The 55,292-nt window shown below is 48.5% G+C and overlaps 2 protein-coding genes across 5 annotated transcripts in view; both read left to right on the forward strand.

Moving 5' to 3' along the window:
• NFU1 (NFU1 iron-sulfur cluster scaffold) overlaps positions 1 to 4,896 on the forward strand; it is a 14,766-nt gene extending 9,870 nt beyond the window's left edge. Inside the window, exons 6-8 of the mRNA XM_086628068.1 lie at positions 1 to 29; positions 2,756 to 2,930; positions 3,518 to 4,896. The exon at positions 1 to 29 is cut by the window's left edge and continues 35 nt beyond it. Coding sequence (XP_086484194.1) covers positions 1 to 29; positions 2,756 to 2,930; positions 3,518 to 3,565 — 252 coding nt within the window. The 3' untranslated portion in view covers positions 3,566 to 4,896. The remainder of the gene's footprint in view (positions 30 to 2,755; positions 2,931 to 3,517) is intronic.
• Positions 4,897 to 9,009: 4,113 nt separating this feature from the next.
• GFPT1 (glutamine--fructose-6-phosphate transaminase 1) lies at positions 9,010 to 45,893 on the forward strand. 4 transcript variants are annotated; one of them, XM_086628018.1, is made up of 20 exons: positions 9,010 to 9,057; positions 19,859 to 19,966; positions 20,384 to 20,491; positions 21,860 to 21,985; positions 22,772 to 22,830; positions 24,694 to 24,828; positions 25,804 to 25,865; positions 26,648 to 26,727; positions 27,649 to 27,702; positions 32,426 to 32,531; positions 33,772 to 33,935; positions 34,543 to 34,638; positions 34,939 to 35,036; positions 36,130 to 36,250; positions 38,136 to 38,293; positions 40,238 to 40,352; positions 40,633 to 40,760; positions 41,463 to 41,630; positions 42,017 to 42,178; positions 42,790 to 44,146. In XM_086628018.1, the coding sequence occupies exons 1-20, from the start codon at positions 9,051 to 9,053 to the stop codon at positions 42,832 to 42,834; spliced, it is 2,100 nt and encodes a 699-aa protein (XP_086484144.1). In that variant the 5' UTR covers positions 9,010 to 9,050; the 3' UTR covers positions 42,835 to 44,146. The 4 variants fall into 4 exon arrangements, with proteins under 4 accessions (XP_086484144.1, XP_086484146.1, XP_086484145.1 ...); XM_086628020.1 differs by lacking the exons at positions 27,649 to 27,702; positions 42,790 to 44,146 and adding an exon at positions 45,261 to 45,893; XM_086628019.1 differs by lacking the exon at positions 27,649 to 27,702.
• The last annotated feature ends 9,399 nt before the right edge of the window (positions 45,894 to 55,292 follow it).

Consider the following 55,292-nt stretch of genomic DNA (forward strand, 5'->3'; position numbering starts at 1 on the left):
ATTAAAGAACTGCTGGATACAAGAATAAGGTAAACCAGGAACGTTGCTGCTGGATGGAGTGAGTTAGTCTTGAGGCTTGGATTTATTTAGGGAACAGTGTGTTTTTCTTTGGGTACGTGGGATTTCATGGCTCAGTATCTAGTGTGAGGGTTTAAAGTGCAAAACTGACTGGAGTTGAGAATACTGTTTCCTTGAATTGAAAATTCTCTATCTAGTTTTCCTGTTTAAGCAAACTATGTGCTGCACAGTCCTTATTGCTGAGTGATTTCAGAGCAGTGTACAGTCTCGCCCTCCACAGTGCAGTTAGACGGGTCCTGGTTGGTTTTAAATACTGAAAACAAGACAATCTTTGCTTTTACAGCAATTTTTTTTTTTCCCTCTGCTGTGTTCACCTCTGTCTTAATTATACTTGTCCTTCCCTTCCAAGTATTCCAAAGTAGTTTATACTCTTGTGTCATACTCTAAAGGAAAATATACTAGTGGGTTGCCCTTGCTGTCTAGGCTTCAGTGGATTTTGTCCTTGTGTTCTGTTGCGATTTTATTGGTATTTTAACACAGCTTGAATTTAGAAACTTGTGGTAACTAATGAAGTCTCCAGAGTGGCTGTGGATCATGTTGTTCACCTGAAGTCTATTTTTATGCTCATTAATTGCCTTCCAAAGTGAACTGAAAGGAATAAGCAGCTTGACATTTTAGATGCAGAGGAAAATGCCTGATGCGTTTCTGAAGCTGTGATATCTGATGGTGACATAGAATCATGGAATGGTTTGGGTTGGAAGGGACCTCAAAGATCATCCAGTTTCAACCCCCCTGCCATGGGCAGGGACACCCTCCACTACACCAGGTTGCTCAAAGCTTCATCCAACCTGGCCTTGAACACTTCCAGGGATGGGGCAGCCACAGCTTCTCTGGGCAACCTGTGCCAGTGCCTCACCACCCTCAGAGGGAAAAATTTCTTCCTTATATCCAATCTAAATCTCCTCTTGTTCAGTTTAAATCCATTGCCCCTTGTCCTATCACTACCTGCCCTTGTAAAAAGTCCCTGTCTAGCTTCCCTGTAGGCCCCCTTTAAGTACTGGAAGGCTGCAATAAGATCACCCTGGAGCCTTCTCTTCTCCAGGCTGAACAGCCCCAACTCTCTCAGCCTGTCTCCAGAGCAGAGGTGCTCCAGCCCTCGGAGCATCTCTGTGGCCTCCTCTGCCTCCACTCCAGCAGCTCCATGTCCTTCTTGTGTTGGGGACTCCAGAGCTGAACACAGTACTCCAGGTTGGGTCTTCCCCAGCTCACAATTTGCAGCAACCAGAAACTTGTACGTTGGTCAAAATCACGGCGTTCAGTTTAATTTTTTCCAGAAGCTATGACGAACTTGGGCTTTTTTATTTCATTTTCTTAGATGCTGAATTTTAAAAGTGATGTGTAAGAATACCGTTTTGGGTATCTCACAGCTGACACATGGTGCTGGTTAATTCTTCTGAAAGAAAAGAGGGAGAAAAGCAGAAGTAAGCTGGAACGTTTTTCCCAAGCTTATGGAGTAACTGTTGAAATGTGTAACCCACGTGTACTGTTGTACAAAGACATGATAGGAAATAACATTTGTGAGGCCCTGCTCTTGCTGTGTTCGTGGCCATTTAAGCTCCTGTGGTATGTTAGTCCTTGACTTCCCAGTGGCCTTTTGTAACGGGCACAGAATTTCTGCCCAAATTTCTGGTTTGCCCCACCTTATTCTCTTTCGTTTCCTTCCCTCTGTACCCCTCAGTAGACCAAGAAGCCATTGATGAGAATATTGGCAGCAGTGTATCTTACTTCATTTTATAGCAGGATAGTTTACAGAAGCTGTATAGAAACCAGTGGTACATACAGAGCATTTATTGTTCAGTCAATCAAAAATATGTGCAAAGAAGCTGTCAGAAGGTTCAGGATGGAGGGAATGTAGATCTGAAAGGCCCTATAGTGTGTTAAAAAAAATAATTTCAAATAAGAAAAATGGAATTTTTTGTCATGTTCTTTGGCTTTCTGGAATGGAGACCATTTGCTGTGGTGAGTTGTTAATAAATGTGTCAGATTCATAGATTATGCTCTTAGGAGTGTAGCTCTCAAAAGAGTTATTTTGGAAATCTGTATAAAGAGCTTCTGTGAGAGTAACTCGATGGTTTTAGCTTGGTCTGGAGAAATGCTGCTATGGGGACACGGTTACAATGCTGAGCGTTTGCTGCTTGCAAGAGGAGACCACACTGCAGAAATGCTGATAGTACTGGGGTAGGATCTTATCAGATGCTGTTTTCTTCACCTGGTAGCAGGATTAAGCTTTTATAGTCTGAGCTTTTTCCTCTCCAGTGTGAACTGTGTGGTTTGTTTATGGAAGCACTTAAGGACTTCTTATCATGTAAGGCATTCGTCGTGACACGTGGGGAGGGTCTCAAGGCAAACTGGTAGGTCTTTGCAGGCTGAATCAAGCTCTGCTCTAAGGTGCTTACCCTCACCCCTGGAATTTCAGTGATTCTTTTGTGTGCTGCTGCGTTCATTGCAAATATGTTTTGCTTAATATCCTATGGAAAAGCAGTAGCTGTTGCTGTGAGAGGGTCCAGCAAAGTATCAGTTGTTGGAAACGTGAACAAGGTGGTTGTAGGGAAGGAGAGCTTTAGTCACTGTATCTTGACAGTTCTTTGTGTATATTGAACTGAGATTTACTAAAGGTTTCTGGAAGCAAACGTATTTCAGCCATACTTACTTTAAACTGAGTATTGTGTTCCATCAGGCCGACAGTGCAAGAAGATGGTGGTGATGTTATTTATAAAGGCTTTGAGGATGGGATCGTGCAGCTGAAGTTGCAGGGTTCGTGCACCAGCTGTCCCAGTTCCATCATCACCCTGAAGAACGGGATACAGAACATGCTCCAGTTCTACATCCCTGAAGTAGAAGGCGTGGAACAGGTGGGTTGGTGAGAGAGAACAGCTGGTTTCTTTCGAATGGAAAAGGTGGTCTTTGTCCCTTTCCAGCGTGGACAGGTTGGCAATTTAAGCAAAAGTACAGGATATGTAGATGCAGTTTTTCCAAGTCAGAAGCTGTATCTTAACAAAAGATACAGAACTCTGCTGAGTCTGGTACGACCCCGTGCACCCACACATGCTGGGGATGGCCTGGCTGGGAAGCAGCTTTGCAGAGAAGGACCTGGGGTCCTGGTGGGTGCCAGGTTGAACTTGAGCCAGCGACGTGCCTTTGTGGCACAGGGGGCCAACGATGTCCCAGGCTGTATTAAGGGGAGTGTTGGCAGCAGGCTGGGGAGGTGATCCCTCATTGGGCTCTCTCCAGTATGCCCACCTCCCTCTTGTACTGAGGAGCCCAGAACTGGATGCTCTCTGTTTTTCCTTTTTTGTGTGACCGTTGTCATTCAGCAGTGCAGAATAACTGCTGTTCTCCTTGGGTCCAGCAAGGGTTTAATCTAATAAATTCTCTGTGCAGTTGTGTGGGACTGAGAGTTTAAACTGCTCACCTAAGCTAGTTCTGGATTTGATTTCAGGTGGTTGACGAAGATGATGACGTGGAGAAAGAAGCAAATTCTACCTGAGCTAGCATCATCTGTGGCCAAATAAATATTACCTCTTGGTGTACGTAAACTATCTTTGTGCTGAGGAATAACTAAATTTGCCTTTCTTTTCAGAAAAATAGTTGCAATTATATCTGTGAAAATGTATCGTCAATTTAAGCAATTTGTCCGCTAATTTATTAAATGCCCTGCATTGAAAAAAGAATACTTTTGCTCCACATTTGTACAATGTCTTAAGAAAGAAGTGTCGGGCTCTAAAAATGGCAGTGTGTCTCTCTGGTGTTCTTTCATACAAAAAATTCAAGACTGAAAAAAAAGAAAGCAGAAGCCAAGTGTCGTGACTGTTTTTTATGCAACAGAAATATTAAATGTTTACACCCCGACATCCATATGGGGCTTGCAGGACTATCTGCCCTTGCTCTACAACTGGGAAATTCAGGAATGTTCACTTTATCAAGTCTTGTTAAAAAGCTTTTGATTCCTATCAGTTTTTTTGTGTGAAAAATAACTCATAACTTCAGACGTTTGTTTTAGAGGATGTAATATTGCCGTCACTTGTGGAAAGTTACCTACTTGCTCCCTACCGCTGCGCAAACAATAGCAACAGAAACAAAAAATGTGAGTTGTTTGGTAGAAAAATCGTATCTTTTAAATAAACGTTAGAAGATTACGATCCTTATCAGCCGTAGTAAGTAGAGAGACTAATTAGCTTATTTAGAAGTAAAATGGTTGAGCCACCATTAGTGGTGTGTTTAAACTTGCAAAAGGTGATTTCTCAACATAATACTCTCGACATCAGGATGGGTGTGCAGTGCTTAAGGGCACAAATTACGTTGGCAGGGTAGAGAATTACCGTGTTTACCTGTGCCATATCCTGTTTGTTCCTTCTGCAGTGCCAAAGAGCGCAGCGCGTGTGTAACTTGGCTGCCCTGGCTGAGCGAGGGAAGACGTGGCAGAGCAGAAGGCGTTCCGGTTTTAAAGGCTGTGGGAAGAGAAATGTTTATTGTTCTGAAATGGAAAGACGTAAATCAGGCCATGCAAGTACTTCTGTTTAGTTGTGCGTGCAGGACTTAATTTCTTCCTGGTGCCTAGCTTTCGCAGATGGCTTTGCTAATGGAAATACTATTTCTTCTTTGTGCTGCCACAATCAGGCTGGATTTGTGGTCATTTTTTGGCTTATAGTTACAGTAGTATTCCCTGCGTGTGAGGAATTGACAGCCCGGCCTGCTGTATTCCCCTCTTTCACTTCTTGACAGTGTAATTCCACTGAGTCCTTGAACAGGATCAATTAAGTCAGTGGAGAATCTTTTATATAGCATGCAGATCAGCATGTGGTAGCCGTAAACTTCATATTACTTGTTAGAAATGTGAAAATAAATATTTTAGCAAAATATTTCCGCAGCTCTCATGGAGAGTGATAACCTAGTCATTTAAATGACCCACTCGGGATTTGGAAATTGGGTTGGAATTACAATGTTTTCTTTACCATTACGAAGTAGGCAGTGCCTGATCTTACAAGTATATCGATGACAAAATTCCCCTCGAGGCAGGCTCAGGCTGTCCATAAGAGAGAGGTGGTGCACATGTCATCGCCAGCAAACTGTAGAACAGCGAGTAATGTTTCTGGTTTCGCAAGAAATAGAGCTTTTTAGGCCTGATTTGTCAATTTAATGCCCTATATAAGCCAGAACTGAAAACAGCAAAGTAGCTGTTTTGTGTGTTAAGTAAAATGTATCTCTTAACGATGAGATCTTTGCTCTTCAATAAAGCAGCACTAATCGCTGCCAGGTACAGTAAGGATCCAGTTCTGCCTCTGTATTTCCAGTCTTGTTTTTAACGGGGTTTCAGTTTGTACAAATAGGACCGAATTAAGCCTGCACTTAGAGGCTGAAGATGAGGCATCTTGAGACTGAAGAGATTCCATGTCAGCGTGTATCCTGGGTGTCCTCAAGTTCCTCCAGCTCAGTGGTGGAGAGAGAAGAGCACGACGCTTGTGTCCCATCCTCTTTTATCTGTTCTGTCCCAGTACAAAGTAAGCTCATTAGGGCAGTGGTTGCCTTTCTACAGCATAAAGCACTGGGGGGCTCTCCAGCTCTGGATAAACAGGAGCAGAGGGAAGGGGGTTAAGTGCCACTTGGGGAACAAAACCAAACCCAACTACTGGCAGCATTAGCAATAACCATAAACTCTAATACTATGCTAGCCCAATGTGGTGAAATCGTTAGCCCAAATCATTAGGAGTTTCTGTGTGAAGCTTCCAAGCTCTGTCTGGAACAGCTTAGTTCATGGAAAGAATCCCTGTTAGTGAGCGGTGTCCCGTCTCCTCCACTCCCCCAAAAAACCTTTCGCATTCACGGACACTGAGGCAAACAGAGGAATATAGTAATGACCGTTCAGTGTGTAGCTTGGGAGTTGAGGTGGCCAGCGTCCTCTGTGGCATTATGGGATGTAATGGGATGTTCTTGCAGTTCTTTTTTTAAAGAGGGCTCTTCGCTTAGGGGGCTGGGAAGCTGTGCTGTACCTTAATGGTCAGGTCAGCAAAGGGTTGGGTTTTTTTTTTTTGACTGCAGTTTTCTATAAATTGCAGTTTAGTCATTACATTTAAAATAGTAATGACTGCTTGAAATTATTCTGGTATTTTCTTAAAGTAAATAAGTAATTTGGTATTTTTGCTGTGCCGTAGGTAAGTGCAAAATTACAGTCTGTTATTCTGCTGTTTTTATTTTCACCCGTCAGGTAGAGAAAACACAAAATCCATTTGTGTTTCCTAAGCACTCTTCTAGCACTTTTACAGGCCAAGTTGGATACAGCCATCTAAACTCTTGTCATCTTGAAACTTCGCAGGTGGAGATAGGCTTTTTGTCAGGATGTGACTCGTTCCATGCCTCTAGGAGAAATTAGCCTGTTTGTCTGTAAGGCAGCCTGCTGGTAACGCTGTAGTGTGCGATGGGAAGCAGTCGACGGTCACAGCCTTCGCCGACAGCGTTGTCGGAGCAGGTACTTTCAGCACAGTAGCAGGAGGAAACAGCTCGTGTTACCTGATGTGAATACTCCAAATGCATTGTGTCAGGGATCAAATACTCCAAATGCATTGTATCAGGGATCAGATACTCCAAGTGCATTGTGTCAGGGATCAAATACTGAAAATGAATTGTATCAGGGATCACAAACCATCTGCTTTTCAGGAGGTGATAGTGTGCGATTTGTCTAAAATTCCAGACTTTAGCCAGAACTTCTGTATGAAGTGAAGTACGTTGAAGGAAGTGGGTATTTTTTTACCAACCACGACCCCTTTCTGTTAATTTTGAAAGGCTCACGTGTGAGAGAGAGTTCAGGAAACTTTTCACGATCCTGTGTTCAGTAGTAACTGTCACATCTACATCCACATGAGCTGTATGTGGAAGTAAAACCAGGTACTGTACGTACAGCAAACCTCGGAATAAAGTAACGAGTTACATAGGGGATAAATACTGGCTTTTAGGGGGAAAAAATTAAATAGCCACTTCAGGATTAAATGTGGAGCTATATTTCTGTATGTGTAAAATTCTGAGGAATTCGCATGAGATGAGTACATACGGATGGATGAGTTAGCCTCAGCTTGAGGGATTCTTTTCCATCATCACATATGGTGTAGCTATAAGTTGTAAAGTTTGGTATTTGCTGTGTTGCTAACATGAACATTTTAGGAGTGTTTTTAAGCCTTGTCATGCTTCTTCAGGTCAAGGGCATCCCTTTTTATAAGTAGGGTCATGTCCTTTCAGTTTGTCTTCAGGTCATGCTATAGATTGTTTTAGGTTTGTAGCAAATATCTGAAGAAATTCTGCTAGTGGCAAGAAGCCATTGAATGGTTTGGGTTGGAAGGGACCTCAAAGATCATCTAGTTCCAACCCCCCTGCCATGGGCAGGGACACCCTCCAGTACACCAGGTTGCCCAAAGCCCCATCCAACCTGGCCTTGGACACTTCCAGGGATGGGGCAGCCACAACTTCTCTGGGCAACCTGCTCCAGTGCCTCAGCACCCTCAGAGGGAAGAATTTCTGCCTTAGATCTCATCAAAATATCCCCTCTTTCAGTTTAAAGCCATTGCCCTGTGTCCTGTCACTCCCCGCCCTTGTCCAAAGCCCCTCTCCAGATTTCTCGTAGCCCCTTTAAGTACTGGAAGGTGCTGGAAGGTCTCCCCAGAGCCTTCTCTTCTCCAGGCTGAAGAGCCCCAACTCTCCCAGCCTGTCTCCATGGTCATGAACCGGGAGCTGCTGCAGGGCAGCAAAGAAGCTCCCAGTCTAGCAATAAACCAGCAGGTGAACTGGGTGTGCCTGGTCCATCAGTAACAGTTTGATCAGCGGCTGAAGCTGAGGAGAGCAGGATTTCTCCTGTGCCAACGTATATTGTGTGTATTTCTGGTGATCACCTTTGGTTTGCAGTATTACGATGGGTTAGTAATTCCCTTCTCATCCGGGAAATCAGTTTCTGCTGCCACAAGGCATTCAGCTTCCCAATTAAAGATGTGGCAGTGGAAAACCATAAAAATCAGAGTTCGAAGTCAGCCCCTCCTCCACCTTCCCGGCTGGCCAAGGGGAAACGAAGCACCGAGCAGCTCGGTTCCAGGTTACGGTTCCCCAGAAGATGGGAGCCCTTCCTGCTTCTGTTTGTGTTCTAATGTTGCTGGTTGTTTTCTGTGCTTTTTAAGGAAATCTTTATTGGCCTTTTTAGCGTCAAGATAAGTGAACGGCATTTTTCTTGAGGAGGGGTCGGTCTCTTTGTAGCCTTAGGCTTTTAGTGAGTTATTGGAACAGCGTTGGGTGGTGGTAGTTGCATGTGGGCATTGTAACTAAGCTGTGCCAACAAGGACATGGCTCCTTTGTCAGTCGCGCCCATCCCAGTTTGCTTTGCAGACCCATCTTAATGGTTTCTTTATCTGGCTTCTGGAAAAGTGCTATTGCAGAGCGGTCACGGTGGAAAATGAGAAGATGGGCGCCGTGGAAGGCCTCGCTGGAGCGGGAGGATGTGCGCCGTGTCGCGGGGGTGCAGGGATCTGACGGTGCTTGTTCACCGCCTGAGCCTGGAAAAGCCCCGCGGTGGGAACTCCCAACTGGGGCCTCTCCAAAGGCTGCCGCTGTTGGGAATAACCCCGGGGTTGCGCGGTTCGCGGGCGGCGCCGTGAGCCCCGGAGCCGCCCGGGGGGACGAGAACACCCTCCCCGGCGCCGCGGGGCTCCATCCCGGGGTCTGTTCCCGCCGGCCCGGGGGAAGCACTGGGGAGCCCGTTCCCCCCGCCCGCCGCCGCCGCCGCCGCCGCCGCCGCCCTTCCCTCCCCTCCCCTCCGCCGGCGGGCGCCGTCCGGCTGCCACGTCCCGGGGGCGGGACGCGGCGGGCGGCGGGGCCAATGGCGGGGCGGGCGGCGCGCCTGCGCGTTGCGCCCCGCGGCGGCGGGGGGCGGGCGCGGCGGCCCCGGCGCGGAGAGCCGGTGCGGACACGGGCACGGCAACGGCAACGGGCACGGGCGCACCATGTGCGGTAAGGGCCGGCGGGCGCCGAGCGGGGCGGGGGCAAGGCGCAGCGCGTCCCGTCGTTGTGGGACGGGGGCGGCCAGGTGCGGGTCCTGCTCCCCCGCCGCCCGAGGAGCAGCGCTAGGCCGGCCGGTGCCGTGCCGAAAGCGTGCCGCGGCGGAACAGCCCGGTCCCCGGGGCATCCCCGGCAATGGTGGGGGGGAAAAGGGGCCGGGCGCTTCAGGATCGCCTCGGTGATAGCGAGAAGGGGCCCCGTCTCCGTTATCTGAAATGTCATCATCTTGCCTACGGTCCGCGGGTGTTTCTTCAGAGGAGGCGTCTTGCAATGTCTTAATAGCTGGAAAGGGCAAATTCTCCCGAAATTACGTGCGAATGTGGCCAGAGCACACAAAAGGCCAGCGCCCCCGGTCTGCCCGAGGCGCGGCAGTACTGAAAATACGCTGTTTCCGCGGTGCGGAAGCCTGCAGGGCACTTGTGATGTTGGTGGGTTTTGGTGGAGTGGGGCGTGTGGTGCTGAGGTTGGTGACACCCCTGTGTCCGGTGGGTTTAGAGGTTGTAGTTTCCAAAAGCGACGGACGTTATAGGAAAGGGATACACGTTTCACCGGTAGCGTTTCCCAGCGTGGCTCCGGTAGTGTCAGAATAACCACTCCCACTTTGAGGTGAAATGTGTTTTTTACTGTTATTTTGTAGCCATTACAACTTCTGCCGTGGATGCTCGTAGGTCGATTCAAGTGTATTCAGCGCAGGTTGTGAGGCAGACAGGTAAATCGGTTTAAACGAGGCTTAGAAGTGTCCACTGCAGGGTTGTGCACCAGCTCGTCTCGGGGCGCTCGTGCCCCCGTGGAGCTTCCTGGTGTTGAACACATGCCGTGGGTGAAGTGGAGCACAAGCCAGTGAGGCTCGATAGCCAGTCACTTAGGTACTTTCCCCTCCCTTTTGCCACGTTAGTACAATTACTCTACCTCATCTCTTGGACGCAGGAATATAATTTAAAATTCCACTTCCTCTTTCTTTCTGTCATATCATCTTCATGTTTTTCCATGGAAATTTATGCAACAGTCATCTGTTAGCTTTTTTTATTTGTCTTTCTATGTTTCCTTCATTCATTTTTTTCTTCCCCCCCGCGTATTTTTATGCGCAAAATGAAAATGTAATTGTGGGTTCTGTACTTAATGTGCAAGTTGCCATTTCTTTCGTTGTTTCTGTGAGATTGAACTGGTACCACCTTCAAAACATCAAGTCTGTGGAGCGCTACGCAGAGGCAGTCAGGAATTCATGGTTCAGCTTATGTTTAACACTATGTTAATTTGTGTTAAAAGTGCAAAGTGGAGCAAAGCTAAGAATAGAGGGGATAATTATTATTATTATAAATAGCTTGCTGCAAGAATGTGGATGCTTTGGTGCCTCGTGCTTGCCTTATTGGAGGTCCAGCCTTTGAAGCAGGCAATATTAACATGCTGCTCTTTGTCTTTTTAACTGCAATAAGCCCTGAAAACACTGCGGGTGGTTACTCAGTTGTGTTGAAGATTTAATGTGTTTCTCCCCTTTTAGATATAAAAAAGTTCTTCTTGGGTATTGAAACATTTTGTGAAATAGAAAGAAAAGCATCAAGGGTTGTTGGCTCTGTTGTTGAGTCTTGTTCTGGGAGCCAGAGATACAGTGAAAAATGAGAGGAGGAGAGCACGTTAATACAGAAAAACAAGCCTTGGAACTGAGGAGCTTCTGAATGCAGGAAGAGCGTGGCTGGAGACAGTTAAGGTTTTTGTAGGGAACAGGAGGAGAACTGTTTGGAGTCTGAGGGTGCTGCCACGTGAACCCTTGTGACTTGTGGTTAAGTGCAGTGGGCAGAAAGGAAGGTCTGCAGCCTCCTCTGCTGCTGCCATTCGCGGGCTGGCTGGTGAGCACAAGGCAAAGCTGGTGGTGGTCTCAGCCTGCGTGAGGAAACGTTAATTGCAGGAGCATTTTGAGCTTCTTTCCATACGGCAGCAGTAGGCTCCAGCAAAGGAGAACAAATGGAGGTGTTGCCCTCTCAGATATTCCTGCAAGTGACATTAACAGGAGTTAATTGTCTGTCCTAGCTGAAGTGACAGTGGTTTACATCTTGGTGTAGAGGGCTCTGATTCCTCACGCTGTGGCCTCTGCAAGGCCTGCGCAGCCGTGCTCCGTGGTGTAGCGACAGCTGCGCAGGCCTGGTTGCTTGTACAAACCCTCAGACAAGCCTTCTGTAAGAGAGTTGTAAGTCAGGGTGTGCGTTGCTTTATCTGGCCGCACTGTCTGGGGAGTACACGGGCCACGTTCGGGTTTTTATCCAGTTCATCTCAGATCGAGGGGTAGTTATTAAGATGAGCTATTAAAAAACCCCAAAAAGGTGACAATGCTGCTGTTGTTATCTGAGTCCTCCCTGTGACAGCTTTAACACTGGAATTATCAACACAATGTTTTCAATGTCCTGATAACCTGATGTTCAGTTTTACATGCGCGTGGCCTCACAAGGTCCTGTGATCTGATGTGCTCGTGCTGCCTCACAGGTGGAGGAAGGTAGCCTCGAAATTCAGTTCCTTGATCGTAGCATATGTGATGAATCTGCTGTGTGGATGTGCTGGGTTTCTGGTTTTAATGGTGTTAGTGAGAAGTAGGTTTTGTTCTCCATCTGTGCTACAAACTTGCAGTTTGAAGACCTAGTCGGGTATAAATTGGGTGTGCTTTTGGTCTGAGTGCACCAAACCAGTTCCATGACATTTATGAAATAGTTTGGAAAACAGGTTTTTCAAGGTAGCCAGGCTCGATAGGCTGTTCTGTAAATAAGTAAAGCTGTCGTATGCCACGACTGTGTTTAACAACAAAAAGGGATTTTGGAATTTAGCTCTTGTGTTACTGGTGATTACTGTAGATAAAAACAGGCTCAAGACAGACTCAAGTTTCAAGTTTTAGGGTTGCACGTACATCAGTGGGGGCTGCCCTCCCGCCTGCCGAAATACGGTTCGTACACCCAGGCGTGTGCCTTTCTGCGAGGCAGAGTAGCGGCTCTTGCCCAGAGCGACCCTTAGAATGGGTGCACTGGTTGTTTACTCTAGACAGGAGAAATCTTGCCCTTTTTAGCTGGGGAGAGAGGTGTGTGAGTGGGTGGTAAAAGAAACATCCAGGGGACAAATGTGGTTCTTGGAGTGGATGTTTTTCTGCTTTCCTTTTTTCCCAGCGCGGGTTCGGTGAGTTGAACGTAAGCTCTCCCCTGTACAGCTAGCAGACGTGGTAACGATGGTCTGCGTGTGTCTGACCTTGTGCGTGTTCAAACCGTGCAGAGTTAGTGGTGTGTCCATACTTGGGGCTTGGCACGGCGTTCCACCTCCCCAGTCCACTGGGCAGCAAATGACAGGAGCCCACTGCAGCAGGTTTTCTGGGATTTTGTGCTGTGTTAGAACTCGCTGTTTCTGCCTTGCGTCTGTGCTGCTGTATTTTGAAGAAAAATATTTTTATCGCTTTTCCTAATTTGTCATGTATATTATGCATGTGAGATTTAGTAGCCTGCATCTAGTTTGTTGAAGACTTAAGGCCTAATGATCATCACCAGGATAAAGGATTCTTTGGAATTGCCAAGTGAATGTACTGATAACATCGTCTGTTGAAATTGTTTTAACTGCATACGGTATGGTATAAAGGAATTTGTAAATTTGACAGTAAACCTAGCCTGAGGCTTTTCTACTTTTATGGGAAAAGGATTAGGAGCAGCTATTCCTGAGTAACTCCGTGTATTCAAAACACGAAGTTTTGAAGATAATTTATTCTTACCTGGAAGTGGTGATCCATTTCATTTGCCTGTGAACTTACCATGAAATAAAGGAAGGAACATGGGCACCAAAAAGGTCACAGGAAACTAAAGTTCTCAGAAAAAGTATTTTAATGACTGTGAACAGTAGAAATCATGACTGTCCATGAGGTAAAAATGCTATTCTGTTAAAATCTGTCAGCTGCTTATAGGGAATTCTTTATGTAGCTGTCAGTAAGGTTTTGTGCTTGAACAGTAAAAATCGGTTCTAAGAGAGAGCTGAGTTTCACAAGCAGCTGAATACCTGTTCTGCTGGTGGTTTACCAGGTAAGGCAAACCTGCAAGAAAGGAAACGTTTTATGTTCTAAAGGATATTGTTCAATATATTTCACTTAAGAGAAGTACATGCAGGACTTCTTACTATGGTGGGTCTTAGTGTGATCCAAGAATTGTATGATAAGCTGACGGGCTTTGAACAAGTTGCTGGTTGAAATGTTTTATTGTGTAAAGCGTGACTGCTGTTCTAATCCTGAAGTATATTAGTGTCAAGTCCTGAAGTGTATTAGTGGGTTCCAGACAGGGGTATGGTGTTTTCCGAGCCTGTCAGGTATGAATGCCTGTAGCGTGCTTGCTGTTGTCTTATTTTAGCTGGGAATTGACAATTACAGACAGTGCTGGACTAGGATGAAGCTCCCAGGAGGTTTTTTTTTTTGTTTCACATAGGATGTATTTCACTTTGAAGAATGCCACCTCAAGGCTTGTCAAGGGAGCATCGTTAGATGTCATCCATATATCCTGTTTTTTTGTAATTCTTCCTCTTTCCAGCTTGTTCTGGAGAGCAGGTGTGGCGTTAGTACTGAGAGACATTTGCATTGAGTGATGTCGGAATGTGTAAGTTGAGCTGAAACTGAAACTCCTCCTCTCAGGTCCGGTAGGGACCAGAAGTTCACGGCGGGTTGGTTTCAGGAACGTGGACTTCAAGGTCTCTGTTTTCAACACCTGGCATCTGGGCTGGCAAGGGGCGTGTGCTGGTGGTGCGCCAGGTGGGGCCCTGATAGAAATTTGCTAGATTTGTGTTGGAATTTCATCCAAACCAACATGTTTGCGTTGAGTGTTGTGATTTAAACGAATTGTCACTGTGACAGAAAAATCGGCGCGTTGTGACGGAGTGCTCCTCACGGAAGCCTTCAAGCAGCTGTGAAGGTCTGTGCAGTTCGTGTCTTTTCATCTTTGAGTTGCGTGGATTGATTTGAATATAAGCACAGGGAGGGAGCGAGCGAGGCTTTAACGAGGCATTGGGATTTGGAGAAGAACGTGTCTCTGGTGTGCATAAGAAAGGTCTTTTATGGTCTAAACTGAAGGTAGAGTTGCTGTGTGCCATCCCACGTCTGCCGCGTTCCACCCCAAAGCACGCCACGTCTGGGAGCTGGATGAAGTGGTCCTTTGTTCAGCTTGTGAGTAAAAAGAGGTTCTTTCCTTGAACGGCCAGGGCTGTGTGTCATAGAATCTTAGAATCATAGAATCATAGACTGGTTTGGGTTGGGAGGGACCTCAAAGATCATCTAGTTCCAACCCCCCTGGTATGGGCAGGGACACCCTCCACTACACCAGATTGCTCAAAGCCTCATCCAGCCTGGCCTTGAACACTGCCAGGGATGGGGCAGCCACAGCTTCTCTGGGCAACCTGCTCCAGTGCCTCAGCACCCTCAGAGTGAAAAATTTCTTCCTTAGATCTAAACTAAATTTCCCCTCTTTCAGTTTAAAGCCATTGTCCCTTGTACTATTACTGCATGCCCTTGTAAAAAGCCCCTCTCCAGCTTTCCTGTAGCCCCTTTAGGCACTGGAAGGTGCTGGAAGGTCTCCCCGGAGCCTTCTCTTCTCCAGGCTGAACAGCCCCAACTCTCTCAGCCTGTCTCCAGAGCAGAGGTGCTCCAGCCCTCGCATCATCTCCGTGGCCTCCTCTGGACCCGCTCCTGTCACGCTGGGATGTATCACCTGAGTGCTCCTCACGGCACATCTGCACAGATGGGAGCGAAGGTTCGAGGTGTAACTGGAGCAAAATGGTGTCTGCAGAGCCCCTGTTGATGGCTTGTAGGAGAAATAAACGTTTTTTCAAAAATATGCTTAAATCAGCCAAGCATAACAAGCGTTTAATGCTGTGGGTCTTTTTTTCCTCGTCAGTTTTATGTCGAGGGCAGTGGAATTGTGCTTAAAGATGGAAGTGATTACAGCTGTGATTACTGATATATTCCTGAATAATCCAATAGCGAGGGTAAAGCTGGTAAAAGTGCTGTTTTCTAAATGTGGGCTGAAACTTTCTCTGGCTATGAAGAACCCCATCATTATGGGACATTTGGAAAGGAGAAAATTAAATGCATTTGAAAATATTTCCAGTAAGTGAAACTGCTATTTACACATAATTCATCATGATCAGATGTCATACAGGGGTGATAAGCCTTCCAATATTTGATTTTTAGCTTGCAGGTTAGTAAATCATGCATTTCACAAGGCTCGTGCTCCTTTCCACCCGCGTTATTGTCCCTTTTTTTTACTGTAATTAGGCGTCATTTTTACATATTATTCTACATGTTTTATCTTTTTTCTGCTTTCTCTAAGGTGAGTTTTAAACCTGCTTGTCTTATTTGCCTTCTCATTTGTAAAAGGTGTCGATGACAGCTCTTAGAATTGTGTTTTCATAGTGGTGTCTCCAGTATCACTCCAGCTATTTTCCTGCCAAGATCTAAAAGCTGAACTGAATCAAAACCGAGTCTCCCAGTGTTTACACGCTCATCTTTTTTGAAGAGAGTGTCTGCATATTTCGCAGCGTTAATACTATATTTGCATTTCTTTTAGTTGACTTGCTTTCCCCAGTCTCTGTGTTTTCTGATAAAAAGCACTGAATTCCTTAGGGTTTTTTCGGGGGGGTTTTGTGGCATTCTTAGTCTTAGATTCAGATGTTTTCTGCAGTCCTCGTGAATAATCTTAATATAATTGTACAGTAATTAATAGATATTTTTCAATGCCGGAGACAAATGCCAAGTTGGCTCTGTTCTAGATGGAAGTTTTCTGTTTGTTTACAGTACAAATAAAAATAAACACTGCTGGTTTTCAGTCTCATTCCAGACGGGCCATCCCTTCCTGGAGGAAGTTGGTTTCTACTTCGTGCCCATTCAGCACATGGCATTTTGTTGTACGCTGCTAGCGGTTGTGATCTGTGACAAGGAATCCAGTTTTGGTTTGTTGGTTTGGGTTTTTTTTTCAGTTCAGGTGTGACTGAACTTGTTAAAATATGCAGAGAAAATAATATTTCCAGCCACTGTCTGGTTTAGATTCAGATTTAACAAAGATGTCCAAAGTCAGCCCTGGTTAGAGGGAAACAGTTCTGGTTTTAAGCCGTTTTTTTTGTTCAGAATCAGTTGTAATCCTTGTGCCAGGAGCAGGATGGAGACTAAAACAATCAATTCACATTTGTGAAAGAATTTTATGACAGGAAGCTGAGTTTCTGCCTAATAATTGTGCCCATCTATTGAGTTAGACCTTTTTTTTCACATGGTGGACTCAAAATAATGGCCTTGCTGGGATCTGTGTGGAAAGTGCTGTGCAAAGTGATCTCCTCTGGGACTTTGAGCGAGGCACCGTGGTGTCTCCTCGGTGTCCGCCTGCTCTGCTGGGGCACCTGTGTCCATTACAGCTGTGCTGGTGGGGTGTTCAGGAAGGGACACACGCTCTGTGCTCGCTGCGATGGCTGCGCTGGGCACCCAGGTCTGCCTCAGGGGAAAACACCCTCGTTTAAAATGCAGCGTCACGGCCTGGATCGAGCTGGGTTTGTAGCTGCGTGCCTGGTGGCGTCACGGGGCGATGGCTGTGTCCCTCGGGCACAGAGCAGGGCTGCCTTCCCATGCCCCTGGCATGCTGCTGTTTGCAGAGGCCTGAAGGTGCTGGTGGGCAGCCAAGGTGGCAGAGCAGACCCCCTGCACTAAGCTCACTGTCCTGTTCTGCACCACTTCCCTTCCACCTTTCCTACAGCCCTCTTTTCTCCTCCCTTCCTGGCATACTCCCGTCCACGCACCTTTCGCACGCCGTCCCTTCCCCAGACCTCGCAGCGGTTCTGTTTCACCCCCTGCGCGCCAGCTTGATGACCTCTTCCATTCTTGCCCCCTAGTCGCTCAGCAGGGCGCCCTGGAGTGAAGAAGGCCTCCGCTGTGCTCCCGTCAATGCGGCTCTTGTGCCTCACACCGCTGCTGCTCACTGGGAAGGACTTCCAGGTGCTGTCTTGCTGTGGCCAGCCTGACGTTCAGACTCCAGAGCGCCTTAGCGCTCGTCATCATCGGTCTCCATTTGCTCAAAGAGCATATCCCACTGGAGTGGCCTCTGGTGGTGTGCCGTGATAGTGGTACCTTAGTGGGTAGCTGTGTGCCCAAGCAGGACTGGTTATTCCAGAGTGGGACAGCTGAAATGCCAGCGGGGGGGATGCAGAGGTTGTGGGTGCTTCTGGAGAGCTGTTTGATGGGCCCGGCTAATGCCGGCACCGTGGAAAAAGGCATAAGGCTTCAGGATCTGGGTGGGAACTGGGACCCTTTGTGTGCACTTCCAAGGTGCGTAACACACAAAGAGAGGTTTCAACTCTGGAATTATTTAGCTAATTTGGAAAAACGTAAGCAGGGTTCGTGATTCTGTAGTTACTCGTGCTGAAGTAGCTTTACTTTGGTGCCACAGTAGGTGGCTTTGGCGTAAGGGGAAATGTCAGGAACTGCTGGAACCCAGCATGTCTTTTTAGAGACATCTCCTGTGCTTATTTTCCCTGCTTTGTGGGGCACACTGGTTATTTTTGTGTGTAACACCGCCGCTGCATTGGGCACCTGTTTGGGAGGTTTCCGGTAAATACGGAGAGAGGGACTTTTCCAGCTGCCCGCTAACAAAGCTTTGTGCTCCTGTTGTGAGACCTGGAAGTCAGTTAAAGGATTTTAGGCACCCAGGATGTAGCTGAAATGTGCCGTCCTTCAGCCTGGATGGCAGCTCTTTGGAGTCGGTTCGCTTGTAAAAACCGGGAGGCTGCTGTCTGCCTGAGGAATGCCGTTTTTAGAAACGGAACAAACCAAGTATCTCAAATCGGAAAACTTTTTTTTTTTTTTTTTTTTCCAGAAGGGTGGGGAGGAGGGTTTGGAGATTGCGAGCGTGGGGGAAGTGTCCTTCAGAGGGAGCTTTTAAAATACAGCAGAGGTTGTTAACTGCTGTTAGTGCTTTATTATCTGCTGAGGTTTCAGCTGTGAATTGCGAGGTTTGTGGAGGAGAACCTCACCTTGTCCGTGTAGTTACTGGAACCAGTGTTCAAGTTGGACACATGCCATAGGAGATGACAGCAGCAGGGCTGTGTGCCTGGTTGGTTTGGGATGTCAGGAGCAGTGGGAGTGAAACTGCAAGTTTTTATAAACTTGGTCCTGATACAAGTGGTTGTTATAAAAGGCTTTGAGTTTTGGGGAAATGAAGGTAGGAGCAAAAGAAACCAAGTGCTAAGCTTGTTTTTCTCTTTTTTTTTTTTTTTTTTCCCCCTTTCATCTGACTAGGTGGTTTAAGAAAGAGGAACAATAAAGTACATCTAATTTTTTTCTAGCAATGTGGAAGAGAATGAGAGAGACACGGTGTGCTCTTTTTGTAGCAGAACTGCAGGGAGATGTAATTTCCAGTGCTGGTACTTTGGGAATGAGAGGATGAAGCTTGTGACAAACTCGTCCTGAGACCTGTAGCCAAAGACCATGGAAAGGGGAGAAGGAATGGGAAAGTGTCAGAATGATACACGGCTGCATTCCACCTTGTTGTCACTGCTCAGGCTGAAAAGTCCCTTGTAAATGTTTCAGCACTTTGCTATGTGGTATTCAGCACATCCATCAACTGAGTAGCCTGTATTTCTACTTAGAAAATAAATTAAAACATCAAAAAGCTTTGAATTATTTAATTCCCAAACAAAACCAGCTTAAGCATTCTTAGGTTTTTCAAATGTTCTTTAAAATAATCTGCATGTAATCATGAAGATATATGTTCCAAAAATCATCTTGGGAGTAAAATTTTTCACATGAATAGAAGTGTGGGCACTGTGAGGCAGGCTGTATGGCAGTGCTATCAGGAAAAAAAGGAAAGATTTGGGATGCCTGTAAAAGGGCTTTGTTTTTGTGTGTGTGCGACTGAACTCTGTTCTCTTCAAGAGGTTTTGATAAAGTTTCTCAAATTACAAACCTTGAATTATCAGTTGCTTACATATAAGGGTGTTTGCATGAAACCTGTTGTGCTTTTATTCCATGCAGATATTTTTCTCCTTTAAAACGTTAGAGCGAAATGGTGGATTTCAAGTACAGATGTTTGTAGCATCCAGTAAATATCTTCTCTTGCTGCTGCTTCATGATGACACCGAAGGATATCTTTCTGAAATAGAGCCATGGTTAACATTAGAGATTGAGGAATTTCTGCTTAAAAATAGAAGTGATGATTTATCTTCCTTTACAACCTACAGGAAAAATAGCTCCATTGGTTTGAGGGTGTTAGTTTGCGTGAGTTAACTCATTTTTTTCTTAATGAGTCTGTGGGAGGATCTTGGAGAAAGCTATTCAAGGAAGAATTCCTTTTGAAGATGGTTCTTTGGCACGCAAAGCTCACCGTTAGTTAACCTTGAATTTTTCATCTGGAGTGATTAGTTTCTTGTCCCTTGCGTTGTCTCCTGGCGGCTCGTTCTGTCACGTCAGTCCAGCTCACATGGAAATTCGTTCTCCCATCACGCCCAGGCTTGTCCTGCTTGGTTACTTTCAATGTCGTGAGGAGGATGCTGGCGTTCTGTGGTTAGTTTTGATCTCTTAAATGTTACTGACATCTTCTCTGTTGGACCTCAGGTGGGGTAAGGAAAACATGCAAATGCGGTGGTACCTTCCTGGAGGGGGTTCTCAGTGCAAAGGCCTGTTTGAGTTTTAACTTGGTGCGCGTACTAAGGAGATGCCAATGCAGAGTTTCCTCAGCTGTGATTTTTTCATAATATTATGCTCTCTTCTCCCATCCAGGCATCTTTGCTTACCTGAACTACCATGTTCCCCGGACAAGACGGGAAATCCTGGACACCCTTATCAAAGGGCTCCAGCGGCTGGAGTACAGAGGCTATGATTCTGCAGGTAGTTCTCTCTGAGCAACAGCAGTTCTCTTCTGAATTTTGACTCGTATATGATAATTTTCATGGTGTATTTGTGACTACCATCTTCTGCTTCTGAAGAAAGCTGAGATGGAAATTTTATGTGCCTGTGATCACGTGGTCAGAGGTTTATATTAACTTTCAGTATATAGGCTTCTATAAATGTTCTTGGTGCCTGTTATCTAAGGCTTTAAAAATACCTACAAGATGACAAACGGGAGAAAACTCACTTCTGACCTAAGGTGTTTCTTGCCTTTATTTGGAGGGTCAGCTGCAGGGAGAAAGGGCATTGTAAAAAAAAAAAAAAAAAAAAAAAAAAGACATTATTTGTTTACATAAAATACTGTAATATCCTTCCTGCACTTCATACTCTTTCTTCATATTCCATGGTGGAGCTTAGGTGTGGGAGTCGATGGCGGAAACGACAAGGATTGGGAAGCTAATGCTTGCAAAATCCAGATTATCAAACAGACGGGGAAAGTGAAGGCTCTGGGCGAAGAAGTTTACAGTATGTATTTCCCTTTCGTTCTTTGCCTGTTTTCTTTCCTTGGAATGTCCTCTCACCTCATTCGTGTTTTGAATATCACTTGTTTTACCCAGAAACACTGTATTTCCAAGTAACTGTGTATAAAGAGATGTAAACACTCACACGTGTGCTGGGAAGAACCCAGTGATCTCGTGGATGTTGTCATGAAGTCACGGAGAAGTCCTGATTTTTCAAGACAAATGAATCACATCCTATTAAAATAAAATAGACCTGAAATATACTTTAGAAAACACCCACACCCACACACCCCCAAATAAAAACCGCTGTGAACTGAGGAAAGGGGAATTACTGGGAGATAATTATTAGAGACCTAGAGCTTGGGCAAAAATGAGATATGCTCTAATAATTTCACTGATTGAATTTTAAATTTTCATATGTAACACTTGTCCCAACTAAAGGTGTCCATCCGAGTCGTGATGGCAAAGCAGTTGGCTTTCAGGAAAGCACTAACGTGTGTGTAACTGTCAAATCGATGCGAATGCAGAGTGAGGTCTTCTGCCTCTGTTCTGCCTCTTCATGTTCCCTGGATTGAAGTGTTCAGTTCATGAAATCTGTGCAGGACGCGGGGAAACACAAAGCTGTTGGGTGTGGAATGCAGGTGAGCAGTGTGAGAATGGGAAGATGCTTTTCAGAGGAGTCAGGATCTCTTATTTGCATTCAAGAGCTGCTGTGTTGTTGTAATTTAACTTTTTTTAACCCATACTAGCATTAACCTCGCGGTGCAGAGTGCTGCTTACCCAAAAGGTGGGTAGATCTAGAGAAAACCAGGAACTGAAGAGGCCAGGTGAGGTGGTATGTGCGTTACAGAAGTAGAAGACACGCAAAATATTTCTAAAGAAATGTTTGCCTGCGCAAGAACATTGCAGGGGACACAGTTTTAAAGAGGTTGCGGAGACACTTGTGGAACAAAAGGAATATTTTTTCAAAATAACTATTAGTGATAATGGTGTGCTTTCTAGGGACTAGGGTTAGTGATGAATATTCCGACTGTAGGGGTATGGAACCATGGAATGGGCTGGTTCAGTCACAGCTGACAGTGCACGGGACATGACAGGATGGCAAGGTGCACCCCAGAGAGAGAAATTAAGATTGGGTCCTTTCTTAAAAGTTTTTTATTTTGGTGGTGTGAGCAGGAAGGGAGATTGCTTGTGTGCATCCGTGTTCTGTATCCCCTGAAAACACGCTTGATGTTTTATTGGCTTTACTGATTCTATTTCCCTGTCAGTATTGTGCTGTCCTGTAGACCCCGGAGAGCTGGTGAGACTCCGTGTTGACTTTGGGGTAGGGACAGCCCCTCAGTCCTAAAAACTTCTCCTGCTTCTGCTGCAGAGCAACAGGACATGGACCTCGACATCGAGTTTGACGTACATCTTGGAATTGCCCATACCCGTTGGGCTACCCACGGCGAGCCCAACCCTATCAACAGCCACCCGCAGCGCTCGGATAAAAACAACGGTGAGTGCGTTTGCTTGAGGAGCTGCACGTTCCCGAGCAGGTCTCGGAGCGTCTGGAAGAGGTTGCCGCTGTCTCCCATGCCTGGGGTGTCGCAGGGAGGGGTGGCTGGACCCAGGGCAGCGGGTTTATTGCAGGCCGTGGTGCTGAGCCCAGTTGCTGTGATGCCGGAGGAGTTTGGCTTTTGCCTCTGGCTATGGGGTATGTTGGGATGAGTTGCTCGTAGCAGTGAAGGATCTCGGGAGGGATTGGGATTAGTGCCCCACAGGGCCAGTGGGTGCATGGCTGAGTGCGAGGAGGAGGTAAACAGAACGAAATGGAATGGTAAGAGCTTCGTGGCTCTTCTTTAGAATCTTTTTGTTTTCCCCGTTCATTTATGATTTTTTCATGATCGTCACTGTATGGAAGGGGGTCGGTCTGCTCTGAGCTGCTGCAGCAGGTTAGTGTTCGGTGTAGCCACCGCGGAGCAGCACCGGCGAGCTGGCAGGAGCAGCGCGGTGTTTGCTGCGTCCGGCAGGCTGGAGACTGCCCAGTGCTACGTGCCTCCAGAAACTGCGGGATCTCGGTAGCCCCAGTCCCACCCGGGTCAGAATTACCTTCTGCCATGACCAGCCACGCCAGGTGGGCAGAGCACAGACATCGCACCAGGAGGTGAAACTTTCCTCTTTATTCTGCCGAGTACGGCTTTCACACAATGAAGTTTTGTGGTCTCTGTTGTCTGTGCTGCACCCCACTGCCCGGCCAGGGGGCTGGTGCCGGGGCTGAGTGGGGCCTTTCCTCTGTCTCCAGAGTTCATCGTCATCCACAACGGCATCATCACCAACTACAAAGACCTGCAGAAATTCCTGGTGAGTGACCCCTCTGTGTGTGTGTGTATGTTACTCACCCTCCCACTCCTGCTCACTTTTGCTCTCATACACCTCCCCGCTCAATCCCCACTTGTATTCTCACACTCACTTTCCCACTCACACTCACCCACTTGTCCCACTCCTCTCATTTAGCTCCTGCACTCTCACGCTCCCCACCCCTTGCACCAGTCATCCCTCGCTCACTCCCTGACTCACACTCCCCGCCCACACTCATTCTGCCACGTGTAGTCACTCGCACACTCCGCACTCACGCTCAGGGAGCACTCACACACACACTCACTCCGCATTTGCTCTCAAACCCACTCCCCACTCATGCTTTAAGCGACTTCCCCACTCACACTCATGTTCTTGCACTTACACTCACTTTCCACTTGTACATTGTTGCACTCTCGTACAATCCTCACTCCTCCACTTGCACTCCCCCTCATCCTCACACTCGGTGTGCACACGTGCTCCCCGCTCACGTCCCACTTGCATTCACATCACACACTCACACACACGCTCTCCCCCTCCCTTTTGCACTCACGTGCCCCCGCTCACACTCTTCTGCGCTCACGTGCACACTTGCTCTCACGTTCACTCCCCTGCATGCACTATGGCGCGCGCTCACGCTTCTCCGTCTGCACTCGCTCTTGCACCCACGTGCACTCTCACTCCCCCGCTAGTGCTCGCTTGCACACTCGCTTCCGTTTGCACTTACTCTTGTAACCATGTGCACTCTCATCCTCACTGCCAGACACTCACACTCACTCCCGTGCTCTCCCTCTTGCACTTGCTCTCCCTCTCCCTCCCTTGCACTAATGGAGTGGGAAGGCAGGAGGGAGGGAGAAGGAAAAGGAAGGAGGTACAGATGGAGGAGAAAGGAAAGGTGGAAGGAAAAGGGAAGAAGAGGGAATGAAAAGGAAAGGAAGTGAAAAGGAGGGCAAGGAAACGAAGGAAAGGGAAAGGAAGGGAAGAAGGAAGGAGATGGGAGGCAAGAAAAGGAAGGGAAGGAATGAAAAGGAAGGAAATGGGAGGAAGGAAAAAGAATTAAGGAAGAAAAGGAGTCCAAGGGAAAGAGAAGGAAGGAAGGGAAAGAGAGGCAATGCTGGAAAAGGAGGAGAAAATGAAGGAGGAAAGGAAGGGAAGGACAGGTGAGGAAAAAGGAAGGCCATGAAAAGGGAAGGCAGGAAAGAGGGAAGGAAAAAGGAAAGAAAGCAGCAGAAAAAGAAAGAAAAAAAGGGATAGTCAGGAGAGAGGAAAAAGGGAAGAAGGAAGGAATTAAGAAAGGCAGAAAAGGAAGGAAGAAGAAAAAAGGGAAGGAGGAGGAAATGCAGGGGGAAAGAAAAGGAAAGGTAGGAAAGAAGGAGGAAGAAGGCGGGGAGGAAAAGGAAAGGCAGGAAATATGGAAGGATGGCAAAGGGAAGGTAGGAAAGCAATAAGGAAGAGGAAAGGCAGAGGAAGGAAGGATGGAAAAAGGAAGGGCAGGAAGGATGAAAGCAGAAGGAAGGATGAAAAAGAGAAAGAAAGGCAGTATGGAAGGATAAAAGCAAGGAAAGGCAGGAAAGAAAAAGTAAGGAAAAAAGGAAAAGCAAGAAGAAGGAGAGAGGGAAGGTGGGGAGGAAGGCAGGAGAAAAAAGGAAAAGCATAAGAAAAAGTTGAAGAAGGAAAGGGAAGAGTAAAAAGGTAAAAAAGGAACGAAAAAGGCAGGAAAAAAGGAAGGAAAAGGAGAGGCAGGAGGGAGAGGGAAGCAAAAGAGAAGGAAAGAAAGAAGGAAAGAGGAAGGAAAAGGAGGATAGAAAGAAAGGGAAGAAAAGGAAGGTAGGGAGAGGGCTGGTTGCCCAGCGCGTGCTGTCGCTGCAGGAGAGCAAAGGCTACGACTTCGAGTCGGAGACGGACACGGAGAGCATCGCCAAACTGGTCAAGTACATGTACGACAACCGGGACAGCGACGACATCAGCTTCACCACCCTGGTGGAGAGGGTCATCCAGCAGCTGGTAATGCTGGGAGCAGGGCGCGGGGTGGGGACAGACTGGGGGACGCACACCAGTGCAGACAGACAGACTCAAAATAACAATGGTACCCTGGCACTGGTGCCCGTGCCAGGCTGTGTCCCGGGACGTTCTGCGGCACACGCCGAGGAGCGTTTTTGTCTTTCCTACCTCTGACAGTTTATCCTGGACACACGTTTGTGGTTCTTCAACGCTCGTCAATACTTAGTGAAAAATGTCGGAATTTTGGGACACAGCAGGATCTTGGGCAGCGGGCCCCTGGTGTGTTGGGTGGTGAACGTGTGGGCGGTGGGAGCTGGTATGGGACAGCATGAAAAGAAGTCCCTGCTTCCGATCTTTCCCGAATCCTCCCGCTGGAAGAGGTGCTGACCCCTTGTGGGAACTGCCCTGCACAGCCGGGCTTCCACGTGTCGGCTCCTGCCGAGTCGTGCACAGGAACAGCATCCAGCCGCGGTTCATCCCTTGTCCCTGAGTGTGTTGTGCACAAGACAGTTTTCCAGGGATTGGCTTGGCAGGAGCCGTGGTAGCAACAGACCAACAACACGTTTTGCTGGTGGCTGCGGTGGCTCAGCTTTACGTTCAGTGGCACCACACCTGAGCAAACGCCCCAAAGTCCTGGCACTTCTTTGATGGGGTCTTGGCGTTTCCAGTCCCCTCGCTGCGCCCCGAACGGACGCAGGAGCGCTCGCACGGGTAGCCAGCGATGTCTGAGTGCCGCGTCTGGGAGTTCACGGGACTCAGACATGGCTGAGGATGAACCACCTGGGCTCAGGGGAGGGACATTCTCCCAGAGTAAGGTGCCTGGAGCTTCTGGTGGCTCTGCAGACGGCTGTGAAGCCACCTGCTCAGTATCTCTCACTTATTCGCAGAAACAGGGGTGCAGCTTCTGCGCTGGGATTCCCGAAATGGTGGCCTGGGCCTCAAACGCAAGATAAAGAGTTTGTGTTTCTCTTGTTCCAGGAAGGTGCTTTCGCCCTCGTGTTCAAAAGTGTTCACTATCCCGGCCAGGCGGTCGGCACCAGGTGAGTGTTGCCGTGGGAAGGATCATTCTTGTTGCACCCTGTGTGTCTCTTTTTGTCCCCCCAAGTTAGAGGACAACGGAGTAGAAGTTGTTCTCGTCACGCTGTGTATGCTGGGGTGAGGGCGGCTGTTGTTTTTCATTTCTCTTCTCTTATTTTGCATTTATCATAACAGAAAATTCCCCAAAACGTTTCAGAAATTTCTCAGTGACCACCTGTGTCACAGCTGGTCTGGAACAGCTTTTTTTGCAGACTCTGATTGCGAGAGCTTTGAAAGCAGATGGTTTCTTCCCTTCCTTTGTCTTTGCATTTGTGGTGGCATTGGGACAAGTTCTCCATTTGACTTAAAGTTGGGCCAGCGTGGTGGTCAGCTTTTCTTCTCCACTTTCGAATGTCAGCGTCAGTCGGGTTGGTTTAACCACACACGCCCCGGCATGGGTTTGAATTTCGGTGCCAATCGCTGTATGTACAGTGAGCAACAGCCAGCGTGTTCCTGGTTCAGGTGGCTGTGGGATTGCAGTTGCTCTTGCAGGGTTTCGGCTGAACTTGAGACGGATTCCTCATGTCCTTTATCGTTCCTCATCTCTTTGCCCTGTGTTTATCCAGAGATTCTTTCGCTGTCGTGTGGCCTCCCGTGTTTGCAGCACTAACAGCTCATCTGGGAGGAGCTCGCTCTGTTGTAGTCTGGTTCAGTTGCTGGGCTGGGGAACAGCAGTCCCGTGGGGTCGGGTGTTGGGCGACGAGTCTTTGGGCGCCGCGGGTTGTAACTCGATGTCTTCCCGCAGGCGAGGCAGCCCCCTGCTCATCGGGGTGCGCAGCGAGCACAAGCTCTCCACCGACCACATCCCCATACTCTACCGGACGGGTGAGTGTGAGCACCCCTTCCCCACAGAGACCACCCTCCAGTCGCGCTCAGACCGACCTACACGTGGAGTTTCACGCACAGTTGTGTGCTCTGGAATACGTGTTACACTTTTAAACTGTACATTAAGCCATTAGAACAAAAGAGATTTTATTTTTTGAAGTTTTCACCACGTGCTATACCACCACATACCTCAAGTTAGTCTCTAGTTTTATCATGGAAGCTTTAGTGCCCAATGGTTGCAAGGAAAACACATCTTAATGCAGCAGAACAGAACAAAACGGACTAGAATAGTTCAGTACAGCCAAGTTAACAGTTAAACTCAGATACTTTATATTTTGCGTGGCGTGTGGACGTTCCTGGACGCGATTGTTTTCAAGACCAAAACTGACCGTGCTTCGTGGGCTGTAGGCTTTTCACTGCCACAAACCTGACATTCCTCTGCCCCCGCCCCCGCCGTGATTTTTAGAAAGTAGAACGCCGTTACCCTCTGGGTGGCAATCTGCATGTATGTTGTCTGTCCATCCTTCTCTCACACGTGTGTTTTACCACCATAGACACGTAGTTGCACCCTTGAAAATGAGAAGTGGCTCAGAATTCTCCTGTAATTTACCGTTGCCAGAGGAGTCTGGCCCCGTTCAGTTGCTGGGCACTGAACTGGTTCTCTAAGCACTGCCATGATCAAAAGGACTGGCTGTCACAGTGTGTTTTGCTGCTTCCTAACGGTGTTGCTAACGATACCCTGGTGCAACGTAACGTGAAGAACCAGTCCCAGTAAGCCCTGCCTGCGTTTACTCTTGGTTGATGTTGGATAATTAGCAGTAATCCTTAATGTTTGTATGTAACACTTTTTTTTTTTTTCAATGATTACCTGAAGTTTGTTTTTTGTTTGTTTTTTTTTTTTTTTTCCAATTACACTTTCAGCTGTACAATCTATGGATCATTCTTTTGATGGAATATCCATAAAAATGGAGGAAGGTGCCTACCAGAGAAAAATCTAATACTTGAAATTTCAGACAAATCCTCCAGTTCCTTAGGAAGGGAATTATCAATGAGATGAATATGCATTGTCTCTTTAATATGTGGTTATTGCTTTCCGTGTAGTGAGTGATACGAGTGGGATAATCTTGAACAGAAGCACCGTGAGCAACACACAAGACAATCCACCCATCGCTCCACCCATCCCATTTCAAATATTCTGACATGATGCTCAGCGTGTGCCCCAAACGGATGACTTAGTGCAGGTTGTGCTGTGTGCTCCCTGCAGCTCTGCTTACAGAAGGAAACAATAAATTACCTTAAAACCCCCACCAAACAACAGAGTGAAGCCCTGCTAGGGGGCTGCTAACAATCCTAATGCAAGCGTTCCCGAAATTCCTTCTGGAGTTCAGATTGTCAAAGAGCCACATCCTCCCTCCTGACTGTGGTGTGAACCTGAATGGCAGCTTCTGCTGGAAGCAGTAAGGTTGACCTGAGGCTGGAACTAAATTCCCTTTGCTCACTTATCAGGGTGAAGCATTTTGAATTCACTTTAAGCACTTAATGTGTTTGAAGGCTGACCTGTCATGTGTGACACGATGAAGTAAGGTCCCATCTGAAGCAGGAGAGTGCTTTGCTGTAGGAGGGGAGGATCTGATTCTTAGCTACTGTAAAAAAAAGGGATTCCAGCCTGAGGCACTGACAGCTCAGCGAGTGAAATCCGTGCTCTTTTGCTGGAGGAGAAACAAACCTCGGTTTGTTGAAAGGTGAACTCTGCTTGTTCTCTGTCAGAAGCTGGTTTATCTGAATTCGAACACTAGGCAAGGTTTTGTTTCTTTTTACCAAAGACATCTCTCTCCAGTCAGTGTGAAGTGTTTAGAGCAAAATTCTGAAGTCAGGTTAATTCCCAGAGGTTTTAAGAACCGAAGTCCCTCAGCTCTCAGTGACTGTAAGGCTCTTCTGAAAAATGGACCATATGAAACGGATGGATTAGAGAATCTTTGACTATAATCATTGTTCTGTTTGTTGTATAACGCTGTCACCCGGAAACACCTCTTACTGAAATCAAAACTGTAATGCTGCTCAAGGAAGAATCTGCTAAGCAGCAGCTGTGCTGTAGTGCCTTTGCAGAACTGCCATGGGCTTAGGATTGTCATAATAATATATCAAAACATACCACCCTCTCCCCCCAGTTCTTACTATACCTGTGTTAATTCTCTGTGATGTCTCCGTTCCTTGGTTTGGAAAGGAGAAGATTGCTTCTGTGTTGCTTCTAAATTCTAGTAAATGGAAAGCAGGTGCTGTAGAGCAACAATCCAGGTTATCCACAGATAAATGGACAATCTATGGACAAATCCATAGGTAAATAACAACCATAATTGGCTGATAATACTCACTGTAACTTTTCAATCACTTCTTGGTAAGATACGCATACAGTGTGTGTGTTTGTGCACAATAAGAACACGTTCCAGTTCCTGTCAGTGTCGAATCTGTAATTGGGGAAAGCAATGCGACATAGTAAAGTCAATGCAGGGAAATGTTGTGTTTTGAGAAACAGATTTGCATGTTCTGATCAAGCATGGGTGCTTCTCTTGGAGAACGGCCACTAACTCCTTTGCTTTGTCCTTTCGCAACAACAAATCGCTCTGTCCTGTCTCAACTCAACAGCAAAGGAGTTGTTTTCCTCTTTTACTGACTTAATAACTGAAGTGGAGGGCTCTAAATCATTGGCTGAGTGGAACCTTCTTACTGAGTATCAACATGAAAGCAGTATTTTTTTCTCTATGTTTTCATTTACAGAAGTATAAATCTAAACATCATGGGCTGTGCTTACATCACTGAGTCGATCGGCATCCAGTAGGTGAAATAAATCCAGTATGGAATAAATACGTAACAGAGGAACTTCAGTGGTGTTACTCTTGGGCAATAGTCACGTTTTTCTAGAGAAGCTGATTAATCCACCCCCACCCCTTACTCTGCCGTGCACAATGACCAGCAAATACTCTTGTTCAGAGTCAGTGCTGAGCAGTAGGTGTTTTGGTCCTCGTCTGCACTCACGATGGGCTTCGTGACCGAGAAGCATTTTCTGCAGCTAAAGAGGAGGCAGAGGATTAGAGAGTATCGGGAGTTGCCAGAGTACTTCAGAAAGGATCCCTGGTGAAACACAGAACTTTTATAAAAAAGTTTAGTACAAGTTTTTTCAGAAGTTGACTTTTAGCCCTGTGTCCTTCGGTACAGCTAGATGCTTCCCTGGCCGTAGCGCCAGACTCGCAGCAGTTGACCATCTGTACGATTTTTGGATCAGAATGAGTGGTTGTAGTTGGTAGCTGAGGAGCAACGCTGAGTACTTCATCGTGGATTTCCTGGTCTGTGCCTGAACACCTGAGCTCAGCCAGACAAAAGCAGGTTTGGGTTACATCTGCCCGTGCTCAGTAGAACAGTGTGGTTGCACAGGTGGCAGCTCTGAAAGAATTTCACCCTGTGCTGAGAATCATAGAATCATAGAATCATAGAATGGTTAGGGCTGGAAGGGACCTTCAAAGGTCATCTAGTCCAACCCCCCTGCAAGGAACAGGGATATCTCCAACTAGATCAGGTTGCTCAGGGCCTTGTCCAACCTGGCCTTGAACGTCTCCAGGGATGGAGCATCCACCACCTCTCTGGGCAACCTGTTCCAGTGTTCTACCACTCTCATAGTAAAAAATTTTTTCCTAATATCCAACCTGAACCTACCTCCCTCTATTTTAAAACCATTACCCCTTGTCCTATCATAACTGGCCCTCCTGAACAGCCTCTCCCCATCTTTCCTGTAGGCCCCCTTGAGGTACTGGAAGACCGCTATAAGGTCACCCCGGAGCCTCCTCTTCTCCAGGCTGAACAGCCCCAACTCTTTCAGCCTGTCCTCATAGGAAAGGTGCTCCAGCCCTCTTATCATCTTCGTGGCCCTCCTCTGGACCCTCTCCAACTGGTCCATGTCCTTCTTATGTTGGGGGCTCCAGAACTGGACGCAGTACTCCAAGTGAGGTCTCACAAGGGCAGAGTAGAGGGGGAGAATCACCTCCCTCGACCTGCTGGCCACACTCCTCTTGATGCAGCCCAGGACGCGGTTGGCCTTCTGGGCCGCAAGAGCACATTGCCGGCTCATATTGAGCTTCTCGTCCACCAGTACTCCCAAGTCCTTCTCCTCAGGGCTGCTCTCGATCCAATCACCACCCAGTCTGTATTTATGCCTGGGATTGCCACGACCCAGATGTAGGACCTTGCATTTGGCCTGGTTAAACTTCATGAGGTTGGTACGGGCCCACCTCTCCAGCCTGTCAAGGTCCCTCTGGATGGCATCCCTCCCTTCCAGCGTGTCAACGGCACCACACAGCTTGGTGTCATCGGCGAACTTGCTGAGGGTGCACTCCATGCCACTGTCCACGTCACCGACAAAGATGTTGAAGAGGGTCGGGCCCAACACGGACCCCTGAGGGACACCACTCGTGACCGGTCTCCACTTGGACATTGAGCCGTTGACCACTACTCTCTGAGTGCGGCCATTGAGCCAATTCCTTATCCACCGAGTGGTCCATCCATCAAACCCATGACTCTCTAATTTAGAGAGAAGAATGTCGTGCGGGACAGTGTCAAAAGCTTTGCACAAGTCCAGGTAGATGACATCCATTGGTCGACCCTTGTCCACCGATGCTGTCACCCCATCGTAAAAGGCCACCAAGTTGGTCAGGCACGATCTGCCTTTGGTGAAGCCATGTTGGCTGTCACCCACCACCTCCTTGCTCTCCATGTGCCTTAGCATGGTTCCCAGGAGAATCTGCTCCATGACCTTGCCAGGCACAGAGGTGAGGCTGACCGGTCTGTAGTTGTCCGGGTCCTCCTTGTTCCCCTTTTTAAAAATGGGGGTTATGTTCCCTCTCTAGAACAATTCATAGAATTGTTCCTCTAGAACTCCTCTAGAACTCCTCTAGAATTGCTCCTCTAGAACAATTCATAGAATCATAGAACAGTTTGGGTTGGAAGGGACCTCAAAGATCATCCAGTTCCAACCCCCCTGCCATGGGCAGGGACACCCTCCACTACACCAGGTTGCCCAAAGCCTCATCCAACCTGGCCTTGAACACTTCCAGGGATGGGGCAGCCACAGCTTCTCTGGGCAACCTGCTCCAGTGTCTCACCACCCTCAGAGTGAAAAATTTCTTCCTTAGATCTAATCTAAATCTCCCCTCTTTCAGTTTAAATCCATTGACAAGGAAAGAGCAATCCTGCTCGATTTCTCAAAGCCTCAGGAAAGTTAGTGAAACAGGAGCCCAGGATAAACTGAAAGTGATAAACGGGGCAGATTCAACCGGAAAACGTTGGTAAATGTGACTGCTCATAAAGCAGCTTCAACTCTCTTTTCCTAGTGGAGCCACACATAAACTTTCATTTGAATTTTGACTGATATTTTCCTCTAAACTTAAAACTCCGCGCTACCATCACACTTGCGGAATTAATTCGGCAGCGGATAAAAACCTCGCCAGCAAAGCGGGAAAGGGCACGGCACCACGGGTACCGGTGTGCTGCCCTCTCCCATCGTCGCCGTTAAATTTACTGTGGGCACACAGAGGGATGAAAATAGTGCTTCATGTTGGTACTGGGCCTGGGGACCTCTGGTTGAGACTGACCTTGCAGCTGCGTTCTGGATCTGCCAGCGCGTGCGGTACCTGATCCTCGTGTCTTCCAGGGAAAGACAAGAAGGGGAGTTGCAACCTGTCTCGAGTTGACAGCACCACCTGCCTTTTCCCTGTCGAGGAGAAAGCTGTGGAGTACTACTTCGCTTCTGATGCCAGGTACTGTTTTTCGGCATCTTTAGTGGACCTAAAAACGCTGTTTGAAGCTGAGGCCTTGAATATAAACGGTGTGTGTGGCAGTTGGCGTTACTTTACCATCATGAACCAGTTACCGTGTGTGGCCCTGACAGAGCCAGAGGTGGATTAGATGGGAGTTTCTGTGCAAGAAATGAAAAATCCCTTTGGAATAGGGGTGATGTTCTTCTTCAAGCACATCTGTTGATGAGATTCCCGAGGTGAGAGAGAGGAAACCTGAGAGAGTGCTGACCTAAATTAACAGGACAGATGCTAATTACCAGGAGAATTGTGCTGGTTCTCCAGGATCTCTCCACACATGCAATTCCTTTATCATCAAAGGTGGCTTATTTTAATCGAGTGGAGGGAGGAAAGACTGACTTGGCAGCAGCCTTACCAGAACTTTTGGGTTTCTCTGTATTAGGGAAATGAGTACTTGTCCCAGAAACGTAAAAATACTGCTGTGGTTGACTTCTGTAGCTCTTCTTGTCAGAGCATTTTGGAGAGTGGTAGGACACCCCAGTGTGTTCTGATGTTAGAGAGATTTTCAGTGACTTGCCCAAGGTCGGAGCAAAAGCTGCTAAAATGGGGAGCTGGTGCATTTCAGCACAGCTTGCTGTGTTCAGCTGAGAGAGAGGACAGACTAAAATTTGGCCAAAGATTTTAAACCCCCCTGGTGATTCCAATATCGGCATTCCCTAGGTAGACTGCAGGCAGGGAAGGTATGGGATAGTATCTGATTCTTGGAGTGCTTCTAAGCAGATCTCAGAGCACTTTAACAGGTGGCCAAGTTGTCCCCAGTTTTATAGATGGGGAAAATGAGATGCAGGGAGGGACAATGGCTCATCACAGGAAAAACCAAGGAAGGAGTGTGCACCTGTGGCTGAGCACCCTGTGTGCCAGGGCAAATTACCGTCTTCCCGACTTCCACTCTCTAGCTCCTGACAGTTAGATCACATCGCTGCACATGCTGCTTTGTCTGAGGAATTCCTAGTTTCTCGCTAAAGCAGGCACTGAAATTAATAATGAGGTAGGTGGAAAAAATCCCGTTATGTTGGCAGTATGGAAATGTACTTGCCAGTACTTTTCGTATTTTAAAAGAAATTCCATTGAAATGAGTAAGTTTCTGGAATCAAAAGCTGTATGTTGGATTATAAATAGGGCTGTGGCCCTCATCTTTCTCTGAGGAATAATGTCTTACGGCAAACGGTGTCTGCTCTTACAGTGCTGTCATCGAGCACACCAACAGAGTGATTTTCCTCGAGGATGACGACGTAGCAGCTGTGGTCGATGGCCGTCTGTCCATCCACCGGATTAAGCGCACGGCAGGCGATCACCCTGGGCGCGCCGTCCAAACCCTGCAGATGGAGCTTCAGCAAATTATGAAGGGTAAAATCTTTCGGGTGTCACCTGTGGAGATGCACAGGTCCTCCCCGGAGTCACAGAACAAGTCAGGTTCAGAAAGACTTGCGGAAGTCATCTGGTCCAATCCCTGGGTTAAAAGCAGGACCAAGTACACCAGAGTGTTAACGGGCCTTGTTCAGTCGAGTTTGGAGCATATCCAAGGACAGAAATCCCACAGCTTGTCTGAGCACCTGTTCCAGTGCTTTATTACCCTCGTGGTGAAAAAAGTTGTCCTTGTGTTTAGTGGGACTTCCCCTCTAGCTGCCAACACCGTAATGAGGAGAATCGTGGGGCTGAGGATTTTGCCTCCTGCTTGGAGGCATCTGGTTTTTCCGAGATTGATCCCTAGCAGGCTTGCCATTCCGGATCTGACCCTTCATGGACTCATTCTGGTAACTCCAGTCTGGCTTTGGTGATGAGCTGATGCTTTGGCAGAAAAAGAACTATCAATCAGCTTAATAACCTCTGACTGGTAACTGGCCTGTCAGTGACTCTGGGCCAAGCTTTTCCCTGTGTGCATAGGGAAAATGTAAGTTACCAGGAGGCAATTTAAAGTGTTCTCGTTTGTTTTGTTTCTTTCTTTCTTTTATAGGTAACTTCAGCTCATTTATGCAGAAGGAAATTTTTGAACAGCCGGAATCTGTTGTTAATACGATGAGAGGAAGGGTCAACTTTGATGACTACACTGGTAATTGAGATTAAGCCTCCTTTATTTTTGACAGCTCAGTGTCTAGTAGTTATTCACAGTAGTTCTAGAGGAGGAAGTAGGTGATGACACGGGAGATGAAAACGTGCTGGTGTAAGATGATGTGCGTGTCTCACAGGGAGCGCTTCCAGGATGACATGTGCTGGTGGCCAGATTGATCTCGTGATGGATTTTTGCAGAGTGGTTGATGGAGGTTGTAACACGCTGTGCACGAGCACCAGCAATCTGGAGAATTTCTGCTACCTGGCCACCCTAATTCTTCTCTCCGAATCTCGCTTGCAGTAAATCTCGGCGGGCTGAAGGACCACATCAAGGAGATTCAGAGGTGTCGTCGTTTGATCCTTATTGCTTGTGGGACGAGTTACCACGCTGGAGTTGCGGTACGTGGTCAGTCCTGGTGGTTTGTGAACTGTAGCTAGAACTGAGCAGCGGGTTGCTGCGTTGAGCAGGTTGAGGGTTGGTTGAGCAAGTGCACACTGATGAGTGAAGACCCTTTTGACTTTCAATTCACCAGCAACAGCAGTAGGAAATAGAAGCTGGAGAACTTGAATATTTAGGAAAGTGTTGCCTGTGGCTTTTACTGCTGCAGAAAGATTTAAAAACCAAAACCTGTTCTGCCATAAAAGACAGTTGGCAGGGGAAGAGACAACGCAAGAGCAGAATGCAAATGCTGTAGCAGGGTAGGGGATGGGATTTCCTCCTTTGCTGTTCACGCAGACCGTGATGGCGCCTGCTTGGAGACATCCCTGTGCTCGCCCAGTACAGTCACTTCGTACCTGACAGGAGTACTGGCTGTGCACACAGCCAGCAGGTGATTTTGTTTCGTCGGGGTCTGACCTAATCACTTGTTAAAGTGCAACGGCTGTAGATGGAGCATTTTCAGATTGTGGCTTGGCAGCCCATAATGTTGCAATTAAAAGTACCCGGCAATTTCACAGAGGAATCTTCTAGCTTCTCTCAGAAATGCTGCGAAACGCAGCCGTGCTCACTGAGGTAAAAGGAGCAGAAGTGAAAATTTTTGTTTGTCTTGGCTATCTCTGTGAGCTGACGTTAACAGGAATCCATCGACTCGCCAAAACAGGTTTCTGGCTTGGCCTGGACACAGGTGGTGGTTTCTGAGTTGTTCAGTGATACAAGTGACAGTCTGATGGAGGGACACCCTGTGTGATCTAATACACACATAGTGTTACGTGAGGAGTGAGACTGACTTCAGAACAGTCTCCGTGTGAGGGAGGAGTTGGCCTCCCAGGCTGCGTGTGGTGCCAACAGCAGGGTCGCTTTTCACAGGGGCAGTTGTGCCACTTGAGGGTGGGTACGCTGAGTAGTTAAAATAGAATCCAGCACTAATGTTCACATGGTATTTTGATAGTAATATTTTCCAGTGTGTGGCAAGTAGAAGGCTTTTTGAACTCCAAACACTTGCTTTTTTAAACACGATGTAATATGCAACTTTCTGACATCTCCTTTTACCAGACTCGTCAGGTTCTGGAAGAGCTGACGGAATTACCTGTTATGGTTGAACTGGCCAGTGACTTCTTGGACAGAAACACCCCTGTCTTCAGAGACGATGTTTGCTTTTTCATCAGCCAGTCAGGTACGGTCTCACTCTGCCACCCACTCACTCCCCTCTTCCCTGTAAATGTCAGCTTGGGAGGGAAAAGGCAGCGGGGCCAAATTCTTGCGCCTGCACGTAGGATCACCGTGGAGAAACTGGCACACGCGTCCTACGGATGGGGGAAAAGTGGAGCGGTTCCTCCTCTCCATCCGCGTGCTGGTGCGGGATTTTGTTTGGCTGAGTCTTACATATGGTGACAGAAGTTCTGTTCCCTTTCTCCGCGAGGAGATATTCCATCAATTGACAGACGGAAAAAACGCCGCTGAGCTCTGGGTAGGGGCAGCACGATTGTTTCTTAGAATAGTTTTAGTTCTGCAGTTGAAGCACTGAGCTGTGTGGTGGATCGGATCCACTAAAGAAGTGAAATTGTTACAGACAAATATCAAAAAATACAGCCACCTCGGGATGGGATGTGAGAGATCCCATTTTTTTAAGCATAAAAAACAAAGTAACGTATATTGCATTCAAAATACTTTGAAGGACAGCTGCAATACAAAACTGCAGTGTTATTTTCCCCTTAATTGCATTTACTGTTTAGATTTTTGTAACTGATCTTCAGCTTTGATGCTAAAACTAGTGGTTACTTTTTCTCCATAGGTTAAAGTACTCTTTTGGGAGCCATGTTTTCTTCTCCGTATCGAGTAACTCAGAATATCCTCTCTTCGTAGGGCTCATGTAAACATTCAAGGTTTTCCCTGGGTTTTTGGGATACACGTGCAGATGTTGCTGCTTCCCCTCAGAAACCACCACACTGTCCCAGTCTAACAGGAACACAACTGAGGGCACACTTGGGGATGCGTCTTTCCCCCGAAGAGTTGGATGGGGCAAGCTACCAAAGATTTTCCTGGAACCTGAGCTTGCTCATGGGGCAGTACAAAACTAAAGTAAATATTCAGCTCAAATAACCTCCCTTCCCCCCACCCATAAATGTGGTTTCTGGCCTTAGATTCCCACCCTACCTGACTTGCTTTAAGCAGTGCAGTATGCGGAGCAGTTTCTATGCATCGCTGTACCGAAGGAGAAGTGTCCCGAGCAAACTTGAGGCTCTTTGCTCTCTGTTGCCACCTTCCACGAGCAGGAGTACTCGAAAGAGGAGTGTCCTTTCAGAACAAAAGCAAACTGGTAACTCAGATGGAATACCCAGTACCTTCTATTTCTAGTCCCATCTCTGGAGCTCGGCTCACAACAGCGCTGCTGGGATCACCAGTGCAACGTTTCCTTTCCCACTCCATCACGTTCATTTAAACCAACGTTTTCTGTTTCTCTGCATCTAGAGTTTTTGAAGCAACGTGTTAAGCAAAGTCTGATCCAAGCCAGCTTCTGTTTGCATAGTGCAAACAGTTTTGAACAGGGATAATTAATTTTGGACATAACCTCTTTGATAATGGATTTTGCAAGCTCTCGTGTTACTGGTGAGCACCATCAGCCAAACAATCCCATGGGTTTCCGTGGGAGGAGGGTGGCAGGAGGACTCCAAAGGCTGGCTGGAACTCAGTGCCATCACATCCACTGTATGCTTCAGCTACCCCCATCCCACCCTGCTCCAGGTGGATTTTTATTAACCAGGAAAAGGTAGAAAGTTGGTTTTGTTAAAGAAGATACACTCGAGCTGCTTTTTTTTTTTTAACCATAGCAGAATGCTGACTTGTCCTTACACCAAATACTGTTACTGGGTTTTGTGTTTTCTAGATGTCACTGTTGTCTTTTTAGGGTTAAAACACAGTGTGCCAGGGCTGAAATAACTCCTCTGCCGTGCAGACAAAAGCCTCTAAGATTCCGTTTGGGAACTCACTGCAATTTTCCGTGTGCAGTGGCAGCGGTGAGCGATACTGAAGTGCAGCGTTGTCACTACTTGTCTCCTCAGGTGAGACAGCGGATACCTTGATGGCTCTCCGGTACTGCAAGGAGAGGGGAGCCTTGACCGTCGGAATCACCAACACGGTTGGCAGCTCCATATCGCGGGAGACGGACTGTGGAGTGCACATCAATGCGGGACCAGAGGTCGGGGTTGCCAGTACCAAGGTAAGCCATCAGTTTCTGCACCTCACTGATCGTTGTGACTGTTCTGACACTCTCCCTGACGGTGCTGGCCGTGCCCCGGGGTCCTCTGCCCAGTGCTGCCTGTGCCCTTTCACCAGTTGCTATCGATGGCTGCCGAGTTCATGACTGTGTGCCCGGCAACACTATTCGTTTTCTTGTATCTTGCAAGATACCTTGCATCTTTATTATTTTTTATTTTTTGTAAATGAAATATTCTAAGGGAGCAATATTAAACGTTGAAAACAAAGGGGTCTCAGAGGGCAGAATTCCCTAAGAGGCAAGAATTCTCTCCTTTTTGCCATCATTTGCCTAGAGGTGCAGGCTCAGTTTAAACTCAGGTCTAAAAATGAAAAAGGAAATTAAAAGACAAGAGTATATAAAGTTTGGCAGCACGTAACTGCCCTAATGGCACTGCTTTACTAAAGGAGGCGTGATATTAAAACTGTACTTTTGGCAAATGGGGGAATGGTCTTTTAAGGAAACCAGTATTTCTGTGCACCTAACAGGATTACTGTGGGGCTGATGCATCTGGCTACGCGTGATACCGTCTAAAATAACTTGCTTTGCTACATTTCATTTTGATGAAGTGCTTCTGCATGGTGAAATCTGCTTTGATTTAGTCGTATTTAGAGGCGAGATGATGTCAATCTGTTACATAAATTCAGCCAAAAACCACAGTTGAGTTTAATAGTTCACTGGGGAATTTGATCATGGAAAATTCACGAGTCTCTTAGAAGAAACTCTTGAACGAGTTGTTTGTCCCTGGGTTGTTTTCACATAGCCAACCTCGCAGTCTGGAGATAACTGAACACGACATTTTCTCTCTGGTGATGTGGGGAGTTAGCAAAGTTGTGTGTGTGTGAAATATGAACTTGGAAAGATTCTGCCCTGAGGTTGTCCAGGATTTCGTTTTGAGAAGATGCCATAAACAGCCCAGGCATCATTAGCATGACTGACTCGTGCTATTTACTTCTGTAGCCTTCAGCTGCACCAAAACAAAGCCCATCACGTTCCATATCAAACTCTGCTCAGCTTAGCTGAAGCTTTTCTAGATTCCTTCAGAGCTATTTAAATCTTCTCCAGTGTAGTAACGTGGAAGGTTTTTTGGTCATTGTTTAGGAAGGGGCAGAAATACTACAAACCTTAATCTTATTTCTAAGCAACGTCAAGCCCAGGCTGGCACCACGGACCGTTTCATAGCGTTTGTCTTCCAGGGGCTGCCGAGGCTGGGCTCGGCACTGGCTGTTTGAGATGTGCCTGGAATGATTTTGCAGACAGAATTGCCGTAACTCCAGCACTGATTTCACTTGCCTGTGCAGGTGGTTTTTCCCCAAAGTCAGTGACACCAGTCACTACAGTCTTTTAGACAAACGCGGAGCCGTAACAAGGTGAAGAGTTCAGAACCTGTTCTTAAAGAAGGGAGGTGGGAAATCACTTACCTTTCCAGCTGCCTTTGTGTTCCTCGAACGTGGTCCAAAAGAATTTCAGCTCGCTGTCCGGTGGCGATGGGCAGATGTTAGCGGTGGGCTTCCGCTGCACCTCTCCAGTCAGGGGTCTGCCTGTCTTCAGTGCTTTCAGCAGGTACTTGCAGTAAAGAAGGACCCAGGTGTGGTCACAAAATAGGATTTAGCAGTCACCAGGGAGCCTTAGAAATGCTCCATTTTGCTTGTTGTGTCTTAATCTCCTGGAGTATAAGGAGATGGTGCCATTGCACGCCTCCGTGTGAGAGGTGCTGAAGTGAGATTTGCCCTGAGAATTCCATGTTCATCTTTGGCACTCGATTGGAATGCAAGCCGCCGCTCGGTACCCTGTGAAGAACAAAGCTGGTCTGTGACTGGTACAAAATTGACTGATGTAAAACCCTTTGGTTACCCTCGTAATGACGTGTTTTCTCTTTCTGCCTCCCCCCACCTCCCCCCCCATTAGGCCTATACCAGCCAGTTTGTCTCTCTGGTGATGTTTGCTCTGATGATGTGCGACGACAGAATTTCGATGCAGGAGAGGCGCAAGGAGATCATGCGTGGGCTGAAGGGGCTGCCAGGTGGGGAACCGCTGCCTTCGTCGTGCCGCGGGAAACCCAGTGGCGCAGGCGAACCCCGGCAGCGCCTGAACTTTGCTCTTGAAAGACCGAGGGCATTCGGATTTCGGATCCGTGGCACGTGGCTGTTGGCGATGACTTGTGTGACTATTCAAAAATACTGACTCCAGTTTTTATGCAAGTCACGGCTGTCTGCGTGTGTGAAGTATAAGCAGTATGTATAGTTTGAGAGGCACGGGCACGTAAGCGCACACGCAACTGGAATTCTCCTCTCTCTTTCTAGACTTAATTAAAGAAGTGCTGAGCATGGATGATGAGATCCAGAAGCTAGCCACGGAGCTGTACCATCAGAAGTCTGTTCTCATCATGGGACGTGGTTACCATTACGCTACGTGTCTCGAGGGAGCTTTGGTAAGAGATTTCTTTCTTTAAAGCTCTTTCAAACACACTTAGCTGGGGACTTCAGGTTTCGGCACAGGAAACGACACATGGCTACAAGTTGTTCTAAAAGCAGCTCAGAGCTGTGGCGTGTTGGCTGATGTACTGGGTCAGGTAACAAAACTTGTCTCATGGCTGAGACTGCCACTTAAAGATGCCCAATGACATAACAGCTACGGTGCGTTTTCCGCATTCACACTGGGAATGCTTTACTGTGACAGACTGGGAGCCCTCATAAAATCAGTTCTTTGACCTGTTGGGGTGGCATTTCCAAGAATGGTCTGCATCCAAAACTGAGCATGGACTTTCTGAAACCTGTACATTGCAGTTTTTACCTTTGAGGAGATTCCTGTTTTTACAAGGGCTGTCACCCACTGACATGCCAACACGTCCTCTCTGCGTTTGTCTGCCCAGTTCAAGACTGTGCTGGTAGACAGGTTGGCTGATGGTAAATCATGAGGCGTGTGGTGGGTTTGGTGTTCGAACTGTGAGTGGTGATGGCCTGTAAGCAGCTCAGCCCAGGTGCACTATTTCGATCGAGGTTTTCAGTCTGGCTCGTCTACGTATTGGATCTGAGGAGAGCCAGGACACATTTTTACAGAGTTACAAAGAAAGTGGAAAAATTAAGTTTGCCCAAAGCTTTATAAGTGATTTTTTTTTTTTCCCCCCATCTAGAAAATTAAAGAAATTACCTACATGCACTCCGAAGGGATATTGGCAGGAGAGCTGAAGCACGGCCCTCTCGCACTGGTGGACAAACTCATGCCTGTTATCATGATCATCATGAGAGACCATACGTACGCCAAGTGCCAGAACGCTCTCCAGCAGGTCATTGCACGGCAAGTACGTACCTGCAGAAGTTTACTGGGCATCAGAAACGTTGCTTTTAATTTAAGAGCGGTTTATAGGGCACCCAAAGTATTTGCTTTAATATTAGTGTCTAAAACGTGAATTCATAGAATCACAGACTGGTTTGGGTTGGAAGGGACCTCAAAGATCATCTAGTTCCAACCCCCCTCAGTAGATATTCTTGGTGTTTCAAGTGCAATTTTGGCAGCAGATTGCAGAAGCCTGGTGTGGTTCGTTTGCCCCTTAAAATATGCTGACAGGGATGCCCATGGGATGCTGAGCTCTTTTGTTCTAAATTAAGTAAAAAGTTCTTGCCACTGGCACTGAACAGAAGTGAGAAAAGAACCTGCCAGACCTGTTTTTTCTTCCCTTTGTTGCAGGGGCGACCTGTCGTGATTTGTGATAAGGAAGACATCGAGACAATTAAGAACAATAAAAGAACAATCAAAGTTCCCCATTCAGTGGACTGTCTGCAGGGGATCCTGAGCGTCATCCCCCTTCAGCTTCTGGCTTTCCATCTCGCAGTTCTCAGAGGATACGATGTGAGTACGGAATTCCTTCCCTTCCTAACCTGCTGCACCCGTGTGTGCTGTCTGCAGGGCTGGAAAAGATGCGTTGGGTGATGTTGGAAGTTGGGGGGGTTGTCTGCATAGTTGCCTGAGCTACTGGAACGACCAGGTTAAACGGTGGACCCTGGTGGTTACAGAAGCTTCTGGTGAGCAAAACTCAAAGGCAGTCGAGGGCACTTGGCCGAGTCTTGTGCAGTTTGGGTCTGGACGTGTGTCTGTTTTCTGGTGCGAGTTCCTGGAGGGCTGGTATGGAGCTAAGAGGAAGGTGACAAACTGCAGAAGGATGTTTGGCAAACAGAGTTTGTGTGAGGTGTGTGATCTTATACAGACACTGGCCTCCACCTTTTATAATCTGAGCACTGAAATGAGGTAGACTAAAGGGACTGACTCCTGAGTTCTTGACAGAGAAGTTGTAACAAGTAGGTTTATGGACTTTTCCTGCAGGATTGTCCTAAATTAACATGAAAATATGTTCAATTGTTTTCAATTCAAACGCAGAACGAATGTTCCGCACATTACAAAGTTATACACAAACAAAGTGTGTAAATACTCACAAGCCTGTTCTTTCTCCTCCCTCTCTGCAGGTTGATTTTCCAAGAAATCTGGCCAAGTCCGTAACTGTAGAATGAAAGATCATCTGAATCATAGGGGCAAGGGGGAATTAAGTGGGAGACTTTTTTTGGTACCAAAATAACTTGATTTTAAAGTCCCCTAGGTAAATCTTATTTTGGTAAATCATTGTTTGTGTACAAGATCACCGTAATTCCGTTACATTAGTGATTGTCAAATTGATTCCACATGCTATGTCGATAGCTTTGGGGTTTTTTGAACCAGAGACTTCCATGAAAGATGTTAAATGGTTTTCTTTAAAGATGACTGAGTCCTCTAGGTAAGGGGCCCTCCACTTTAAGGTAATGTCATTGTTTCTTGCCCAGTGTGGCTCATTCCAATCGTTGATGAGAAACCATTGAACGAATTACCTGTCGTGCTCTCAGGCAGTGAAGCAGGATACCAGAATATACAACTAACTGGAATAAGAGCTGCTACTGGTCATGCTCGTGCAGATGTTTTAACAGTGAATGAAACCGTAAACAAGCATTTGGTGTCGATTTCCGCCTCGTGTACAAAAGGGAATTCAATTGACCTGTCCCAACCTCTTAAATTTTAGGCACGTGGTAAACGTAGTAAGAAAGTAACGTTGTTTCAGAAGGATTTTATCCATGCCAAATACCTGGCAAGTGACAATCTCGTAGACTCGGTGGCCACACTGTGCTGTGGGACACCAGCACCTGCCTGTAGCTGTGCCCATGAAGACAGAGGAGCTCACGCCTGCGAGTGCCAACTGCAGCAGTGGCTGACTCCGTGTGGACTCTTACCAAAGTGGGGAAAGAGGAGTGTGAGCAGTGCTCAGTTCGTGCTGGTGTTCTGTTGTTGCTGTTGTGGGGTTTTTTAAACAAGTAGAAGTGTTCCTGTGCTGAGGATTTTTTTGCCTTGAACTATAAGCACATCCTAAGGAACCAGCTTTATGCTGCTGCAGGTCACTTACTAGTCTGAATGCACAGAAGAAAGTTTCTGCCTTGTATCTGTGGCACAGACAGCACTAAAGCTCCCTTTCTGAGGCTTGCTTCGTTAGCCAAAGTACCTTAATGAAAGCCTGGAAGTTTCATTTAGGAGCAGTTTGTGTGACTTGTGTCAAATTCAGCTGGTTTAAAATTGGAGGGGATAAAAAAAGGCTCGATAGACACGACACAAAGACATACCTTTGCTAATAGTTTCGTAACAAGCTTGCAGAGAATCAGAAATCACACTAAAAATATGCCTTCAAGACTTAACACTGACTTTCGCAGGCACTGAAGGGCAGGTAGCTCGGTGTTTCCAAATGCAAAGAGGTGAAAACCAGGCTACAAGGCGTGAAGCAGTGCTTGCCACGTGCTGAGAACAGTCCAGGCCACTGACTGCCCCTGCAGTTGCTTTACGGAACGGGGTGCTGGGGGCTGCCTGGCCCTGCACAGCCTGGTTCTCCGGGCACAGGACCACTGGTGCTGAGCAGCCGCAATCCAGGCTGGCTCGTACGACAGAAGACGACTGCTCGGAGCGAGGTTTTTCCAAAGACTGCGTCTGTAGCAAATTCTGGTTTATAGACACCACAGGAACTATTTAACTTAATTCAGTATCAGCTCAAGGCCTGGTTCTGCTATGAGAGTGAAATGCTGTGTGCCTGGAAACAGCTTCTCAAAACCAGTACCTGTACATTTATTAACACATTGTGTTCAGACTATTAATTTATGAGCTCACTGTGCTGCCAGCGTCCGTTTAAGAACCAAGCAGGAAATATTGCATTTTATTTATACAGCATTTGCTTGTGAGGCGCTGGCTCATAGCAGTGACGTGCTTCTGTCTAACATGACCAGTGGACTTTCCTGCTTCGTTTGGAGATGATACTTGTCCTTAAGGAAAGAACGTGTGTTCAGTGCTAACAGTTTGGAGACAGTTCCTCTTCCTCCTCCTCCCACTCAGCTTGCTTAACTGCAAACCTTTCGGGGGGGGGGGGGTGTGGTGTGGTGTGTCTAGAACCAAGACAGGGTTCCCCCCCTGCCTCCCCACCCCCCAGCACAAGGACTTGCTGTATCACATCCTTTGTTCTCGTTAGCAGGGGATCTAACGTGGAAGAGCCCTGCAAGAGAACTATTTTAAGAGCTTTTCCTGCCATTCTGCTCAGAAGGAAAGCGGCGAGCGTTGCTGTTATCGAGCCTTGTACAGGCAATTGCCCGCCAGCTTCCCGAGGCTCCTAGCACACGGGATGGTGGGCATCCCAGTTAAAGTACAAGTGGCTATTCAGTACAAGCTCAGCGATGCAGGCTGTGAAATATTTGTGAAAGTACGTTCATAAAGAGGACCAAAGAACAGGCGTCTGAGTTAGAAATGTCTGACGCTCTCGTGTCGGGTGTAACTGTACAGATGTTGCTGAGCTCCGTGGGTTTACGCTGTCGTAGACAAATCCTTATTCTTTGTGATATAAGGCGTTAAAACTCGTGACAAATTCTTCATTTGTCAGATTTAAAGGTAGTATCGCCCCCCGCGTTCTGCGCCTTGCCAGCAAACCGCCTGAAGTGCACAAAACTCCGCTGCCAAACCAGAGGTTTAGTCGCTACGTGCAGCTGGGCTGTCGGATGTTGCGATGCTCAACAGCAAAGAACGCTGCGGAGCACTCGCCGCGAAGAATTTCTCTGATGAGCATGGTGGGGAACCCGTTAGCATCTCGTCGTCGATTGCCATGCCTGTGTGAAGTGAGAATGTATAAAGGACGACTCTTAGCTTTCCTTACCTCATTTTGTCTAGATGTGTTGCATTTTGATGAACAGATGATGTTTCTCTTTTCCTTAGAAAACTTTTAGAATGTCTTGTGATATTTATTAACAGCCAGTCAGTCTTCTGCTCTCCAACATGAATGTTTTGCTTACTGAGCCAGGACAATTCCCTCCTTCCGAATTGAGGTGTTTAAAAATTCAGTAGCCCTCTCACTAAAATTGAGCCACAGGTAAACACAGATAAAGGCCTTTGCCCTTTGGAACAGCAGCTGCCTGTTTTTGCCTACTTTTGCCAGAATTTAAGTAACCATTTTCCTCGTCTGTGTCTGCAGAGGCCAGAAGGGAAGGACATGCCCATAGCAATTTGGGGGTTTAATTACCAAAGACCAGAGAACTTCAGGCTCAGCACATGTTGATTCTGCCTAACAGATCTCAGACAGATTCTGCCCCGCTAGTAAGGTTATTCCACACTGGTTATTCCATGTACAAATTAAGTTGTACATGGAACACACTGCTGCCAGAAAGGTTTTCCCTCCTGGCTCTGCCGAAGAAAGGCTGCAGCCAGTTCTTTCCTGGATTTGTCAGCGGAGCGAGTGCTGTCTGCGTGCGTATTCCGAAGAGCCCAAACCCACACTGGGGTGGCCGTGCCCTCGCGAGGTGCAACAGCGACACGGCAAACGCCGTCTCCTTTTTAGCGTGGTCTTACTGACCCCAAGGTGGTTCCGTACCAACGGGGCTGCCCTTCCAGCCGGCACGCTGCCGTGACAGCCCGTGTGTGAGTGCCAGCCCCTCCGTGCTGCAGGAGCTGAAGGCAGGAGGGTTCCGAGTCAGGTTGGAGGGAGCTCATGGCCATGGCACGCCGGCTTTGGTTAAGCTGCAGACTAAACATCTAAGGCAGAAGGGAGACCAGCACGTGAGTGCAGAGCTGGGCTGGCCCCAGTCCGTGGTGCCCGCGCGGCTGCCTGGCAGCGGCGTGCCGGCTGGGCGGGGGGACTGAAAGTCGGTGCTCGATGCAGCCCGTCGGTGTTTAGCTGTGGCTCATTTTAGAACCTCCCTGAATGTACCAAACTTGCCTCAAAGCACAGAGTCCCTCCTCTCCGTCTGAACCAGGAAGAAGAAGAAACAAAGAAGTGTTTGGTTTGAATAAAAGGAAAGAAAACTATTTGCCTTCAATTCAGTTTATGTAAAGAGCCATGGGAAGTGGCAAATCCCTGCTGCCCTTTCTGCCCTTGTAGATCTCTCTGCCTCTGCGTGTACATACCCAGCTGGCATGGTTGGTGGGGACCAGGCTGTGTCTTGTTTCCTCGTGTGCTGTATGCAGAAGATGTCTTTCTTTTGTCTGTAGTGTTTTATAATTTGGGTTTTGTCTTTTTGCTTACTTTTTTGTATCTCACCCTTTGAATAAAATCAAGTGCCCTCCATTAAACAAACGGAATCACTGGTCTTTAGTTAAATCCCTTTAAGAACAGGTAGCCCTTATGGAAGTTAAGGGCAGGGTGCACAAAGGGCTTAACTCGCCTCTCTCCTAAGCGGCTTTTTTCCATGTCTGAGATGATGGAATATATTTCAGCTGCCCTTTCCTAACTGTGATTTTGCCACTAACCAAGAGAGCAGCCCATAAAACACCCCTAAGGCAGAGCAGTGTTACCTTCTGTACCTTAATTCCCCTTTAACTGCCACTTTTCTGTCGCCAGGCGAGACGCAGTCGCAGCCAGCACAGCCCATACGCGATCCATGCTCGGTGATCCGTGCTCGGTGATCCGTGCTCGGTGATCCGTGCTCGGTGATCCATGTTGCAGCAGAGAAACCCGCGTGGGTCAGGCACAGCGAGGCCGCTGTGCGAGCCCGGCGCTGCTGCAGTTACACACCCCGTCTTGTCAGACGACAGCTGGGGGTTACAGCGATTGTTCACGGCTGAAAAATGCCTGGGTAACGAAGCAAAACCCACGATGACGAATGAAATTCCACCCCTCCTCCTGTTGGAGCCATTCATGGATTAATTTCCTCAGGGACCTTCACCTCTCCAGGGGAAGAATATCCCACAGAGTCATTTATTTTCCTAGATAGAGTGGGCACCTTGGACTTGTGCTTCTCACAAATACCTTTCCCATACAAGTACCAGTGTTAAAAGGTCATGAGGCCACTTTTCAAGGCTTATTGCTTTGGAACAATGTACATATGGAACAATGTACGTATGGAACAATGTACGTATGTATCAATCATGTACATATGGAACAATGTACGTATGTCCTCAGTATCAGCATAAGAGTCGGTGCCTACGCAGATGTTGGGAGCAAGACGATCCACTTCTGCTTGCCCAGGTCTGTGAAAATAAACAGCCATTCTGGCTCGTGTTACAGTCATAAACAAAACGGGTCAAACAGCTCAAAGCTTTCGGCTTTCCTTGTCGTGGCTGTAGGTGACATCTGCTGAGGACACTAAAGGAGCGGGGGATATCGCAAAGGACCAGCGCGGAAGGTCGGCCGTGTGCAGGACCTTCCCAGCTCCTCGGTCCCTCCCCAGGCTTCTCGGGCCGTCGGCCGCAGAGCGGAGCTGAGCTGCTCCGCTGCTGTCCCGGGGCTGCGTTTCCCGACACAGCCCCAGAACTGTGCCGAGCGCGGGAGCCGTGTCGCGACAGGTGACTCACTGCGAGACGCTGCCAGGGCTCGTTTGCTCGTTTCTCCGTCTGGGCCATCTGAGCACAATTATAGGGTGCCTTTAATTTAAGTTAATTAAAACAGCAGTGAGAAGAGAAACGCCAAAGGACACGTCCGCCAGTCAGCCCTGAGCTCTGGCTGCAAGACAGCCAGTGCCTTAAATCCTGGAGCGCCTAAAAGCAGCAAGACCGGGGCGAAGGCCCTGCAGCCCTTTGCCCAGACCCTCTCCAGTCCCGCCCGGAGCTGGTCTCCACAGTACGGCGTTCGAAGACAACCACGCTCCCAGAAGCTGAGATTTACAGGAGGGCGCAAGCATTTGCTTTGAATAAATTGTAGGAGATTCCCTGCTCCAAAGCACTCCTGCGCCCTTCTGAAGCAACCTGCTTCCCAACATTTATCCCTCGCGAGCTTCCCCAGCGCGTGGCTTTCAGCAGAGCTTCAGTGCTGAGCCTCCAGCTGCTGATACCCACATTCCTGCAAGTTTCTTTAATTTACCTCTATTTACCTCTCCTGCTCTAAGGCAGTGCTCACACTTGCGTGCAGGAGTGCTGGGCATAGCCCAGTCCCTCGGAATGGTGTTTGCTCAACAGCTCTTTCTCCTCTTGCTCTCTGGTAAACTGGTTTTCACCACCACAGAGCACATCTGTACAACAACTGCATGCACAGAAAACACCCAGGTAGCACCTGGGATCAGAGAAGTGCCACCTGCCCCTGCGGAAAAGCAGCCAGCTCTGAGGGCACTGTGAGATGCTTGATGGGGAAGCAGCACTCCATAGGGTTTGCTATAGGGAATTCTTGCCCCGGACCCCGCTGGGACACGAACGAGTTTGGAAAGGAAACGGTACGCTGCATCTGCTGGACATAGGCAGAACTGACTCCCAGTTACCAGGATCACCGAGCAGCCGCGGAGCCGTACGCCCCCCCCCCCCCCCCCCAGCCCTGCGCAGCGGGCATCAGGCTGCACCGCTCGGGTTGAGAAACAGAGCCGTTCCTTACACCACCCCACAGAGTGGGAAAAGCTGTTTTCTAATTCCCACCCCCCCAAGCAAGCAGCCAGCCACGCTCGTCGCAGTCGTGTGAAGATACACAACGCGGAGGAACTGCTGCTGCAGAGACCGGCAGTAGGAAGCGCAGAGCACCGGGCGCAGCCCGACCAGCTGAGCTGGGGGGTCCTGAGCTCCCGGTGGTTCCACCAGCCCTGCGGCATCGCCGTGCAGTGCCAGAGCAGCACCTTTGGCCTTCGGAGCGTTCACGAGGAGGATTTAAGGGCCTCAGCTTTAGTGGCAGCTGATGGGCCTTCCTGGGAAACATTAAAAAACACTGTACGGGGACGGAAATTCATCTCAGTGGAGCATCCTGGGCAGTTGTGCTGTTGGGTACCTGCCTTCCCCATTGCCCACACACCCTCTTTGCTGGGCTGCTCCTCCAGCATCTCCCTGCTGCCGTTACATCTGTTTCTGGCTTGCCACGTGTCCAGCCCCAACAGCTCAGAAGGTCCCACATGCAACACGCTGCAGCAGCTCGGCTTCACCTCCCGCCTGCTCCAGCTCCCTGGGCAGCCTCTGCCCACCCCAACCTTCCCAACAGAATACGGCACCCCAGAAAGCCACACCACAGCCTTCTGCATCCCATTTATCGGACAGGAGAGCATCAAACGCTCAAATGCCCTTTCCCAAAGGAGCGAGAAGGCAAATCCTTAGGTACTGCCTTAGTGGCGAAGTCAAACACAGAGAGAGGGACGCAGAACCAGCCGGACCCTTCACTGCCATCGGAGGCACAGCACTTGGACAATCCGGCTTTTCCAGCTCCAGCTCAGACATAAAAGCAGGGTTTCTGAACGACTGCACGCCTGTCCCAAAAGCTGCCCTGTGTGCTTAAAAAGAGGCTATTTCTGACCTATTTCCATGCGTTTATCAGCTGATTGGAATACACTGCAGGCGTTTGAAAAAACAAAGAAGGAGAAAAAAAGCAAGCTGACTTGCCAAGATGGTCCATTCAGTGGTGAAGAGGTTACCCAGCCTAGGAGAAAAATCAGACCCACAAATCAGACGTGTCGGGACTCCTTCCCCTCTCCCCAGTCTCGTTCTTATTGTTTAGGTCAAATAAAATATGTTCCCATGGTCCTTACAAATTCCTATGGAAACAAGCTTAAACAAACAAGCTGCTGGGCTGTGTCTGGACAGCAGCAGCAGCGCTTTGCCACGGGATCCTGAAGGCAGCGGTGAGCCCAGACGTGCTGGAGACGCTCAAATCCCACCACGGCTCAGAGCTAAGAGCCAGTTAGGCTCCCACGGGCTCCCGAGCATCGGGAGGCACACCGGAGCGCGGGCAGGACGGGTGGCAGCACGCTGGGCCTGGCCAGCTCGTTCCGAGCGGTACGACGGCGCCCAAAGACCTTATTAAGCAGAAGATGACCCCGCACAGGCAAACCCCCACCTCGGCTGTACCGACGTGACGCTGCAGCTCCTGCTGCGGGGAGCGACCAGCAAACCTGCTCGGAAAACCTCCCTGCTCCTCTCGTTTCCATCTCCCAGAATTAACCTGCACTAAGGAGAGCATGTGCCCAGGGCAGGGGGTGTGCAGGGGATGCTCCTGGCCGCAGCGGACGTGCCAGCTCTGTCCCGACACATCGCTGCGTCCCCAGCAGAGCAGGGCACGGGGCATGGGTGCTGCGGAGGACGGCACCCTGCAGCAGCCGTGCCACTTCCGTGGCACCATGCGCAGCAGTGAGTCATTGCCAGGACGGAGACGCCGCCTCTCCTCCCTTCTGGTGCCACTGCCACCCGGACAAGCCTTCCTCAAGCTCTCAAGCAGGTGCTTTCTAGCACCCAGTACCGGGCAAGACGCTGCCTGCACAGGATGACTCACGTCGCACTGGCAAACCCCGAGGATGTGCCTGGAAGTTGGTTTCACAACCAACGCCACCCTTCAGAGCTGCCAGCGTATGGCTGCTGGCACACCCGCACTGGGAAAACCCGGACTGAGCTACAAAACCTCCTCTCCAGCACTTGCAGCCCCACCACGAGACCAGTGCAAGAGCACTGCCGGAACAGACAGAATGGCCCCTGTGGTCACGGCCTGGACTGCTCTGCTGTAAACTGTGGCAGGGGCTCACGTTGCTTCTTGTGTTTTTTGCAGCATCTCCTATCTCAGAAGGACATGCTTTTCCAAGCCCAGCCAGAAACACTGCTGAAAATTAAAGTTCTCTTCTATCCAGACAGTCCCAACTGGTCCTCCTTGGGAAAACTCAAGACACACGTGCCCCATGCCAAGACAGGACGTTCATGTTCAGAGGGTGACCTGCCTGGTACCATAACATCGAGTCTGTGCCGCCAGCCATCGCCGGGTGGAATTTAGGGGGATTTCAGAGTTTCACAAAGCTGTGAGGAGTCACAGGTTTCTGTGACCCAGTGAATGCATATTACACCCCTCTCTGATGGGTCCTCATCCCCCTCCTCTCCATACATAGAGAACAGCCACGTCATCTCCCTCAACATAACCAGCAGACGGCCTTCAGGAAGGGCTCACGACAGGGCTCAACACACAGAGTGAATTCATTGCCTCGAGGATGGTCCCTGCAGGACCACGTCCGAGTACGGCAGGGAGCATCGGGCCTTGGGGCCGACACGAGCTACCCCAGAAAGGCACCTGCTTGCGAGCCGAGCAGCTGGGGTTAGGAAGGAATTTTTGCTGTGAGGACATAAGAGTTGGGGTAGGGATGAGCAGGGACTGAAACCATCTGCCCTTCATCTCCCTCCAGGCGCTGCCAGCCAGGAACAAGGGCTTGTCGCAGTCCCAAGCTTCATCCCGGGCTTTGCCAGCCCAGCTGAGAGGGGGCAGGAATGGGGTTCAGCTTGGGTCTCACCTGGGTGAAGCCACAGGACAGTTACCTCCTGAAAGGGGAAGGAGGCAGAGGCCTGGGGACAACCGTCCCTCCTCCAGGAACTGCTGGATCCAGAAAAGGACATCTGTCCTTTCCCCTCTTCATCTAGACTTGAAGGTTATTTTTTGGTCACTGGATGCCACTTTGTGCCGTGTAAGGTGCCACCAGAAGGAAGGCACAGCTCTTGGTGAGCTGTTGGGACAAAGTGAGGGCTCAAACCAGCTCCTGAGCCTGTTGCAGCTTAAAACCTGTCACATCTCTCTGAGCGTTCTGCATCTTCACGCTTCACCCCTCCCGTCCAGGTCACCACGTGTCCAAGTGGTGTCGCGGCCAATGCCTACATGGAAAACCAATAAAACAAGTAATTCATTTGTAGCTGTTGTCAATTTAATGCGCCAGCTGGATGCAACCGGCACCAGCCAGGGGAGTGTGGGTAACTGGAGGTACTGGTCACAGCTCTGAGGAAAACTGTTCTTGAGGAGATGTGGGTGGTTGCTATTAGCATAGGAAAAAAAAAGAGAACTGCAGTGAGACCTGGGCTTTAACACCATGGAAACATGAGCTAAGAAACATTTCTCAGTAGGAACAAGGAGGGAAACGTTCAGCTGGGACAAGGGCTCATCAGGGTGGGAATGGTGCTGGCTTGGATGTTTTCTGCTCAGTTCGGTGACTATGGAAAGCACTATGTAGAGTCCTGCTCCGGAGGGAAATATCTGCCATTATTCTATGGCTGGGAAAAATAACGAACTCCAGCTGCTCCTCAGACCACGTAGCCTGGGTGGATGCTGCTTCCCAGAACGGGAACAGGTAGAAAGGCCCAAGGCGAGGGGTCCTGCGTGACCCACGGGCGGTTTCAGAGCAGCACCCGACCCGGCGCAGAGCCGGGAGTGACGCCGCGAATTCCGCTGTCGCTCCCTGCCTTCCCCTGAACGAGTCCGGGAATTCGTGCCCCGGACTCTGGTCCCTTCGGAGCCGCAGCGTTACCAGAGGCACCGTGCAAGGCTGTCACGGAGAAACACCAGCCGAGACCTGACCAGTTTCAGTGCTGGACTTGAAGCAAACGTCCCAGTTTCCAGCCTGCCCAGCATGTCTCGGCAGTAACTGTATCTCAGGGTCCCAAAAATCAAATATGGGATTCACAAATGCCCGACTGCCCCCGAGGGCTGCCCAGCTGTTTGCAAATTCCCACCGGAATTCCCGGAGGAGTCGCTCAGCCTCCGCAGCCGTTAGAAGACAGGCGAGACAGAGACACGGAGCTACACCACATCCCACCTCCCTTGGGAGCAGGGATTAACCCCTCATCGCGCCGAGTTTTTCCTGTAGTATCTCAGTTCCAGTGAGTAATCCCATCGAGTCCGGATCCTTATCCCGCCCACACAAAGTCTTCCTTTGTTTAAGCCCAGAATTAACCCCGCAGAGAGCAGATCCCCTTCTCTCTGGGGGTTTTCAGACCCCGTGTTACTTTTCCTGCAGCTGACAGGGCTGTACGCGGCGGTGCCCCGTTCCGGGTGCCCGATGGGCACCCCTCACCGCAGCCGGTGCCGAAGCACGGCCGCACCGCCCTCCAAGTGCCATTCTTTTCACGGCTGCCTGTCCTTTTTGCAGGTGGACCGCGTTGCCGCTCCCAGAGACTGAGCGCCGTCGCCGCTTCGCCGCCGACTCGCCTCCCACGCAGCTCTCCGAGAGCCCCGAGGAGACGGAGCGGGAGGGGTGGGTGAGCTGCCAGCAGCCAAAACACCACCCTGGGCTCCCACCTTCTCTGCCCGCACCCAGGGCCCTCGGTGGCAGCAACGAGCGTCGGTCAGATCCCGTTTGCACAGCTCGTGCTGGCAGCCCCAGTGGGGTGTTTGGCACTGAAGAAGGCACGGAGAACCCCCGAGATCAGGGACGCGCGGTCACGGATTGCTCTACTTGCTGGTTGCGTTTTGCACTGTGCTTTTTGCCTTGGTTTTAAATTTTAAACAATAAAAATCTCCAAAGATGTCCTGATTTTTAAAGCAAACGCCCAAAGCAGAACATTCTGCTTTGGAGATGCCAGTTTGGCTTTTCTGGAATAGTTTCTTCCCATCTTGGCTTTTGCAGTCCAAGAAACAAAGCCAAGTTCATGTCTCCCCCTCACTCCCCCTCCTTCCTCTGTTCAGTGACAGTTTCGATGGCTTCAGCCCGCGTTGCCTTGACTTGAATTTCCAGCCTGCGTGCCAGCCTGGTGAGGGCACGTCTTATATAGGCAGCACGTGAAGGCTGAACCTTTGGTCCTCATGATGGTTTTGTCCCAAGAGGCTGGCTGGACAGCCCTGCACCTCGCTGCATATGTTTAACACACCATTCCCACACAGACAAGAACAGGTAGCCAAAAAAAAAACCCCAAAAACCTGCTGAAACTCTACGGCAAACTCCTGGGAGGAGAGAAAACCCATTACCTTCTATATGATTAGATTAGAAAACTACAAACCCAGGACGGGACGCAGAGGAGCGGTGGTGTGGCAGTCACGCTGTGGGGCTGGGATGTCGAGAAGCGCCTCTCGGCCCGGTGAGGAGCGTTGCTTACGGGGACCATGGGCACGGGCAGGCTGGGGACACGGCCAGGAAGACGTGAGCAGTTGGACTTGCAGAGGCATAAAGCTCCCAATTCTATAAACCCAGAGGGTAGTGAATTCCTGAAGGTATCGAGCACCAAGCCAGCCAGAGGAACCCCAGATCCCGCTTGGTAACTCCAGATCAAGGGCACACAGAATCATTGAATCATGGAATGGTTTGGGTTGGAAGGGATCCTCAAGATCCTCCAGTTCCAGCCCCCCTGCCATGGCCAGGGACACCTTCCACCACACCAGGTTGCTCAAAGCCCCATCCAACCTGGCCTTGAACACTTCCAGGGATGGGACATCTACAACTTCTCTGGGCAACCTGCTCCAGTGCGTCACCACCCTCATTATAAAAAAATTCTTCCTTAGGAGACGTGCAGACGAAGCTCATCCTTTAGCAGAGGGCAGCCCGTGGCAATCAAGAGGAAACACTAATTACAGCAACGCTGGGGAGGTAAATCTGCTGAAGCAGGGGCTGAGCTTCTGCCTGCCTCGTACCACCAACTCACACAGGCACCCAGCAGCAGCGCAGGTGCTCAGGGTCTGAGGTAAGGCACCGCACCAAAGGCAAAATCTTCCCAGTTGCTTCAGCAAGTTTTGGATCAGGCTGTGCAGGTGGATGCGGGACTGGAAAACATCTTATGCCTCCAAGCCCAG

The sequence above is a fragment of the Tauraco erythrolophus genome, chromosome 29 (genome assembly GCF_009769465.1).
Source record: "Tauraco erythrolophus isolate bTauEry1 chromosome 29, bTauEry1.pri, whole genome shotgun sequence".
In the NCBI taxonomy this organism is placed as follows: Eukaryota; Metazoa; Chordata; class Aves; order Musophagiformes; family Musophagidae; genus Tauraco; species Tauraco erythrolophus.

Bases quoted from the DNA above. Each gene is read 5' to 3' on its own strand.
- GFPT1 (XM_086628018.1), top strand. The intron at 19,967-20,383 runs GTAGTTCTCTCT...GGTGGAGCTTAG, and splicing joins CAGAGGCTATGATTCTGCAG to GTGTGGGAGTCGATGGCGGA. The intron at 26,728-27,648 runs GTGAGTGTGAGC...TTACACTTTCAG, and splicing joins CCCCATACTCTACCGGACGG to CTGTACAATCTATGGATCAT.